This window comes from Barbus barbus (assembly GCF_936440315.1).
Source record: "Barbus barbus genome assembly, chromosome: 9".
NCBI lineage: Eukaryota > Metazoa > Chordata > Actinopteri > Cypriniformes > Cyprinidae > Barbus > Barbus barbus.
The window spans coordinates 1705305-1777393 of record NC_136737.1 but is presented as its reverse complement, the minus strand read 5'-3'; the positions used below and the strand labels follow the sequence as shown (position 1 = coordinate 1777393).

At 37.2% G+C, this 72089-nt stretch overlaps 4 protein-coding genes and 1 pseudogene across 5 annotated transcripts; 2 read left to right on the top strand and 3 right to left on the bottom strand.

Annotated features, from left to right (window-relative positions):
• The first annotated feature begins 10142 nt into the window (after positions 1–10142).
• Positions 10143–10851, top strand: LOC306874593 (annotated as a pseudogene). Its single transcript has one exon. The product of its transcript is annotated as an uncharacterized misc_RNA (transcript).
• Positions 10852–12464: 1613 nt separating this feature from the next.
• On the bottom strand, positions 12465–32927 carry LOC306874592 (GTPase IMAP family member 8-like; the record flags this gene model as incomplete). Its single annotated transcript, XM_079424739.1, has 4 exons — positions 32308–32927; positions 15124–15756; positions 13984–14885; positions 12465–12485 (listed from the first exon to the last, which is right to left on the bottom strand). The coding sequence occupies exons 1-4, from the start codon at positions 32651–32653 to the stop codon at positions 12465–12467; spliced, it is 1902 nt and encodes a 633-aa protein (XP_079280865.1). The 5' UTR covers positions 32654–32927.
• Positions 32928–34354: 1427 nt separating this feature from the next.
• On the bottom strand, positions 34355–39947 carry guca1ab.1 (guanylate cyclase activator 1Ab.1). The gene is made up of 5 exons (XM_079424765.1): positions 38677–39947; positions 37658–38605; positions 36056–36205; positions 35868–35958; positions 34355–35787 (listed from the first exon to the last, which is right to left on the bottom strand). Exons 2-5 carry the CDS (start codon positions 37853–37855, stop codon positions 35648–35650), a joined length of 579 nt encoding a protein of 192 aa, XP_079280891.1. The 5' UTR covers positions 37856–38605; positions 38677–39947; the 3' UTR covers positions 34355–35647.
• Positions 39948–46171: 6224 nt separating this feature from the next.
• Positions 46172–54690, top strand: LOC306874507 (uncharacterized protein). The gene is made up of 5 exons (XM_079424617.1): positions 46172–46395; positions 47803–47891; positions 50200–50287; positions 50444–52562; positions 53261–54690. The coding sequence occupies exons 1-5, from the start codon at positions 46317–46319 to the stop codon at positions 53358–53360; spliced, it is 2475 nt and encodes an 824-aa protein (XP_079280743.1). The 5' UTR covers positions 46172–46316; the 3' UTR covers positions 53361–54690.
• On the bottom strand, positions 54083–69968 carry wdr77 (WD repeat domain 77). The gene is made up of 11 exons (XM_079424619.1): positions 69936–69968; positions 68335–69860; positions 65260–65445; positions 59486–59627; positions 59356–59405; positions 56144–56214; positions 55978–56032; positions 55746–55817; positions 55560–55668; positions 55381–55449; positions 54083–54595 (listed from the first exon to the last, which is right to left on the bottom strand). The coding sequence occupies exons 2-11, from the start codon at positions 68417–68419 to the stop codon at positions 54472–54474; spliced, it is 963 nt and encodes a 320-aa protein (XP_079280745.1). The 5' UTR covers positions 68420–69860; positions 69936–69968; the 3' UTR covers positions 54083–54471.
• Between the last annotated feature and the right edge of the window lie 2121 nt (positions 69969–72089).

Here is a 72089-nt window from a genome sequence, read left to right as displayed (position 1 = left end):
TTTAATAAACTAAACTAAGTAAACAACTGCCTTCATGGCGGATATTTCATAAATACTTCATAAATAGTCGAGGAAACGGATGAATATATTTGTATCTAATTTAATTCTTACCTGACTCCATTTCAACACCTGAACAAACAGGTAAACCGAAAGAAAAAGCGCTGATAAAGAGAGAGCTGACCTTAGCTCCGCCTGCATTGAGAGGGGGGAGGGGGGGTAGGGACGTGCACAGGGGGGTTGCTCAGGTTGCCCTGTTTCACCGAAAGTGAAAGTCAGTAGGGGAAGGGCAAACTCTGTTTACGTGGCTGCTGCAGCGCTGCACGTGACGGGCACCTGACCTGAGCCTGCATGAGCGGCGCGAGATTGTCGCGGTTGTCGGGTGAGGCGTCTCAACGTTGTCGGAAAAGGTGAGATTGTGATGTATAACAAACGAATGTCATATTCCCCACACTATTCATACTAATCAAAATATATGCCACTCTACCCGTGTCCACTGCAACGGTAGAACGATCCTTTTCAAAGCTGAGGCTGGTCAAATCAAGGCTCAGAAATCAGTGTGGTCAAGAGCGGCTGTCTGACCTCCTCCTGCTGGCCATAGAGAAGGACATAGGAATCGACAAGAAAGAAGTTCTGAAGATTTTTGTTGAAATGGCCCCTAATAGGCGGCTTCTCTTTTGAAGCTTTGCATGTTTAGTGTGTAAATTTGGAGAAACCAAACCAGTGTTGTACTTCTTTGTGTATATATATTTTATAGCCCGTGAGGTTTTTTTTTGGGGGGGGGGGGGGGCGATGAAAAATTGGCGATGAAAAAAATTGCCGCGCTGGTGGAAACAACACGAGCCCGTGCCGCGACTGAGAGCAGCTCGATGGTGTTTAGTGTTGCTGAAAAACCCCAGCAAACATGAATGTGTCTGCGGGAAATAGTAAGGAGATGTTTGAATTATTTACTAATAAACTAATGTTTTCTGAGTCCGTGTGGCAAGGATGAAGTTGCTGATCCTGACTCACCAGGGGCGTAGCCATCATTTCAAAAGTGGGGGGGACGGAATGTCTAGTGTTATACCTGTTTTTTTGTTGTTGTATTTTTCAGTTAACCCTTGTCTAATTGACAGGTTTTATTTTTAAATCATACCTTTTTGCTTAATATGCTTTATGATTATATTATTCTATATGATTATAAAATATAAATAGAAAATAGAAAAAGAAAGAAAGAAATACAACAGCTTGTCACTGGGACAGTACCATTAAAAGGACATCTTTGTATCTTATTTACCCCAAAAAGTTTCATAGTTGTACATTACGGTACATATTGGTACTCTATTGTACTAATGTGCACCTTTTTATGTATAAGTTACAAAAATGTCCTCATAAGGGTACTATTGTTTATATATTTCAGATTGTATTTTGTGTGTGTTGTATGTAGAGTAATGGCACACAGTAATGGATACTTGCACATTCACATAGTCCTTTATTCTGTTCTGTTCTATTATACATTAATCTGATTAGTCTATGTTAAAATAAATATCTTATCATAGACAATGCTGTAAATAATCTTTACCTCTGAAGCCTCACTGAAACTTTCTGCCTCATTCACTCTCAACTCTGTATTCACTTCTGCCTCTGTCTACAGCAAATAAAGTAGTGTTTGAAACATGTACATACAGGGAATAGTGACATACAGAAGAAAATAACACATTAAGTACACTGCTGGACAATAACCAATCATTTGTATCCTAAATTATTTTTTAACACTTTAGAATGATAAACACATATTCACTATTAACTATTACTTTTGCCTCAATAAACTCTTCATTTACTGCTTATTAATAGCTTGTAAGGTAGTCGTTGTAGTTGTTAAGTTTAGGATTATGGGATGCAGAATATGGTCATGAAGAATACAGAATTAATATGTGCTTAATTACTAATAAACAACCAATATAAGCTAATAATTACCTACTGTAGTTAAAAATGATAGCTGAGATGTTGTTCATCATACTAATGCTATTTTTTATTTTTCTATATTTGACTAATTATGTGTTTTCTATGATTGGTCCATATATAATCCTACAAACACTTGTAAAAATATACAATGTAAATACAGCCAGGTGTTAAAAGCCACTCTTCTCACCTGTCACTGTGTGTCGTCCTGATTCTGCTAACAAACCTAGGCTGACTGTTTCTTGTTCATTCTTGACAACACATAAAAACGTCAAATTAGTGCAATAATGACAGAGCACCCCTAAATGAAGATCGGTCCTGTATCAGATCAGTGCTATACTTGATTGAAATGCATCATGTAGTATTGGCAGAGTGTCACAATGCTGCAAACGCGGTAAAATCTCAGTTCAACATTATCTTTATTCTTATTTGAAGGGTTCTGATAACATACATACGTGTTAAAATAAAAGACGTTACAAAAGAGTTACGGAAAAATACACTGAAAATAAATAAGTGCATGTTTGTCCAGGCAGCTTTTTATTTCTCCATATAATCAACATAAAAGCTTGCTAATTATTCAAGAGCAATAGGCAGAGTCACTCAACATTGTGCAACACTATTCGGATCCCACATGCCAACTTACGCTGCTTGACTTCTTCCTAAAAAAGGAGTGAAGAGTTTCTTGCCGCTTTGAACTCATCTCGACCTCTAATGATGGATACAGCGCGGGACCGCGGGCGCGAGTCTGGGCATGTCGTGACGTCACAAACTGAGTGACTGATTGCCACGGAAACGTAAACGTCATGTATAAATTATCTTGTCTCTTTGAATTTTAAATCATTCTGCATTTATATACATTGCTCCATTAAAACCTCAACATGTCGAGAACACAACTGTCCAATGAAAAAGTGCGGGGGACGACTTTACTTTTTATAAAAAGTGGGGGGGACACGTCCTCGTAATTTACGCCCCTGTGACTCACCATCTCCTCATTACACGCGCCTTTAGAGAGAAATGCATCTTTATTGATTATGATTAAAATTATAATAAAAGAGTTTTTGTTTTCATTTTTTTTATTTGGTTAAGTGATAATTTAAAGCTTTCTATAGATATATTGATCATGTCTGTGAGGCATGTTTTCGCTCAGCTTCCGTTCATTTTTGTGAAGCGCTCCTGTTCAAGACTGAAAGCGCATCATGCTTGTTTTCTTTGTTTTATAAAAGAACTACCTTTTGTCGGTATTGTGAGTGCACACAAATACAAGTAGACCCTTTACAGTTCCGAATGATGTATTACTCTTACCTTTATCAAAAAATAAATAAATAAATGACGGCGTAGGCTATTTTAATTTGTTTTCACTGAAATAAATCCATGTGTTTGCCCTGCAGAGCGCGCTTTAGCTTCACTCTCCGCACAAACTGAGATATAGGCTACACACATTATTATTATAGCGCAGGTTTAATGTTTAAACATTGTTATATACTTGAACTGTTTTAGTATATCTATAGATTTTATTTTAGGCAAGTCGTGATGATATGAGAAGGCTAAATTGATCAAGCATAGGCTATGATCAGCTCATGCAGCTGACCGCTTGGTCGTTACTTAAAAAACAAAAACTTATAGGCTATTTAACGAACAAAAATGCTCCCAACGTTTTTCTAAATTAACTTAATAAAAAAAAAAAAACGAAATATGATCATTTTGCCATTACACACAAAACTGAACAATTTTAATTGCCGAAACAGTAGTATAAACTGTTTTAGGAGAGGGGGGGGAGACGGGCTCGGGTCGGACTCGGGCCGGTAATTCTGATAAATTTGAGGCCAGTGCAGTGCAGGCAATATTTATTGAAATGAAACTTACTGCCTCCATTTATTTTCCTTCTTTAAACCAGAAATAAAATACGGAAGATGCGGTTATAATTCTTCTGAAGAATTTGATAAGCAGATACAAACTCAAATACATTATTTTTAGATATTAATAAAGAGGCAGATTCTCTGTGTGTAGTTCAGTCAGAAGGTGGCGCTTTAATCTATAATAATAGGCTTTAAATACACACAGAACGATCTTATTCTGATTTATAGACGCAGTTTGCGCTTAGTTTCAAGTGAACGCTCAAAATACATTATTTGGGTAACACTTTACAATAATTAATTAACACTTTAATATATTAACTAACATTAACTTATGGAACCTTATGGTAAGATGTTACAATTATTTGTTATTAAAGCATTGCATTCACAAAAACATTTAAATTAAAGAGAAAAGCAAGCAGATGCATGATTAGGCAATGCTAATTAATAACCGTCTCCTTTCCTAAATCCTGTGTTTGGACCAGGCTCGGTTACAGAATCACATCACTTTGTGCTTCTGAAATTAGTCTATTATCTTTATCTATATAGTGTAGTAGTTATCTCTTTCTCGCGCTGGCTGCTTTCAAGCATGAAAAACACGTTTTATTTAAATCCTGAATATATTATCGTATACAGCATGCATTAAATTGATTAAAAACTGTCACTCATTCATCACGATCTCACAAAGTTCTGTTTTAACCAATGAATGTGAGCACACAGTTATGCCAGATCCCAGCATTAGTGCACTCTCCTCTCTGACAGCAGGTTCTTCTTCAGAGACGGCAGCTTCTACTACATGGATGTGACAAACCCATCAATACTCAGAGAAAGGTCCAGGTCTCTGACCATAAATATGCACATCAGACATCTCATACAGTCGCCCAAGTCTCTGATAGCGGCCTATGGTCACTCTGTACATTACAGTCGGGAAGGAATCTCACCATCTTTACCTACAGCCACAGACCATGCAGCAGTCACTCATCCGACTCATCCAGGGCTTCCAGTAAGCTACAATAGTTATGATTCTGCAGGCCCATTCAGGCACACCCCCACACAATAATCTCACTCTGAGGTGGGATCCATATCTTGTGGAGACTGGCAGGCCATTTGCAGCTCTCAATAGGGGGGCGTGACTCAATTTATCGGTAGGAAACTTCTTGTCTAGCATACTCTGCTGCATTACCTGTGATCCTGTTTCTAACAAGCCTTTACGAGGAATATTCTGAATCAAAACATCCACCATAGGGCAAACACTCCTGGATCCCAGATACAAGGCCTGTGCCTTTGCGTCTGAAGAAACACTTGAGAAAGGAAAAAATGGCTAAAAGAGGAAGCTGAAGAGCTTGCCATCCACTAGAAGGACCTGAGCAGGATGAGGGTTTGGATCCAGAGACAAAGCAGCAGAAAATCCATCAGCCCACTTTAGTGGACACTCTGTATGCCAGGGTTCTTGGTGCCACAGCTGTGTCTCGCGGCATACAGCTTTGAGACTAAGCTTGAGTGCTATTTGTCAGAGCCTGTTATTGAAAGAAGTGACATGCCTCTGCAGTGATGGCAGAAAAATGAAACACTTACACATCTGGGTAAGAAATTCATGTATTCAGGGTATTCAGTGAAGTGGGCATGCTTTATGAAGACAGGAGGAGCCCACTCACTGGACACATGCACACCTGCTCTGCTTTCTCCATTATAATTTGAAGCTTCTTTAAATATTCAAATATAACTAGAAATGGACCGTGTTACACTTCAGTCTCTTGCCTTTCTTTAACAGGACTAGTTAAGTTCAAATTTGTTATTTGGAGTGCCTTTTTTATTCAATTTTGATGTAACTGTTTTTATCTGTTTGGAGTGTTACTTTTTGTTTCAGTTTGAATGCATGTCTTTAATTTACCTCAATTTGTATTCATATAATTAATATATTCATATTTATTTCATATAGCATATTGTCATGATTCAGTACTGTTTAGTTTTTTTGTTTGTTTGTTAAAGTTCAGTACTATTTTACATGAAGTGTTGTTTTTTTTAATAATTTTTTCTTATCCAGTATCCATTTTTTAAAACTATCGGTTAATTAATTGGTTATCGGCAAAAACGGCCTACCTAGTTATCGGTATTTTTTATTTTAGTTTAAAGTGGATAGAAAAAAATATCTTAATATGACATAAATATTTCCAGACAAAATATTCTTAAATTTGCTTTGGCTTTACAGTGGCAATATAAAAGCCAAATACTTAATTAAAAAATGGTAACACTTTATTTCAATAGTCCACTTCAGACATTCTACTAACAGTAAGTAACTTTGTAACTACATGTCAACTAGCAGTCATTAGAGTATTAGTAGACTGTCTGCTTAATATCTGCTAACACTTTATTTTGATGGGTCCACAACATACAACATACTGACTATGAGAAACTTCGCAAGTATATGTCAACTTACTCTACTAACCCTAAACCTACCCTACTGAGAGTTAGTAGACATGTAGTTACAAATGAATGAAAATAAGTTGACATTTAGTTACAAAGTTACAAATAGTTAGTAGAATGTCTAAAGTGAACTATCGAAATAAAGTGTAACCAAAAATGATTAATATTATTCTAATATCTATATTTATAATTCAATGCACAATATTTTCTCACACAGTCTTGGTTGGTCTTTAATTACATGTAAAATATATAGCTGATTTTATCATTTATGAAGGGAATTATATCTCCTGCAAACAAATTATTATATTTGTTTTTGTTTTTTTCAAACAGCTTTAATAACCACTGATCTACAGCACGTTCTGACTCTCACAATCACAAAGAAACATTTAAAGCAAGCTACTTTATAAGTAAAACAGTTCCGAAAACATATGCATTCACATTCAGTTTTATTATTATTATTATTATTATTATAGATTAAAAATTAAATCTTGACACATTGGGACTAATCATTATTTTAATTTTTGGGTGAACTATACTTTAAATGTTACATCACATAAATGTTTGACACATCTTAACATCACTTCCAGCGATTTAATGAACTTACTGTCAGGAAGATCATGATCTGGACTTTGTCTACCTGCTGCTGCTAGAGAAGAAACATCACACACACATACAGAGAGACAGAACAGAAGGTTTATCCAACATAAATTATAAAAATAAATAAATAAATAAATAACATTTGTGCACTGAAAAGCTGTGATTTCACAATGTTTGCCATTACAGTGTGCTGATGATACACAGATCAACACAAGTGTCTTTCAAAGTTTAAGACTCCAAATAACTTGACAATAAAATGTCAAAATACGGGAGAAATAATGTTCCATCGTTATTCAGCGTAACATATATATATACAGTTGAAGTCAAAACTTTACATATGAGTGTTTTTTTGTTTAGTGATAGTTGTTCATGAGTCCCTTGTTTGTCCTGAACAGTTAAACTGTCTGCTGTTCTTCAGAAAAATCCCCCAGCTCCCACAAATTATATGGTTTTCCAGCATTTTTGAACCCTTTCCAACAATGACAGTATGATTTTGAGATCCATCTTCACACTGAGGACAACTGAGGGACTCATATACAGCTATTACAGAAGATTCAAACACTCACTGATGCTCCAGAAGGAAAAACATGCATTAAGAGCCGGGGCGTGAAAACTTAATATAAATAATATTAATATAAATTTGTATCCCCTGTCATGATGTTTAAGTTGACTTTTCTCGTTGGTCTGAATGAAAATACAAATTCATTTTTTGCCACTAGGTGCTGCTTTTGGAGCGGTAAAAATGAACGCTGTACATAAAGCAGCACTGCGCTCACAAACACTGCTTTAAATGAAATCGACCAATCAGACCAATCACAGCAGATGAGCGTCACGCAAAGGAGGGGTTTGGAAACGAATCGTTTGGGAGTCATTGAGCAAATAAGGCAAATTATAAGAAAATTAAATAGTTTTTTGACCTTGCATGCATGTCAACCTGTTGTTGGGGATTCCCAAAACCAAAATATGAACCTTTCATAACCAATAATAGGGGCACTTTAATTAGTTTGCTCAGGTTATTTTGGTTTTATTCCAATATTCAGGAATCACCTGGCTCATGTGCATTTTTTTATTTCCCATAATGATTTGTGAGCTGCTGAAACAAGAAGACGAACACAGGAGATTAATCATTCTACAGTGAACTTCACCACACCTGAACCATCCACAACTCATTCCATTGGGCTTGTGGAGATTGTGAACATTTAGTTTCCTGGTTGGTCTTCCTACACACTCCTATGCTGCATGGCTCATCATCAGAGGAGCATCCTTAATCTCTCTGTTTCTGAGATTTTGAGTGAATTGCTTGAACTTTTACTGTCATTTTGTTCTGATTTTATTTTTTTACCATTGTCACAGAAAAGCTTATGGATGCACACTGGGTTATACTGGTTTGTTATACTGGCTGGATTTGTTCAGCCTGCTCTTTATCTGCACCAGACTGGAAAACTCTCCCGTCTCTTATAAGGCCTGCTATTGTAATATTTTATGAATGGATGGGAAAATAAATCACTTGTGTGTCCTTGTATGATTTTCTCCTCTAAATGAAGGTTTTCTTATATATAACTCAAAACGAAATCACACACCAGAGCCTCCATAAACTTAGCCTTTTTTTGTTCATCTATGCACTACATTATCTTTTAAAATGCCAAATGCCTTTGCAAATTAACCTTTTTGTGGCATATATGCTATTTCAGATGTGGCTTTTTTGTGCCTTTGCAGTTTTGGGACTCATTGTCATTCACTGTTTATTTAGAGAGATTCAGCAGTTTTTTTATTGTTGTAGTTATTTATGCAGATTTATTCTGTTTATTTTGAGTGTGTTTAACAGATGAATGAGTGGTTGCCTTTAGTTTGTGGTTTGTTTTCCCAATAAAAATGTAATCAATAGCCCAATGTTACCTTTTAATGAGGGTTGAAAATTACATCAAACTTGACACATATATATAGTTTTTTGTTTTTCTATGTCATAGTTAAATGCTTAGTATAACAATTTGAATATCAGGTGTTGAATGAGTAGCACCTGCAGGCCTGTGTCAGATGTATAAAGGTTAAATTTTTATTAATTTGATCATACTGCAAACATGGTTAATAAATTGTCAAATTAACCTTTTTGGTTCAAATGTTTAGTCAGTCTTTTTTTTTTTTTTTTTTTTTACTTTAAATATTTGCATATCAAAATTTGTGTTTTTGTGATGGGTAGCAGATAAGGCTGTGAGCATTATTGTGAATGCTTTAAAGTCAGTTCACAGAACAGCAGAGGTGTATATACATCCTGGACACTCAGTTAATTCAGGTAATAAACTAATTTGTGTGTGTGTGTGTGTGTGTGTGTGTGTGAGTGTGTGTGTGTGTGTGTGTGTGTGTGTGTGTGTGTGTGTGTGAGTGTGTGAGTGTGAGTGTGAGTGTGTGTGTGTGTGAGTGTGTGCGTGTGTGTGTGTGTGTGTGTGCATGTTTATGTGGTTTATGAGGACACAAATTTGTATAATGACATGGGTATGACAGAGGTATTACAATATGAAGGTGGTTTATGAGGACACTGCCTATGTCCCCGTAATTCAAAAGGCTTAAAAAACATACTAAATGGTGTTTTTTTGAAAATCTAAAAATGCACAAAGTTTCCTGTGAGGGTGTTACGACCCCCTATTTAAATTAGACAGAAAGGGGAACGTAACATAAGAGCTGGACATGTGAAACCAAAGTATCATACAAAAATATTTATTTAAACCAAACAAACCATAACATAATAAAAACACGCATCCAAACCAGGAAGAAAAAGTAAATACAACGAAGCCATAGAAACAGCTCCAAAAATATCAAAACAACTAAAAGAAAGAAATCAACCAAAATTAGAAAGAAAACACAAAGATAATGAGGCTTGTTTGCTGGTGGATCTCTCCCCCCTATACTCCACTTCAGTGTCCTTTATATAGATCATCAGCACTCATACCATCAACCACAGGTGTGCAAAGGCAGACCTAAACAATCAGACTCCGAGAGAGAGAAATTAGGGACATGACGTCATACAGAGGACACACCCCAAAGGCATAAGCCATAACAGAGGGCTAATTTTAGGTGTAGGGCAATAGCACACACAGATTTCACATAGGAGACTCTAAATTGAAATTCTACTGAATTCATAGAACCATATTTTAAGTAATTTAATGGTGTGCTCTGGTTATTTAGATTTATTTGAGAACTTTGTAGAATATTTATGGAATTTTAACTTGTGTTCTGTTGATTCAGTATGAATTACCTCATTCATTTAAACTTACACAGTTTCAATTTTATATGTGTTTTGTGAGCGGTTGAACTGAGAAGGCAAACAGAGAGGAGATGAATAACTCTACAGTGAACTTCACCTCACCTGAAACATCTACAAACTCCACAACTCAGTCTATTGGGATAATATCCAATCTGGAAATCTGTGTGTACAGCATCAATTCTATGGTCGGTCTTCCTACACACTCCTATGTTACATGGCTCATCGTCACAGGAAGCGGAAGTGGAGTTGCATAAGAGTTCTTCAGCCTCAATGTCTCTGTCTGTGAGATTGGTATCTGTCTGAACTGTTTGTTTTTTACTGTAATTTATTTTATTTCAAGTATCACAGAGTTACCACTGATTTTACTAGGACTAGTCTTTGCTTCAGTCCTCTGTTTCAGTGTCTGATGTGTGTTGAGCGTTACCTGGCAGTGGTTCATCCTGTAACCTTTCTGAAGTACAAACCTCTCAGATACAGAGTGATCTGCTGCGTCGTGGCCTGGATAATCACTCTGGGATCCTGTTTGTGCTGCATGTTTAATTCAATCTCAACTATCTCTTATGTATATATATAGTTCTTCACTGCAGTTCCTTCTCCTCTTCTCCATCCAGTTGTTTTGTCTTGTGGCTGTTCTCCGAGCTCTGAAGCAGTCAGCACCAGGAGAGAGAAAGAAGGAAAACCTAATGAAGAGACGCATTTCATTTGATCATACATGTCCTATTGATTATTACAAGATTCTATAGCATTAGAATATTCAAGCCCTTTGGTTTATTTCTGTGATTTGTTATGTGTTGGCTGGTTTTGTTCAGCCTGTTCTTTATCTGCACCGGGCTGGAAAACTCTCCTGCCTCTGTTCTACATAAAACCTGCTTGTGATAGTTTACTAAATTATGTACCTTCTAAACATAAATTTAATTATCAATTTGTAACAATTTATAAGCTCAAAAGGATATTGTATATAAATTATTATGATTAATTATGATTAATTACAATTATTTATATCGGCTGACAGTAATAACTGTCGCAGAATTAAATTGCCATCAGCTGATCTGTCCGTCCAGCGAACATTCAGTGTAAGTTTGTATCAACTCTAAGAAAGGATATTTCCTTGGCCACAGAAAATACTTTCCTATTAATGCATTAGAGCATGTAGTGAGGGTCAAAATCGTAAAGGGACATTTTATATGAAAGTCAGAATCAGAAACTCATGTAATTTGTGCACACAACTTTTATTAACTAAACACTAACGCAGACTAGACTAACAAACAAACATACAATCACTCATACATGGGAAAGGCTAATGAGAGTTGATGGATGAAACCATCAGGAAAACCAGAGAATGCAGTTATGGAGAAAGTCATTTAACCACCTGAGTAAAACCATCAGCACCATTTATAACGGGGTCTATAACTTATACTAAACCTCTGTTTCGTTTAGTTAAATGTTATACTTGCACTGCCTTTGGTCGGGTCGAGTGTCTGGAATGCAGTCTCAGATGAAAGTCTTAATGGTTTCAAGGTTTTGGACTCCCGATCACGTTCTTCTGGGTTGAAGAGTGATGAATTCCCAAGATGTTCTGAGGTAGAAATGCTCTTCCAAGTATTGAATGGAAAAAGAGCTAAGAAAGAGATCTGCTGAGGTCCAAGGAGCTTGGTTGAATGGAAAGACAAGGCCGCAAGGCCTGGCACAAAAACCTAGAGGGTCCAGAAAATGTTCTAGCTCACATCCTCTTAGGATCTAACAAAACCGCAGACTGCTTGGGCGTCTCTACAGGTCACACCTCTGGGGTGTCAAATACACAATGGAGTCCTGGATTTTTTGTCTCTGAACATGGTGTCTTGCATAGGTAATTCAGCTGGGTTAATGCACAAACTACTAAAGATTCTTAAGACACTAATATGTTGCATAGGTATCAACATGTAATATTGACTCTCAATTAGATCATCCGAAGACGAATTGATAGAGACTAAACATGATGCAGCTAGAGTGATATTAACTAGTGATCTATTATAAGCATGCATAAAATGGTGTACAATACACAAAAACATATACAAGAACAGTAATAATATACACAATGACCTAAAGATGTGTGACCATTTGTTAATCTGATAACTAATTGATTTGTTAAATCAAATGCAAAATTGTGTGTCTGATTGGTCAAAATGCTACATACCTATAAGGCCCTGAATGCTTAGCTCCTCAGTACTTGAGCGAGCTCTTATCACATTATAGTCCTCCATGTCTGCTGCGTTCTCAAAACTCTGGCCATTTGATAAAACCTAGAATATCAAAATCGACTGCGGGCAACAGAACCCTGTTTAGCACCCAAACTCTGGAAAAATCTACCTAATACTGTTCGGGAGGCAGACACACTCTCTCAGTTTAAATCTAGATTAAAGACCCATCTTTTTAACCTGGAAAACACATAACACACAAATATTCAAATCTGTTAAAGCATTGGTAGGCTGCATTAATTAGATCAACCGGAACTGGAAACACTTCCTAAAACACCAGATGTACTTATTACATCATAAGAAGATTGACATCTACACTAATATTAGTCTGTTTCTTTGTTATTCTGAGATCACCGTAGCCACCCGATCCAGTCCGTATCCAGAACAGATGGTGGATCAGCACCTAGAGACAACCTCTACAGCCCTGAACGTCAGCGGAGACCAGGACACCTAGATGATCCCCAGAGACTGATCGCCAGTAAAGACCTCGTCACGGCCATCGGGACAAGACCACAGGAACCAGATTAGTCCTCTGCACAATCTGATTCTGCTTTAGCCTAGATTTAAACTTCTATTTTATCTGACAAGAGGAGAATGACACTATTTCGACAAACTATTTCCCCGTCTAAATATCTTAAAGCTAATATAAAGCCACCCAGCTTTATATCAAGCCGATGTAAAGCTGCTTTGACATAATTTGCATTGTTAAAAGCACTATACAAATAATATTGACTTGACTTGACTTGATTTTTATGTAGAAAGGGCGACAGCGCACCACATTGAAAGAATGATCATTCATGTTTTCATAACCGCTGACCAAATTCAAAAACGAAACTAAAATGAAATCATCTTTGAGAGCAAGTGTTTCGGGGGCCCTACGCAGCTTGCGTATTTTGCGTATAGGGAGGATCGGCTCTGCTTACATAAAAGGAATTAAAATAATCATTACAAATAATCACAACAATAAAAACAAGGAATTTAATATTAATATTATTTAATGATTCAAAATTAATTTTAAATTAATTAAAACAGTTAATAAAAATGATTATACATAAAAAGTGCATTTCCTTTCCCTCTGGACTCTCTCTTCATGTTTGAACTGAAGATGTTTTGCTCTCATTTAAGTCCTTGATTATAGTCTGTTCTTTTTCCTTCTTTCGCCATTGTTTTTTCCTGTTGTTTCTGTTTCTCCCATTCCTCTCGTTCTCTCTTCATCTCCTCTCGTATCTTTCTTTCTTGTTCCTCTGTCTTTAATGTCTCTTTTTATAATTTTCTCCACTCTCCCTAAATTCCGCTTTTCTTTCTGTCTTTATCATGAGTCGCTCTACTTTGCCATCTTCATGTTCATTCTCTCTAGCTCTTGTTTAAGTTTCTGGTAATATTCATCCCATGTTTCCTGTTCTTTCATTCTCTTTCTTTCATCTTCTTCTTCTCTCCTCTTTCTTTCTTTATCATGATTCTGTCTTTCTTCCTCCATCATCATGTTCATTCTCTCTATCTCTTGTTTAATTTTCTGGTAATATTTATCCCATGTTTCCTGTTCTTTCTTTCTCTTTCTCACATCTTTTTCTTCTCTTCTCTTTCTGTCTTTATCATGATTCTTTCTTTCTTTCTCTATCATCTTCTTCATTTTCCCTTCATCTTGTTTAAGTCTCTGATTATATTCATGCCACATTGCCTGTTCTTTCTTTCTCCATTTCTCCTCCTCTTCACCTCTTCTTTGTCTTTCCTGTTGTTTCTGTTTCTCCCATTCCTCTCGTTCTCTCTTCATCTCCTCTCGTATCTTTCTCTCTTGTTCCTCATTGTCTTTAATGTCTCTTATATATCTTTCTTCTCTTTGTCTGAAATTGTCCTCTCTTATCTTATTCTTCTGTTTTTCTTCCTTCATTGTAGTCTTTATCTTCTCTATTTCTTCTTCATGTTTCATCAAGAGTATCTTCCTTTCTTTCTCTTGTATTTCTCTCTCCATCTCTCTGAACATCTTACACGAGTAGTAACTCTCTCCGTTCTCTTTCACCATGTTGTCTATCTTCTGCAGTAGATCAGTCACCTGTGTTCGGTCTCCAGTCTCTTTATTATTGAACACATGATATCTGTTTCCACACGATTCAATCAGCTGATTCAGAGCAGATCCAGATTTTCCCAGAAACTCTTCAATGGTTTTGTTCTCCAGAAAGTCTCCTCTGGTGAAGAGCACCATGGTGTACATTAAAGAGTTTTCTCCAAACGTCTCTTGGATGATCTTCACTGATTTTTCCTCTTCTTCAGTGAATCGTCCGACTGGAATCAGTAAGAGAAACACATGTGGTCCAGGCAGGATCATGGAGATGCAGTTAGTGATTTCTCTCTGGATTTCTTCATTACTGAGTTCAGTATCAAACAGTCCTGGAGTGTCGATCACAGTAATGTGTCTGCTGTTGATTTCAGCTGTCTCTCTCAGACACTCTTTAGTAACAGACTTTTGAGAAATGTCTGAAATAAACATGTTTTTTCCTAAGATGGTGTTTCCAGTTGCACTTTTCCCAATTCCAGTTTTTCCCAGCAGCACAATCCTCAGATCATCTTCTCTTTCTCTTGATTCTAAGGTTAGATTAAAAACATTTAAAAAAGACATTAAAAACAATATATTAAATTTCATGTGAAGATTATCCAGGTCATCAGAGAATATTGTGTCCTATTTATATTGAAACATCATGTGCTAATCATATTGTTTCTTCTGAACTCTGCAAATAATGTTATTGTTCTGTTTCACAAATCTGTGTAGACTTTAGCAATCATGAAAAGAGTGTTTATTTCATGCAGATTTTCTAATAATTACCTTGTGACTGAAAATATATCTCTAATGAATGGATTCTCCTCTTCATCTCATCAAATTGCTTCAGTCTTTCCATCTGTGCCTCCATCAATGTCTCTGTGGAGAAACAATCACCACTATTTTCCTCAACCATCTGCTCCAGTTTCTCCATCAACACAGACACTTGTGTGTTCAGGTCAATGAACTGATGTCGTCCTCCTAAACTCTGAATGACAGACTGTGTTTCTTCATTTAGTTCTGCTGTCTGCTGCTCTGGATTCTGCTTTATGAGGATCATGATGTGTTTGTTGATTCTTGAGCTGAAGATCCTCTGGATCTCCTCTATTTCTGCTCTGTCTTCATTATTAAGTGGAGCATCAGGAATGATGAAGATGAAAACATGAACTCCAGGATGACAGAGAGACACACAGCGGTGAGTCTGACGCATCACTTCCTCCTCTGAGAGCTGAGTGTTGAACAGAGCTGGAAGCTCCACCAGACTGATCAGACGTCCATCAAGCTCCACGTCTCTCCTCACACACTCTGAGCTGAGCTCTGATCTTCTCTCGCTCTGCTTCAGGATCAGGTTGGAGATGAAGGATTTTAATCCTCTGTTACTCCCACAGACAACCAGATTCAGCTTCACAGCCTCTGGATCTGTGTCAAAGAAATAAACTAGTTTAACAATGTGAATTGAATTTAACATTTAGATTAAGTCTGCATTCACACCATGTTTACAAGCTGTGATACTTGCCAAAGGGGCTGTTACAAAATATTGACCATGCAGGATGCCCAAACTGTTGCATGCTACTGTAAGTATTTGCATAGTAACACAATTTCTCTTGCTTTAATTCAGTTGTCCAGCACACTGGATTTTGAATCTCAGTACATTGCTGTGGTATTGATGGTATATACAGTTGTTACGACCCTATGGTTTTGCTGTGTTTTGGTCTGTTGGTTTGTGTGTGTCTGCCCAGGTTGCTGCTGATTGGTTCCTGCAGACTCATTGATGTCGTCCTCTGATTGGTCTTCTCTCCCTTTTAAACAGGATGACAGCATTTCCTTTGGAAGGGGGGGGGAGGCCATTTTGTAAACTATGCTGTCGCTGGTTGACTCTGTTTGTATGCCTAGAGATATTGTTTGTGAGCGAGATTGTTTGGATATTAGTTGGTTGTATAACACTACTCCTGACCCTTGCCTGTTGTGTTATTCTGATCTTGAATTATCCCTTTGAACTTGATGTCTCTCTGTAAATATTTATTGTAAATACTGTAAATAGCTGATGATTGGGAAAGTAAGGAGTCAGACGCCATCTTTTGTTTTTGTAACGTTTGGATTTTTGTTTTGGATTAGGCAGTTAGGTTAGAGAATTGTATTTTTGTTTCTTTATTTTGGTAGGGAATTTAGGGGGTCTAATATTTAGAATGTTTTGTTAATTATTTTGGCACTGTCGGCTCCTGAAAGTGAACTCCCAAATAAAAACTCAAAAGAAGTTGACTGTTCACACTCGTTTTCTTTCCATGTTGTGCTCTACCCCTAGACGGGGCGTAACATGGAAATTGGGGGCTCGTCCTTTCTTGCTAAATTAGTAGCACGTCCATTTTGTCTGTTCCGGGGGGAGATAGTAAGTTATTTTATTCTGTTGTGGTTTCTCTTTGACTGGGATTTTTTCTTTTTGTACGGGAGGAATTACGGTTATCAGTATGTCATCCAAATTTGAACTCGATAAATTCACGATCGCACCGACAGTAGAACAATTTGAGAAATGTCGTAAAGACGATTTGTTAGTGATTGCAGATTTCTATGATATAGTTGTACCTCGAAAGGCGTTGAAGAGAGAGATTAAGGAGGCACTGCGCACGGAGCTTGAAAAACACAACATTTTGCCTGGTGAGAGTGTGGTTACAGGTGTTGCAATAACTTCGCTATCTGACGATTTGGAAACTGCGGAGGCAGAATTCAACTCCAAAGATGCGGCTCGCATGGATCCTGTTAATCCTTCTCCGGTAAAAGACCCCTTACTGGCTGTCCGGTTGAAAGAACTGGAAGTGGAACTAAGCCGAAACCAATACCAGAGTCAGCTGTTGCATGTCCGAGCGGTGGAGCTTGAGACACAGCGAGATATCCGGTTGAAAGAGCTGGAGCTCGAATTAAAGTTCGGGCAGGCTAAGCAGTTCCAGTCTCCAGTGTTACGGGGAAATACTCCTGTGCAGACGCCGGTAATCACTTCTCCTTCTCGCCCTGTAATGTCACCCGTGTCTACGGTAAGTCCTGATTTTGATATTAGTAAACAAATTTCATTAGTCCCTACGTTTAGAGAACGTGAAGTTGACACGTATTTCACTGTGTTCGAGCGCATTGCAGCCACGTTAAAGTGGCCGAGAAATATTTGGCCTTTATTGTTGCAGTGTAAACTTGTCGGGAAAGCACAAGAAGTATGTTCGGCATTGACACTTGAACAAAGCATGAGTTATGATTCAGTTAAAGCGGCTGTATTAAGAGCGTACGAACTTGTTCCGGAAGCGTACCGTCAAAAATTTAGGGCTCATGTGAAAAATCCCAGTCAAACGTTTGTGGAGTTTGCACGTGAGAAGGCTACATTGTTTGAGAAATGGTGTGTAGCGAGCAAAGTTACCACTTTTGAGCAGTTAAAAGAGCTAATTTTGATGGAAGAGTTCAAAAACTGCATTTCAGAAAAGGTGGTAGTTTATCTCAACGAACAAAAAGTTTCATCCTTAACTGAAGCTGCTGTTTTTGCAGATGAATTTGTGCTCACGCACAAGGTTGCTTTTCAGTCCTCACGTTTATCACATCGCACTGCTGTGAATCGCAACTATAGTTCTAAGAGTGCAGATGCTGTACCCCCAGATAATCACACAGCTGATCTATCACTGATGTCACGGGAATGTTTTTATTGTCATGAAAGAGGTCATTTGATTGCTACTTGTCCTGTATTACAGAGGAAAAGTCAGAGGAAGACTCAGAATGTATCAAAGTCTGTAGCTTTTGTACGTACTTATTCTCTTGATTCATTACCTTCCATTGATCCTACTTTTGAACCGTTTGTTTGTGAAGGTGTAGTATCATTGTCTGAATCAGATTCAATTTCTAAACCTGTACGTATTCTTCGGGATACGGGTGCTGCACAGACATTTATCTTGGCAGATATACTTCCATTTTCAGCACAGTCTAGTTGTAACTCAGAAGTTCTAGTTCAAGGAATAGAACTTGGTGTTGTAAGAGTTCCTTTGCATACTGTGTACTTGCGTTCAAACATAGTAACTGGTTCAGTTAAAGTGGCAGTACGTAACAAATTACCAGTGAAGGGTATATCTTTAATTCTTGGAAATGATTTGGCTGGAAGTAAAGTTGTTTGTCTTCCTGTGGTTACTGAAGTCCCTAGTGTAGCTGCGAATGATGTGTTAAGTCAAACATTTCCAAACGTATTTCTTTCATGCGTTGTTACTCGTGCCCAAGCACGTAAATTCGACAATGAGATTGATCTCTCTGATTCATTCATGAATTTGAATGTTGGTGGTACTGAAGAAACGTTTGTGGAAGCATGTAGACCCATGCAAAATTTGAAGCTGGAACCTAAGTTCGATTTCCCATTTGACAAGAGACAGCTGATTGAGGCACAAAATGCTGATGATACTTTGAAGTCCTGTTTTTATTCTGCGGTTGACAAAGCTGAGATAGCTGATCAGACCACTGCGTACTTCACTGACGGCGGAGTGCTAATGCGTAAGTGGAGGCCTGAGAACTTAAAGCAAGATTGGAGCTCGGTGTTCCAAGTAGTTGTTCCTAAGCCATATCGAGAACATGTACTGAGTATGGGGCATGACCATGAGTTGTCTGGACATTTGGGTGTTAAGAAGACCTATCATAATCTTCTTAAATATTTTTTCTGGCCTGGAATGAAGTCTGCTGTTAGCCAGTATTGTCGATCGTGCCATGAGTGTCAAGTTGCTGGAAAACCAAACCAGATTATTTCTCCAGCTCCCTTGAAACCCATTCCTGTAATGAGTGAACCATTTCAGAAACTAGTTATTGATTGTGTTGGTCCTTTGCCAAAAACTAAATCTGGTCACTCGTATCTGTTAACGCTGATGTGTTCTGCTACTAGGTTCCCTGAAGCCATTCCTCTACGTTCACTAAGAACTCCGACAATCGTGAAAGCCATAGTGAAGTTCTGTACGACATTTGGTCTTTCGAAATTCATCCAATCCGACCAAGGATCCAACTTTATGTCGAAATTGTTCCGTAAGGTTATGAAAGAGTTGAATATTAAACATTGTACCTCCAGTGCTTACCATCCGCAGTCACAAGGTGTCCTCGAAAGATTCCACCAAACTCTTAAAACTATGATCCGAACTTACTGCCTCCAACATGAGAAAGATTGGGATGAGCAGATTCCTCTTTTGTTGTTCGCTGTTCGCAACACCACTCAGGAATCCCTTGGTTTCACACCGGCTGAGTTAGTCTTCGGACATACCCTTCGTGGTCCATTAAAATTGTTGCAAGAGCAATTACTTTCTGGAGGTCTGACAGGGTTTTCTTCTAAGAGTCTTCTAGATCATGTAAGTTCATTTCGTGAGCGCTTGCATTCAGTGTGGAAGTTAGCACAACAGTCCTTGTCAGCTTCTCAGGCCCGTATGAAGGGTACATTTGATAAAAAGACTGTTCAACGCTCATTTCAAGTAGGCGACCAAATTCTTGTTTTGCTACCTTTGCCTGGCTCTGCACTACAAGCAAAGTTCACCGGGCCATATGTGATTGAAGAAAAGTTGAATGATACTGATTATGTAGTACAGACCCCTGATCGGAAAAGGAAGACTCGTGTTTGTCACATAAACATGCTCAAGTTGTATATTTCTCGTTCTAATTCTAGAAACTCTATCAGTGTTCCTGTTACTTCCGTGACTCCAGTTGTAGTAGCTTCTGTAAATGCAGCTTCTTCTGGTTATTCTCCAAGTATGGATGATCTTAGGTTAGGAAGTGCATGTCTTTCTGGTGCGCGTCTTCAAAACTCTGAAGCTTTAGTAACCCTAGGTTCTAGGCTTTCTCATCTATCTCGATCAGCTCAAAACGAAATTGTACAGTTGGTTGATAAGTATTCATCGCTTTTCTCGGATATACCCACTGTGACTCATGTGCTAATGCATGATATTGATGTTGGTGACCATCGACCCGTTAAACAGAATGCTTATCGGGTAAACCCTGTGAAACGAGAAATCATGAAGAAAGAAACTCAGTATTTGATTGAAAATGGTTTGGCCGTCCCCAGTTGTAGTCCTTGGTGTTCCCCGTGTGTGTTGGTCCCAAAAGCTGATGGAACCTCACGTTTCTGTACTGATTACCGAAAGGTTAATCAACTAACCAAGGCAGATTCCTATCCTCTTCCCAGGATGGATGATTGCATTGATCGCATTGGCAGCGCTAAGTTTGTAACAAAGCTAGATCTACTTAAGGGTTATTGGCAGGTGCCACTTACGGAACGTGCTTCGGAGATTTCAGCATTTGCCACATCAGACGCTTTCCTTCAATATAAGATCTTAGCTTTTGGGCTTAAAAATGCCCCAGCGACATTCCAACGTCTAATGAATTACGTCTTGGCTAATGTACAAAACTGTGAAGCATACTTAGACGATGTGGTCTGCTATTCGACTACTTGGAATGATCATTTGAAAACTCTAGAAGAAGTGTTTACCAGATTTCGAGATGCTAATCTAACACTTAATTTAGCAAAATGTGAGTTTTGTCATGCTACTATCACTTATTTAGGCAAAGAAGTTGGTCATGGTGCTGTTCGCCCTGTGGAAGCCAAAGTGCAGGCCATTGTTGACTTTCCTGTGCCTAAAAGCAAAAGAGATCTTAGACGATTTCTTGGGATGACCGGTTACTACCGGAGTTTCTGTAAGAATTTTTCTGTTGTTGTGAAACCCCTCACAGATCTCCTTCGCAAAGATATCAATTTCAAGTGGAATGATAACTGTCAGTGTGCATTTAATTCTTTGAAGAGTCTGTTATGTAGTTCTCCTGTTCTAGCTGCTCCTGACTTCAGTCGGCCTTTCAAGCTTGAAGTGGATGCCAGTGGAAATGGGGCGGGTGCTGTCCTATTACAAGAAGATGACCAAGGAATCGACCATCCCGTATGTTACTACTCAAAAAAATTTAATCGTCATCAAGTAAACTATAGTACTATTGAAAAGGAAGCCCTGGCTCTTTTATTGGCTCTACAGCATTTTGAAGTCTATATTGGTTCTAGTCCACAACCCATTGATGTATACACTGACCATAATCCCCTCGTTTTTCTCCAAAGAATGTGTAACAAAAACCAGAGACTCATGCGTTGGGCCCTCGTCTGTCAGAGCTTTAATTTGCAAATCCATTACAAGAAGGGTGCTGACAACGTGATAGCAGATTCTCTGTCTAGGTGTTAATTGTAAACTATGTAAAACATGTTTACTCTTATGTGTGGGGGTGTTACGACCCTATGGTTTTGCTGTGTTTTGGTCTGTTGGTTTGTGTGTGTCTGCCCAGGTTGCTGCTGATTGGTTCCTGCAGACTCATTGATGTCGTCCTCTGATTGGTCTTCTCTCCCTTTTAAACAGGATGACAGCATTTCCTTTGGAAGGGGGGGGAGGCCATTTTGTAAACTATGCTGTCGCTGGTTGACTCTGTTTGTATGCCTAGAGATATTGTTTGTGAGCGAGATTGTTTGGATATTAGTTGGTTGTATAACACTACTCCTGACCCTTGCCTGTTGTGTTATTCTGATCTTGAATTATCCCTTTGAACTTGATGTCTCTCTGTAAATATTTATTGTAAATACTGTAAATAGCTGATGATTGGGAAAGTAAGGAGTCAGACGCCATCTTTTGTTTTTGTAACGTTTGGATTTTTGTTTTGGATTAGGCAGTTAGGTTAGAGAATTGTATTTTTGTTTCTTTATTTTGGTAGGGAATTTAGGGGGTCTAATATTTAGAATGTTTTGTTAATTATTTTGGCACTGTCGGCTCCTGAAAGTGAACTCCCAAATAAAAACTCAAAAGAAGTTGACTGTTCACACTCGTTTTCTTTCCATGTTGTGCTCTACCCCTAGACGGGGCGTAACACAGTAGTAAGCCATATACTGTCTCAACATCAAATGATGAAAAACAAAATGCATGGTAAATTGCTTAAATAAGAACGCAATCTGTGAAATGGTGGTGATAGTGTTTACGAGTGTCATAGAGTGTTCATCACATCCTATGTTAGAATGCTGTTCATTGCTCGGCATTCAACACAATAATCCCACAACAGCTCATAAATAAACTAAACCTGCTGGGCCTTAACAATTCCTTTTGTAATTGGATCCTGGACTTTCTAACCGGAAGACCTGAGTCAGTCCATGTTGGCCACAACAACTTGAGCACTACCACACTGAGCACAGGTGCCCCACAAGGCTGTGTGCTCAGCCCGCTGCTCTTCACACTGCTGACCCACGACTGCACTGCCAAGTTCAGCTCCAACCACATCATCAAGTTTGCTGATGACACAACAGTGGTAGGTCTCATCAGCAACAACGATGAAACGCACTACAGAGAGGAAGTGGCACAGCTGGCTGAATGGTGTGGCACTAACAATCTGTCCCTCAATGTGGAGAAGACAAAGGAAGTTGTGATGGACTTCAGGAGAAACTCCGTTGACCACCCCCCACTGACCATCGACAGCTCGACTGTGGAGAGAGTCAGCAGCACTAAATTCCTGGAGGTGCACATCACAGAGGATCTCACCTGGACCACCAACACCATGTCTAGTGAGACATGTCTAGTGAGACATTTGGAGAGTGACTAAATGTCACTCTCCAAAAAGGCACAACAGCGCCTACACTTTCTCCGCCGACTGAAAAGAGCAAGTCTCCCTCCACCCATCCTCACCACATTCTACAGAGGCACCATTGAGAGTGTGCTGACCAGCTGCATCACTGTCTGCTAAACTGCTTAATTTGTGTAAATGCATATATGGACTATATGTAAACACCTGTAATGTGAAAAAGCTTATTTCAGGGCAGTACTAAATAATAATAATTAAAAAAAAAACAAGCAATTTAATATTTATTTATTTTTTCCCTTCTTTTTAGGCTATTAATATATTGCAGATTCTGCAAGGTGTATGTAAACTTATGACTTAAACATATAAAAATATGTGGAGCGTGTGTCGCGAATAAAGTGAAAATGAAATGAAAAGTGTCTATTGCGGCATTAAATTTAGATCTGCAAATAGTGCATCATATTTCTTTTCATGAGTTTTTACAGCATTTTGCATTATAACTAATCACACAAGATGCTCTTGATTTTATGAAGTCAATGGCCAGTCATGCAAGGGTTCAGACGAGTCATGCTGAAACGCTGGTGTTTTGGTCAGTGCGCGCGCTCGCTGACTGAATTCTGCACTCTGACGAATTCTCTCATCAGAAAATACAAAACGCAGATGTGCATGCCATGTAAATAAGAGATTCATTCATCACACATGGAACACAGCATCACTGATATAACAAGCTTTTTTTTTTAGAGTGCTTACGCGTGCTAGACTGAAGTCAGTGATAATGTTCTTTGATAATGTAAATGTTCTTTGCTTGTTGTTTGAATAACTGGACATGCAGAGTTATAATTATAAACTTAAAATGTGTTTTTATTAAACCTGTGGTCAGGCTAAATACAAATTCAGACTTATTAAAATATGGTAAAATGTGGTAAAAGTATGGTACTGTCATGACGTGTATGGTACTTTATGATTTGTGTAGTTAATAGATTGCAGGCTTCAGTGGTTTGAGCGTGTTTGACTAGAACGCAAAGAGCTGTTGTGTTTATGTGATTGTCAGTGGCCGTCTTGAGAAGCGAGAAAGCTTTGGAAAACAGCTCATAAAAATGATGAGGACGTGAATGTTTTTTACAAGTCGGAGTCTAAAATTACGGTAATATGTCTTGAACATTTCACATGGAATTCTGTCAGGCGCGCAAGAAAAATACAACTGTGCTATACCTCTGGTCATTTTAATATGTAACTAATTTAATGTTTAGATTTTTTAGTATCCAGTATTCAGTGGATGATCAAGGGGCACAAGAAGAGTTTGGAGGGGCACAAGGAGAATCTGGGGGAGCATTGCCCATCCCCCTCCCACCCCCCCTTAGACCCAGCCCTGGGTCCAAGTGACTTTCTTAGCCCTCTTCCTCACTCTGGAGATGTAAAGATCTTGGAGGCTGGGCAGAGGGGCACTGATAATCCCCTCAGCAGTCCTGACTGTCATTGTCATTGTTTTATCAAACGATGGCAACTTTGCACTAGTTTACTGACTTATTGTTTGGGTGAATTTGCTCTCTGTATATATACAGTATATGAGACATACAAACACTGTCCGCACTCACACTACAGCATTTGGAGGAACAGTTCACCCAAAACTGACAATTATTTACCCACATGTTGTTACAAACAGTGTTGGGCAAGTTACTTCCAAAATTCCTTACACTACTTCTAGTTACTTTTGAGTTACTTTCACCAAAATATGCACAGAAATATGACTACACATTCTAAAATGCCAAAATGTAGTTTATTGATGCTCATTTTACATCCGATGGAGGGTGATGTGTTAGGTCTTCTATAGCATAAATTTATAAAATCATATTTAGATACCAATATGTAAGTCTACATTAAAGTTATGTTGTAGTTTAGGTTAAACACAGATAAGCACAAACAGCATTATTACATTCAGAAATAAAGCAGAATGCTATAATGTACAAACAATAAAGACAATAGCTAGCCGACAGGCTATTTTGAATGGTATTCAGAAAAAAAAACAAGAATGAAAAAAATATAAGTTGCTAATCAAGCCAAAATAAATTAATTTAAAGAGAAATGGCAAATGCCATTGTTCTCAGGCAACACTCACTAGGCACAAATCAAATTAAATGTTTCCATATTCACAATGTATTTGAATGCTAAACTATTATTTATTATGTAAACCAGGCTTTGTACTTAACGCGTAAAAAAAAAATATAATAAAAATAAATAAATAAAATTAATTAATTAATTAATTAATTCCAAAAATGTAATACATGGTGGGTTGGTGAGATTGGTCACGTGATGAGATTGATGCGAGACATGATCCAAATATGAAACCTTTGTTAATAAAAGTTTCATTTCTTCATTTAATATAAAGGGATTTTCACCCAGAACGTGAAAATCGGCGCGAATGTTCGCCGCAATGACACAATCAAAACAATAGATCCCTAATGGGGCTATTCACACCAGGTGCAATCATTCGTGGTGCAAAAGAGCTAAGATTTTCTCCCCGTCACTCCGCGATGAAACGGGCCGTCCAATCAGATTTGAGCTTAGATCACATGCCCGGAGCAGCTGCTGTTGCACAAAAGGGTGAGAGTGTTGGCGGACGTTTCGAAAACCAGCGTAAACAAACACAAAAGAAGAGTAGCCTATTCTGAGAGAGGAGAGAGTGGATGTTGAGTTCTTGTTATCTTTCGTATTTGAGAAGAGATTTACATTTGAGAGTAACATTTCTATTAATTCTCCACTGAAATATGTGATCTGGAGAGCACCGTCCGTTTTATTCCACATGCGTGAGTGCTGAGCCTGTAACACGGGCCAGAGAGTTAGAGTCTACCCGGAGAAAAAGAGAAAGCTGAGGGAGAGAAAATGAAAACTCGAGGCAGTCAGCTGGTTGTCCCACGAGCCTTTATGGTAGTTTCTTCAACAGCATACTCGTCTCACACACATGTAAAAGAGCGAGTGCAGAATAGAAACAGAACACTCTGGTCCCGTCACAAATATAAGGGATGAACACGTTATGCAGTACACAGCGGTAGAGCGACCATCCTTCTTCACTCTCTGTACGTGCGCGCTCACAACAACATGCGTGCATACGCACCATAACAACATACAACAACAGAAGTTCTCTTAAAGGCACATTGGTATTTGTGGCCATTACAAGTCGGAGCGCGTTACCTCAAGATCTGTCAATCATTTCTTGCCCTTCTGTATGTTTTTATGAAGCTTACGGTATTTTTATAAAAATAAAGGATGTTTATGACAAGCAAGTAGCATTCAGTCTATTATAAAACATACAAAGAGTGAATTTCTACCTATTATAGAATCAAAATCCATTTTAGATCACAGTCGGTAGTTATTACAAGCACTCGATGATGGTTTGAAGAGGGATTTGAGCAAAAACATTAATAATCACGTACGTTTTGAAATGTAGCTTGATGCCAATTGTACCTCTAATTATATTTTCAGATGTATTCTTGTAAGCATTATGGATAGTTTGTTTCTGATGAAGAACCAAAAGTTATTTATCTTAATTTAATTCTGTATATCGAGCAGCGGACGATGTAAAAGCCATATATGAGATATATATGCTACAAGAGAAAAAAATGCATTGTTAGTCGGCACTCCCTAGCGTGCAGGCGTGAATTAGCAGAAGGCGATCAATTGACCTTATGAACGGTTACTTCCTGGTTGTAGATAAACCAGCTCAGTCATTTCCAGTCAAGTGCACTGTGCCGTAAGAGGAGCGTCCTTTGCTCGATTTCTCTACATAATCCATTCACAATTAGGAGAAAAGTTTTGTTTGTCTAAGATGACCAAATGTCCACGAATACCGTTTCAGGAATGACAAACGCGAATGTTAAATTTACGCGAGGGAATCATTAAATCATGCCGCGAGTCATTGCTATGATTGACAGTGATAACGGAATGAATCATCTGATCAAAATCAAAAGACGTGAAATGTTGAAATGGCAGCTGCAGCCAATGATTGATCCGCCATCTCCTGGTTTTAACGGTAATTTAATTTTCATCTTAAAAAGTCAATTTTTCGCCAAGACACATTTTTAGCATATTTCTTCATGTCGTCTTCGTGAATGAAAAGTGAACCTTTAATAATGGGGATTTTACCGCACAGAGTTGAGATAAATAATAAATGCTTTAAAATTTTAAAAATGTGTTCACGGCTATGAAGGTAAGATATTGATTATCGAGAATGCCATTACAATGTCCTTTAAGAGATTAGTATAACTGCCTAAACAGTTACGATAGTGTTTATTTGTCAGCAAATGTACAGCTATGTTTCTGGGTACTTTCCTGGGATTACCAGATTTTGCATATAAAATTATATGTTCTTTAAACTGTATGTTAATCCCGCTATCATTATTTATGGTGTTGCAATTATTTTGTTTCTCAGTTTATGATAAGAATGAGGCAGGAGAGGTTTCTGTGAGAGTCTCTACCTATAGCACATATAAAATGAGCTTCACCGGAAGATTACGAGCTGGCTTATCTTTATCCGGAAGTTATAAATAGCGCTCAGTGCATATAGTCAATTAATTGGCTAATAATGAACCACAAACTAGGATAATTTTAAAGAAATGGAAAATCCAAAGACCGTTTATTTATTTGTGTTACAATGTGGGTAAAACATATTTTCCTTATTCATATTGTTAATAAAAGTTCAAAGTTTAATATAAGTGAATTTGTCATTGTACTGTTTTATTGTATAGCCTTTTATTATTATTAATAATGAGCCAAACTAAGCATTCGTTTGAAGTAAGGGGAAAATCCAAAAAACTTTTACTTATTTGTTACTACGTGGGTATGTCTTAATCGTTCTGTTAAAAAAGTTTTATGTTTAATATAAGTTACTTTGTCATTGTAGTATTTCTGATGCTGTGTGTGGGATTTTATTTCATTAAGAGTAATACTGAATCAACCTTAAGCATTAATTTTGTTACAAGAATAGGAAAGATGTAATGTTAAAGATAAAAATATAGCGCTGCAGATGTGAGAATGCGAGATTGGTTGCTGCTGAGGTAAACAGCAGCACCTCGATCTTTCTCTGCTCTATCTTTGCTATGGCTGTAGAAATATTCGTTAATTCTTGATTTGGGCAAGGAACTACGACGGCATTTTATTGCCTCTTTAAAAAATAAAAAAGATCTAAGATTACAAGATTAAAGTTGTAATATTTCGAGAATAAAGTCGAAAGATTATGAGAATAAAGTTGAAATATTGCGAGAATAAAGTTGAAATATTGCGAGAATAAAGTTGAAATATTACGAGAATAAAGTTGAAATACTACGAGAACAAAGTAGAAATATTACGAAATATTACGAGAATAAAGTCGAAATACCACGAGAATAAAGTAGAAATATTACGAAATATTATGAGAATAAAGTCGAAATATTACGAGAATAAAGTCGAAATACTACGAGAACAAAGTAGAAATATTAGAAATATTATGAGAATAAAGTCGAAATACTATGAGAATAAAGTCGAAATACTATGAGAATAAAGTCGAAATACTACGAGAACAAAGTAGAAATATTACGAAATATTACGAGAATAAAGTCGAAATACTATGAGAATAAAGTCGAAATACTACAAGAACAAAGTAGAAATATTACGAAATATTACGAGAATAAAGTCGAAATACCACGAGAATAAAGTAGAAATATTACGAAATATTATGAGAATAAAGTCGAAATATTACGAGAATAAAGTCGAAATACTACGAGAACAAAGTAGAAATATTACGAAATATTATGAGAATAAAGTCGAAATACTATGAGAACAAAGTAGAAATATTACGAAATATTACGAGAATAAAGTCGAAATACCACGAGAATAAAGTAGAAATATTACGAAATATTATGAGAATAAAGTCGAAATATTACGAGAATAAAGTCGAAATACTACGAGAACAAAGTAGAAATATTACAAATATTATGAGAATAAAGTCGAAATACTATGAGAATAAAGTCGAAATACTACGAGAACAAAGTAGAAATATTACGAAATATTACGAGAATAAAGTCGAAATACTATGAGAATAAAGTCGAAATACTACGAGAACAAAGTAGAAATATTACGAAATATTACGAGAATAAAGTCGAAATACCACGAGAATAAAGTAGAAATATTACGAAATATTATGAGAATAAAGTCGAAATATTACGAGAATAAAGTTGAAATACTACGAGAACAAAGTAGAAATATTACGAAATATTATGAGAATAAAGTCGAAATACTACGAGAACAAAGTAGAAATATTACGAAATATTATGAGAATAAAGTCGAAATACCACGAGAATAAAGTAGAAATATTACGAAATATTATGAGAATAAAGTCGAAATACTATGAGAATAAAGTCGAAATACTACGAGAACAAAGTAGAAATATTACGAAATATTACGAGAATAAAGTCGAAATACCACGAGAATAAAGTAGAAATATTACGAAATATTATGAGAATAAAGTCGAAATATTACGAGAATAAAGTCGAAATATTACGAGAATAAAGTCGAAATATTACGAGAATAAAGTCGAAATACTACGAGAACAAAGTAGAAATATTACGAAATATTACGAGAATAAAGTCGAAATACCACGAGAATAAAGTAGAAATATTACGAAATATTATGAGAATAAAGTCGAAATATTACGAGAATAAAGTCGAAATACTACGAGAATAAAGTAGAAATATTACGAAATATTATGAGAATAAAGTCGAAATATTACGAGAATAAAGTCGAAATACTACGAGAACAAAGTAGAAATATTACGAAATATTATGAGAATAAAGTCGAAATACTACGAGAACAAAGTAGAAATATTATGAGAATAAAGTCGAAATACTATGAGAATAAAGTCGAAATATTACGAGTATAAAGTCGAAATGTTGTAAGAATAAAGTCGAAATATTACGAGAATAAAGTCGAAATACTACGAGAACAAAGTAGAAATATTACGAAATATTATGAGAATAAAGTCGAAATATTACGAGAATAAAGTCGAAATACTACGAGAACAAAGTAGAAATATTACAAAATATTATGAGAATAAAGTCGAAATACTACGAGAACAAAGTAGAAATATTACGAAATATTATGAGAATAAAGTCGAAATACTATGAGAACAAAGTAGAAATATTACAAAATATTATGAGAATAAAGTCGAAATACTACGAGAACAAAGTAGAAATATTACAAAATATTATGAGAATAAAGTCGAAATACTACGAGAACAAAGTAGAAATATTACGAAATATTACGAGAATAAAGTCGAAATACTACGAGAACAAAGTAGAAATATTACGAAATATTATGAGAATAAAGTCGAAATATTACGAGAATAAAGTCGAAATACTACGAGAACAAAGTAGAAATATTACAAAATATTATGAGAATAAAGTCGAAATACTACGAGAACAAAGTAGAAATATTACAAAATATTATGAGAATAAAGTCGAAATACTATGAGAACAAAGTAGAAATATTACGAAATATTATGAGAATAAAGTCGAAATACTACGAGAACAAAGTAGAAATATTACAAAATATTATGAGAATAAAGTCGAAATACTACGAGAACAAAGTAGAAATATTACGAAATATTATGAGAATAAAGTCGAAATACTATGAGAACAAAGTAGAAATATTACAAAATATTATGAGAATAAAGTCGAAATACTATGAGAACAAAGTAGAAATATTACGAAATACTATGAGAATAAAGTTGAAATACTACGAGAATAAAGTCGAAATGTTACGAGAATGTTACACGGAATAAATAAATAAATAAGTATTTCAAACAATTCAAGTTTGTACAGTCCGGTACAAACTTAAATTTAAAATGAAAATGTATTTTAATATTTTTTTCAATGATAAATATGTTTGCAGTTACATATTAACAAGGTCATAGTCATGTATGTTTAATAAAAACAAGAGTAACACTAGCTTGTATTGTTGTGTTACGTTCATCCCAACCAACAGGGTCGAAAGTAACAATGTGCAACTTATGTTCAAAGTGAAATTATAAGTCTTTCTACAATTGTACAAAATACCACCTGGTATTGATAGACCACACTTCTGAGTTATAGGCCACAGCAAAAATATATCTCTGTTTACAACATTATCTTTTTAAATTATGTTTTTCTGAAAAATTGTACTTTTGTCCCCGCTCTCCCCTAACTTTATACACGGTGCACTTTCAGATTTGAAACTTGGTTTTCATTCAGTTAGAGCTGTTTTACACACGAAATTACCTTTTTTGCATGAAAGGTCATTTTCAAAAATCCATAATAGGGGCACTTTAACACCACACCCCCAACCCCCCCATTTTTTCTTAGGCTACACGCCGGGGGGTGCTGCAGCACCTTCAGCACCCCTATACTTCCCCCGGTAATGTGTTTGACTATATTTTATTCTGATAATGAACAGGCTGCAACGTTTACGATGCTGTGTGTGTGTGTGTGAGGCGCCGGCTCGATCGAACAGTAGAAACATAAAATACTCCATGCGTTTTGGTCATCAATCATTTGAAGCAATGTGTTCACTTTTTGCCATCTTGGTTTCCTTTCTGTGAACTTGTTCGTAGAGCGCCGCGCCACACAAAAATAAACCAAACTCAGCAGCGTGTCACTGTCTTTTTCTTTCGTTTTGTTATTCTGTTTCCCCGTGGAATTCAGTGCTGTTTGCGGTGTTGGTAAATTCACCACTTAATTTTGTGTTAAAATATGTTGTAACTTACGTTACTGAGATTGTAACGAGTAATATTAGGCTTTCCTGTAGCTCAAATAGTAGAGCATGGTGCTAGCAACGCCAAGATCATGGGTTCGATTCCCAAGGAAAGCAAGAGCTGATAAAATGTAGAAACTGTAACTTGAATGCAATGTAAGTCGCTGCGTCTGCTAAATGCATAAATGTAAATATTACATAAATTTTATTGGTATTTACATTACAGGAAAAAGTAATGTATTACTGTAATATTGTTACTTTTGTAATACTCCCAAACATTGGTTACAAACACATGCTTGTTTGTGTTTTCCACTGAATACAAAAGTGGAATGATGATAGCTCCAAAAAGGACAACAACAAAAACACAAATGTACAATAAAATAAATACTTTGTATTTCTGTCAATGTCTTAGCACCCTTTTAAAAATGATCTAGTTTTTTTTTTAAAAACATTTTATAAGCTTTTCAATCTAAAACAGATTAGTAAGAATAAATTGTAAGTCACACAGTAGTGCTCCTCATTTTTTCACATTGTCATTTACGGGCTCTGCTACATTGTAACTATAAGAGGACAGAAAACTATTCCATTTCATATTTTTAGAGGTATTATTATCCAGAAAAAAAGACTTTGACAAACCTCTTCCATCATTTGCTGTTTTTGTGCTCTCTTGGAGATCTGAATCCTTCTTCTCTTCATCGTTGTCTCTGACTGAAGCTCCAGATCTGCTCAAATTTCCATCCACTTGTGATCCACCTTCATCCTCAAACACATTACAGATGAGAAATTCTTCATGTTCTTTCTTGAGCATCTCCTCTGTTTTTATGAACAACTCAGAGCGCCATCCTGGGTTTACTGTATCAAACTGTAGATGTGTGTCTCCAAAATTATTTATTAAAACATGAATATCACTAATCAATATAAAAGAATTCAGTTTGGATGTTTGTGTCTCTTCATCAGTAGTCAGCACTATAGTGTGTTTCATGGCCTGCTCACTGAAGAGGTTCAGCACAGTTTTCACTCTCTGTCTGTCGTTCTCATTGAAGTCCTTGTACTGCAGTACGAGTACAATAACATGAGGTCCTGGAGCAGACTGAGACACACACTCTCTCACTCTCTGTGTGATCTGTTGCTGTGAGAGATGTGTCTGGAGCAGGTGAGGAGTGTTGATGACTGTGACGTGTCTCTCCTCCACTTCTCCACTGATTCTCTGACTGTGTTGCTGTGAATAAGATACAGCTTTACTGTGAAATGCTTCTGTACCCAGTATAGTGTTTCCCACTCGTCTGTTTTCTGATCCATTCTTTCCTATCAGCACAATCCTCAGATCACTCACTGAAAAAGAAACATAAAATGTAATAAAAAAAAATATTTCACAATAATGCATTAATAATTTCATACTGTATTAAAAATTCTACAGAATTGGCAGATTTAACACAAGCAGTAATAGTAAATTATCAAGTAACCCTTTCAGAAACATCTATGAAAGATAGGTGAAGTAACATTCAGCCAAGTATGGTGACCCATACTCGGAATTCGTGCTCTGCATTTAACCCATCCAACGTGCACACACACAGCAGTGAACACACACACACACACACACACAGCAGTGAACACACACACACACACACACACACAGCAGTGAACACACACACACACACACACACACCGTGAACACACACACACAGCAGTGAACACACACACACACACACAGCAGTAAACACACACACAGCAGTGAACACACACACACACACACACAGCAGTGAACACACACACACACAGCAGTGAACACACACACACACACAGCAGTGAACACACACACACACACAGCAGTGAACACACACACACAGCAGTGAACACACACACACAGCAGTAAACACACACACACACACTGCAGTGAACACACACACACACACACAGCAGTGAACACACACACACACACACACACACACACACCGTGAACACACACCCGGAGCAGTGGGCAGCCATGCTGCGGCGCCCGGGGAGCAGTTGGGGGTTCGGTGCCTTGCTCAAGGGCACCTCAGTCGTGGTATTGAGGGTGGAGAGAGCGCTGGACATTCACTCCCCCCACCTACAATCCCTGCCGGCCCGAGACTCGAACCCGCAACCTTTGGATTACGAGTCCGACTCTCTAACCATTAGGCCACGACTTCCCAGATGTACATTTGTTTAATCCCAAAGAATAATTATCAATTATTATACTGACTCACTATTGGGATGATCATTACTTAGACTTTTATACACTTTGTTCACTAAAAATAAAAGAACTGCAGCTGCATAGAGCCCATGATTCAATAACAGTGATTCAGTACAGTAACCAGTACAGTATAGCTTATCCATGAGCATCTTGCATTTCTCTGGAACCACTTTCAAATTCTGCTTAAGGCCCCCAAATACTAGTCCTCAGTTAACAGACTGATCTCACAGGAAATCACCAACAGGAGGAATTTAGCCTCTGCTTTCAGAACATCAAACTAACCCCTGAAACTTCACTTTGAGGGATTTTGTCAAGCTTTGGAAATCTTCAGATGTTTTCTAGTGTTTGACACAAAACACAGACACGGCTTCAGAGATCATTTTTTGCTCTATGCTCAAGGCTTCTGTATCAAAAGTACTGTTTGACGTCATTGGTGTGAAATAAATAAGCACAAACGAGATCTCAGCTATGACAGACTGGAGTATTTTTTAATGAATGACAATTTATGCCAATCTGTTCCTCAAACAAAGTTACTGTTCGGGTTCAGAAGACTTGAAATTTAGCCTGTAAATGACACCTCAACTCATACAGAATCACAGACTAATAAAAGAAAGCTGACGCAGAAGTTGAGTTTCTTCCTGGAGTTCAATGACACGATTAAACACATATAAGAGCGCAGTAAAATATCATTCAATACACTAAATGAAGTAAACAACTGCCTACTGTTGACTAATACTTCATAAATAATTCGTAAATAATTGAGGAAACGTGTCTGTATTTATTTGTATCCAATTAGATTCTTACCTGAACTTGACGCCATTTTCACAGCAACACAAATAAAATCGAAAGAAAAACACTGATAGAGAGCTACCTGCGCCCCGCCTTTTTATATATTATTATTGTTCTGATGAATACCTTTAGATGAGTTATAGCTGATGACGCGCTTCTGAAAGAGTGTTTGCGTGATTCAGTTTTCAGTGATTCAGTGGGTGGCGCTATCATGTTGAATAACAGGCTCTAAGTAAAGCACAGAACGGGATATGATTGTATTGTATTGTCTGTAGTCTGTGGAGAAGTATTCAATCAAGTTTTTCACTGTATTTTGTACATGATACTTGTACACATGACAGTAAATGACTTGAACTTGATGCTTGAAGAAGCTGGGTAAAAATAAACATATCACTTAATTTTCTATTTAATCTATTAGTTTATTCAAAATTACATTTCTAAACTCCGTCAACAATTACTCACCCTCATTAGTTCCGAATTAACCCTTTAAGACTAGCGTTCATCTTTGAAATAAAACCTAAGATACTTTAATGAAACCTGGGTGATTTGTGTCCATCAAAGTCCAAAAATAACACGTTTCATATTTTATTCTGAAATGGGGAAAGTGTAAAAGTACAGTAACATTACAAATCCACACTACAATACTTCATATCTATAATAATAATAATACAGAGTAATATTAAGACGGAGTTCTTGAAGGACAGATTATCTGTTATCTGGAGAAACATTGCATTTATGGATTTGTTCAAACCTGAGGTGTTAATATCCCAAATAAAACCTGCATAAGTGCACTTAAACAAAGCGTTTGCTCTAGTCTCAGTTATTGTGTGATTAGAGGGAATAATCAGACTGTTGAAATGCAGATGAACACTATTAATACTGTGAGGGTTTAAAGCTCTTCAGCAGTTTAGAGTTGAGAAACGCTCCTCATCTTGGTCTCGTTTGGCACCCTGATCTCGGGCTGGTCTGGGGTCAGTTGAGCTGCTGCTCAGAGCCGATGTCTGTGTAGATATTACTGACGATATGAGTCAGATCCAGACTTTGGGTCAACATCACCGACAGAACCTCGTCCGCCTGGATGCCCTCGATGAACTCGTCCAGAGACAGCTCACCTGAACACACGCAGATGCATCTGTAAATCACACCGCTTCATTTGCATAATTAATTAGCATGGATGAATTAGACAGATTACCGTCTCCGTTAACATCAATCTTGCTAAACACCATATCAGTCAATTCCTCAGCGGTAAACTCCTGCTCTACTCCGTTAATGGCTTGAATGGCCTGGAGCAGAAACACAACTTGTGAGTTTGTTCTGACGTCTTATAAGACGGTTTTCAGTCAAATATGTCACAGAAAGCACTGGATTCATCAGATATACCTTGAAGATGAGCAGCAGCTCCTCACGGTCGATGCAGCCGCTGCCGTCCACATCGAACAGTTTGAAGTACCAGCGCAGTTTCTGCTGAACTCCACCCTTCAGAACCAAACTCAGAGCTGCTACATACTCCATGAAATCAATACAGCCGTCCTGAGGAGGACATAATGCACAACAAATTATGCTACTGGAAACAGTTATGATCCGCTATGAACAGTTATGCATGCAAGTAAACTGTCTTTCAAAGTTTAAGTTTCAAACGGTTTTCACAGGATGCATTTTGAGTGTTTAAGCTTTTGAAAGATACCTAATTAGGATCAAGTGATAAGGGGAAAATGCAATTAAAAATGAGTGCCAAGTGTCCTGCTAGTGAGATACAGACAGTTAATGGCTTAAGATTTATAAAAACAAATAATATTCGACAAATTTCCCATGCATTTTATTTATTTATTTGTACAAACAGTCTGACTGAATGTTCAATTTGCACATGAATATTCACACATGGTGAAATGGCCTGGAGGAATGGTTTATAGATGGGTTTTAATGTCACTACGAGCAATAATGCTGTGATTGATGATGCAAATAATCTAGATGGCCTTGTATTTTTCATGGAAAGTGCCGTGACGTGAGTGGAAGCCGCTGAGATCAGAAATAAAGTAGAGCAGTCACTGTATAAACTCCTGAGTTAACCAGATTACAGGATCTGCTGGGTCTTAGTGAAGATCTCTGACCTTCTGCATCGCTGATGTTTGGCCTGAGTTTACTATATTAACACAGATCTCGTTACCCACAATCCTCAGCTGAACCGAAGCAGAAGAGACATGAGGAAATCGCTGACCAATGAGTTCATGAGTTCATCTCTCAAGGATCTATATTTTCCATATTTTATGATATGTTATGTTTTGTTTGGGGTGCCTAATTTCATAAGAACTGATTATCAACACAACTTTAACCTGATACAAATCCAAATTTTCCCTGACAATAACCTCTCTACAACAAAAGATGCTATTTTGAAGAATGTCAAGTCAAGTCAGCTTTATTTATATAGCACTTTTAACAATACAGATTGTGTCAAAGCACTTAACAGTATCAGATTGGAGTGTCAGTAATATATAATAATAAGTTTAAACATTTCATTATTGAGTTCAGAGATGTCATTGTCTAGCTCAGTTTAGTTTAAATAGTATCTGTGAAATCAAATTGACGATAATCGCTAGAAATTAAGTGTCCAAACTGACACAGAATGCTGGTGACCAAACCATTGACGGTACCCATTGACTTCCGTATTTTTTTTTTCCACACTATGAATGTCAATGGCTACCATCAACCATTTGGTTACAAGCATTATTCACTAAATCTTCAATTGTGTTGTTATCCAAGCAGTTAACGGTAGCCTTTGACTTCTATAGTATGGAGAAAAATACTATGTAAGTCAATGGGTACCGTCAACTGTTACCAACATTCTTCAAAATATCTTCTTTTGTGTTCAACAGGTTTGGAACGACATGAGTGTTAGTAAATTGGATGATATAAATATGCACAAGTATAATAGTACCATTTAGTAAAACAGTAAATAATTAGTATTATAATAACAGACTGTCTTACGTCGTTGATGTCGAAGGTCTTGAACATGGTGTTGACGTACTCATTGGATTTTTCTGACAGGTTCTTCAGGCCGAAGAACTTCTTGAACTCGTAGAAGGTGAGCTGACCGGACGGACACTCGGTCATGAACTTGCGGTACCACTGATGGGACTGACAGGCGCTCAGCTCCTTCACTGACATGCTGGAGGAGTTTCCCATGATGCCGCTGAAGCACCGGAGCTTGAGCAGAGATCTGTCGCCGCTTGCCCTCGCCAGCACACACTGACACAGGGCTTAGCTCAGCCTGCGGGACAGGGCGAGGAGGAGGGTGTCCCGTCCAATTAACACTGACGTCATTCCCTGCTGTTCTTTTCCGCTCTGGAAATACAGAGAATTACCTCCTGCTTACAGGGAATCCTAAATACAGTGTGTCAGCAGTCAGCACGACCCACTGACCTGAGATCACGACCTCTGTCTGTCTGACTGTCTGTCTATCTATCGATCCATATCTTTTGTTAGCACATGGTTCCCAGTTTGTAATTTTTTGTGAACCAATTCCTAACATTCTGGGGGGGAAATGTTTATGTTTTCCAAACATTGCAGGCAAGATTTGCATGAAAACCTAATAAAACATATGCAAAACATATTTTCATGGTTATGGTCAACTGTATATAGCTCTATAAAGCTGAGTGAAGCGACACAGATGGCGTGCGGTACATGAATGCAGGTTTATTGTGGTTTGGACACACACTGGTTCCTCCACTTCACCGGGTTGCAGGCCTGCAGGCCGTTGCGTTTGCGTCTGTGGTCCGTGTGCCAGGAGAAGCTGAAGCCACACGCGGGTTTCTGAGCCGTGTAGAAGGGTCTCAGAGAGTTTCCGCTGGTGTCTGGAGGAGTTCGGAGATGCTCAGGAGGAGTGTTAGGAGGCAAATCCACAGATCTGACGGAGTCTCGCATCTCCACCAAAGCCTGGTCAATGTATGAAATCATGAGTATCTCAAACTAATATCAGAAATACTGGATGTCAACGAGGTTCTTACCTGAGTCCGCTGGGTTCCTGTTCCCATCTGCATCTCCATCATATCAGCAGAAGTACTCGTCTTCTGTCTGTCCATCAGCATCTGATCTGAGTCTGATCTGAGATCAGCGTCTGTGATGACATCACAGAGACGTAACCATGGCAGCACATTCATTCTAGAATCTCCATGAGTTCCCAGGTAACAAAGAATCACAAATGGATTTTTCATAGTTAATGCAGACATTCCGAAAATAAGAATATTTTCAAACGTGCTTGCTTAATTTGACAAAATTACAGCTTGATTAAAAAGATGCACAAATAAAAAATATTGCTTATAAGTGATGCTTATCTTGTAAACAAGTGCCTTTATTTCTAATGAATCTTTATTTGGAATAAATATATATATAGATAGATAGATAGATAGATAGATAGATAGATAGATAGATAGATAGATAGATAGATAGATAGATAGATAGATAGATAGATAGATAGATAGATAGATAGATACTTAAAATACTGTATAATAGAATCTTAATTCATGTTTATAAATTATATAACTTTTTAAATAGTCAATTATTATCTCCAGTGTTTACTTGTGAGTTCAGTTGACTGGAGACTCGCTCTAAACGAATCATTTGAATCAGTGAGTTGACTCGAGAACAGCTGCAATCGGATCATTCCAGTTCGTGAATGAATCGTTTGTTGACAGGTTCGTTGAAAAGAATCGGTTTTGTTCAGGAATCAGACACCGCTTCTGCGTCTCGGAGCACGTGATGTATTATAAGGAGTAACGATGTGTTTTATGAAATGTAGTGAAGTAAAAAGTGCGATCTTATGCTCTGGAATGTAGTGAAGTAAAAGTAAAAGTTACTCAAAATAAAACTACTCCAGTAAAGTACAGATACTTGAAAAATTTACTCAAGTACAGTAACGCAGTAAAGCTACTTCGTTACTGACCACCACTGCTAAAAATAAACATTAACTGTAACGCGTTTCATAAACTACAACTACTGGTCAGATTTCCAAGAGGTAAACTAATGCGTTAAAATGGAAAAAAAATGCTGTAATTTCCTCATCTTTCTGGCTACTGTGTTTGAGAAGCACTGAAATGAATGGGCTTCAATGCTGAAACTATCAGTTGTTTGGAGCCATTGGCTGCTCATGACACGCTTTACTGCATTCCTCAGTTCCTCTGGAAGCCCATGGGAGTGTCTCTGCGGCTCTGGTCTGCGGCTGATTTCATGAAGCGCTCGCACAAGCGGAAAAATGCGCTGCTGCTGCCAGATCTCGAGTGACGAACATTACATTGTGTTTGATGCAAAACTAACTCCACCAAATCATGAAAAAAAAAAAAAAAAAAAACATCATAACCGTATATTTTCATGCTTTCTCAAGCAAAGCAAATTTTGAAAGTCCACTAGATGGTCATAGACATTGTTGAAGACGTTATTGTCAACATGCCTAAGTAGTAAATTAAAAAAAAAAAGTTTATAAAAATGTATATGACATTTTAAATAATAACAAACATCAGGAAAAAATAGGAAACCATACCTTTGTTTTCCATATATACTTGTGTCGCTTATAGTTAAAGTTCTTCTGTGATTTTATTGTTGTTTGCAACTTTACTTGGCAATATTTTAAAGATATTATTATTATTATTATTATTTATTGATTGATTTATTAGTATTTTGCATGGTCTATTATTGTCATCTGTGTGGGAGTTTTAACTCCAATTCATTGGGAATAAAAAATGTATAAATAATAATAATAATAAAGATTAATTCAGTTGATGCAGAGGTATAGACCGAGAGAATCCCTTATTATGTGTTTTTGTAATGTGTATCTTTGTTCTTATTTTTTAATAAGAAAGATAAAAAAAAATCGCCCACTTTGGCCTAAATATCTGCCATGTTTTGTTTGTTACCTTGAAAGGCTTTGTCTTTCTAGTTTGGCTGTAATGCTCAGACAACTTGTAAAACCAACATGACAAAGAATCGTGATAAAACCGTGAACCGTGATATGATATTTTTTCCATATCGCCCACCCCGTATTGGTAAGACTAACTTATCTTTCCAGTGCTGATGCTGCTCTCTCTCCTGTTGCGGTCTTTGATGTTGAAATTAGCTGATGGTGAATAAAATGCAGCACATATCTTTTGCTTTCATTGACGTGAACCGTAAAATTTGCGTATAGCGCGGGAATCGAAGGTCAGATTTATATCCGGTTTGTGGCAACACATTTGTGTTGCCAGTTGCGAGAGGAGGCCTACTGACATCCTATACTCAGAACAGCTTACAGAAAACCTGATGGCTGGACGACGCTTTCAGAGTGGAGCTCCTTACAGAACCAGCCATTAGCAGAATACAAAAACCCAAATGACCAGGTCAGAGCCTTCAATGAGGACACCTCAACTACTGAGAAACAGAAAGTGACATCGACACATTTCCACTGAATATGGAATCCCTTACACATTATCTCTGCCACATACTGATTAAAAGAAAAAAGTATAACCTGAATGTTGTGTTTAGACAGACACTAGTCATGAGACATTCCCTCATAGCACCCTCTAGGTGAGGCAACACAAGTTCCCATTCGAAAGGGAACCTTTATTGCTTTTTGGCTAAAGAAATGAAGGGTCTGTTTACACCTGGGGCCGGATTCACGGAAATATTCTTAAGTTACATTTATGCATTTATCAGACGCTTTTATCCAAAGCGACTTACATTGCATTCAAGTTTCTACATTTTATCAGCTCTTGCTTTCCCTGGGAATCGAACCCATGACCTTGGCGTTGCAAGCGCCGTGCTCCACTATTTGAGCTACAGGAAAGAGTTCAGAAATTTCTGAAGATAAATGAAGTTTGTAAGAATGTTCTTAAGTGCAATTCTTGAAAAATTCTTAAGTTCTCAAATAAGAACATCTTAAATTGTTTTCTTAAGAAGAAAAGAGTGAATACATGACGCACTGATAAACTTTGTCTTTTTGCGCTTCCTGGCAGATAACCTAATAATCATAATAAGCACGCACACTATTTTCATCAGGCGCTCAGGACTAAATCTTAAGTGTCAGTCGAAGAGATGATTCACGACACTTTGCTGTGCCACAAACGGGATTTTGGATGACGACATACACATGGACCAATCACTGAATAGATTTCCTTAATTAAGTTTTCCTTCAAATTAAAAGCGTCCAATTAAAGCTCCCTATCTGACTCGTTTTTGTAGAGATGCTACTGAGTTATGAAGTCAGCAAAAAGTACCGTCACACATAGGCTAATCATGACCGATCATTATTTGCTAACATTATCAGTCATTGCTGTCACTTCAGAAAACCCGTGCACATCCCTTTTAATAGTCCTACAGTGGTGCTGAGTTGTTAGGCTTTCTGAGCATCTTTAACTGCTTTTAGGAAGGGTTAACTACAGTATGAGCGCAGCTATTAGCTAGCAAGTGTGATTTGTAAGCTCTATGTGCGCCTCCTTGCAGATCACCAAACAATTACGGGATGAATCTCAGACGTATCTGGACGGGATTAGATTTCTCAGAGGACGTCTGAATAAAAATGTAAAAATTCATTAGTGAATGGGCTGCGTTTTGGACTCAAAAAGAACCGGTTCATAAGAGTCATTTGTTAATGAAGCCGACTACTGGGTGCGCGTGTAACCATGTGCACAGTTTAGAGAAAGATGTGCTTTTTTGGCCATTAATTTCCTTCAATAAACAATCTCATGAACACGTGTTATTAGACATTAGATAGATGTTTTCCTCAAAAACCTTAATTTCTCTTTGGCTGAAGAAAGTAAATCATGTACATCTTGAAGCATCGATGAGTAACTAATCAGGAAATGTTTTATTATGGGTGAACGGAGTTCTGTAAGATTCTGTTTGCATGCGTTACATTATGAAGTAAGACATACCCACAATCTTTATTAACTGTTCATTTCTTCTTCAGGTTTTTACGGTGTTGGTGCAGATGGAGTGTCAGTGTTTCTGATGGAGGGAGATTCAGTGGCTCTATACACCGGTGTGAAAAAAATCAGACAACATGTAATTAGATGGTATTTTAATAACATAACTACAGCTCAAATCATTGGATACCAGACGATGATACTCAGAGACAGACTGAAGCTGGACAGTCCCTGACCATCACAAACACCAGAACTACAGACTCTGGAGATTATAAACTACAGATTATCAGCAGTAAAGGAATAATCAGTGAGAAGATCTTCAGGGTTTCTGTCACTGGTGAGTCATTATGGTTCATGTACATATAAATCACATCATTAATGTGTTTAGTGGGGTTTTTCTCTTTTCGAATGCAGTTTATAGATCATTTTCAATCAAAACACTACTTTTAAAACTTATTTTATTCTATAGATTATTCATATAGATCGTTTACCGATTTAAAACGTGTATTATTAACTAAGATTTTGTTCCATCAGTTAGTAGATAAGCTTCTATCAGCAGCTGTTGGTTTGTGTTTCAGGTGTCCCTGCTTCTAAACTACATGAAATGAAGAGAAAGTCGGTGAAGGAGGGAGAATATGTCACTTTAGATCCTGGTGTAGTAAAAAACCCAAATGATTTTATGAAATGGCATTTTAATGGCAGTGGCATTGCTGAAATCCCTAAAGATCAGAGTAAGATCTGTACAGATAATCATTGTGAGGGGAGATTCAGAGACAGACTGCAGCTGGATCCCTGACCATCACAAACACCAGAACCACAGACTCTGGACTTTATAAACTACTGATCAGCAGCAGCAGGTTCACCAGCAAAAGCAGAATCAGCATCATGAAGTTCTTCAGTGTTACTGTCACTGCTAATTATTGAGTGATGATAGAAATTGTGCATTTTTGACATTTCTGCCTGTATCTTTCAGAGTCATTTTAAGATAGTGTGTTCAAACTAGTTTCAATGACTGCTGTTAAATGGCATAGCAAGCACTGTAATGTCAGTCATAGTAGTTGACCATAATAAAATTGAACTTGAAATTTACAGATTTTCCAAGCTCTTTTACATTATCTGATGCTCTCTTCAAAATGCAGAGAGACACTCCTCAGTTTGTCTTTCGCTTTTAAGACATAAGCACACTGAAATTCAGTGAAAACACACACAACTAAAGGTTTGCATGGAGCTGGGTTTCACATCTAACCCAGAGCACTGTAGCCATGAACCAGCTCACTTTACAGCTAATAGCTAAAACATTATAGCACTGAGCACTTTCATGACAAATATCTATTGAGACACACAATAAACATTATTTAATTTTAATGAGCTTAACTACAAATAAAAATAATTGGAATAAACAAGTTACTTTCTTACTTCAAAATGAGTTTCCCCTCTAAAATCTGTTTAAAATCTCAAATCTGTGCCACAGGGCTCTGCTTCTTCTTCTCTGGTGGATTTCAATGGCAGCTTGCATCCTTGATGTTGCACTAGTCAAGTCACCATTATTTATTTAACTATTAACTATCATAGTTTATGAACCCCAAGTGCCACCTAAAGGCCTATTATGTGAAGTGCAGGCTGGCGAAATTGTGATGTGAAAGGATTTCCTATTAATTATGCAGCATTTTGAAAGTGTCTTATGCTCATCAAGCCTGTATTGATTTGATCAAAAATTCAGAAAAAAAATGTAATATTGTGAAATATTATTACAATTTAAAATAATGTTTTTCTGTTTTAATATACTTTAAAATATAATTTATTTCTGTGATGCAAAGTTGTATTTTCAGCATCATTACTCCAGTCTTCAGTGCATGATCCTTCAGAAATCATTATAATATGCTGATATTGAAAACAGTTTTGCTGCTTAATTTTATTATTATTATATTTTTTTGGAACCTGTGATACTTTTTTGGGGTGCATTTATTCTAAATAAAGATGTTTTCTAACAATATCAATCTTTACCATCACCGTTTCTATCAATTTAACAAATCCTTGCTGAATAAAAACGAATTTCTTTAAAAAATTTAATAAATAAAATACTGACCTGAAGCTGTTGAACGGTAATGCATATTGTTACACAAGTTGTAATTTAAATAAATGCTGTTCTTTTTCAAATTTGTATTCATGAAAGAATCCTGAAAAAGTATCCCAGGTATCACACCCCTTCCCCTCGGCAGAAATCAGGGACCAGGGGCACCGCAAGGGCACTTTAGCGCCGGAGCTCAAACACACCCCCTGTACACACCACTGCGCAAGAGGACAGAAAGGATCAATACAGAGATGCTTTAGGATTAACTGAACTCGGGATAGTTTCATGTACTCGTCTACATCAACTCGGAATAAAGAAAAGACAGATTTAGAGCCAGATTTGTGTTTATGTATGTGAAATTTAGCTAGCATTAAACAGAAATGAAGTTAGCCTCCTATATCCAAGTGAATGAATCTTCCTCAGAAGAGACGAACACAGCAACTCACTTCAATGTCTGACTATTATAATCAAGTCCATAAGCTTTTTGTGAAATTTGGAGCAACTCAATCTGTTGTTTGAGCTCTTCATATTTAAGGAGAAAACTACACCCTTGACGGTAGCCAATGACTTCCATAGAATGGGATAAAAATACTATGGCTACCGTCAGCTGAATGGTTCCCAGCTTATCTTCTTTTGTGTTCAACACATGCAGGTCTGGAACAACTTGAGGGAGAGTAAATGACCGTGTTAATAAAGCACCTCTAGTGTGTTTAGACGTGATGAAGGTGATGATGATGATGATGATGATCAGAGGCCCGTGAGGCATCTATCAATCATAAATCATGTGAAGCATGTTCCTGAGACACTCGAGCAGATGAACGATGCATTCTGAACATTCTCAGATCGTCATGACAACCTGGAGGAACAGGACAGACAGGTTTGTGTTCTGTCGCCATGCCGACTGGGAATGATTAATTATATAATTTATAAACATGAATTGTCTGTTTATTATACATTAAACAAGTATCTAAATATTATATTAAAATACTTATATTAAAATGTAGGCCTTATACTAAATATTGCATATTAAATCCACTAAACATCAATATTACAATTTAACAAAACCGTTTGATGTAACATATTTGACAACTTAATTTAATTATGTCTAAATATTATAGTAAATATATTACAAGCCTTAGCTATAACAGGTTTATTATTGACAAAATGTAATATATTATTTATATATGACATACTAAGTCAGATTATAGTTTATTAAACATGTAAAAGTTATTATATTTAGTGACAGAGTGCTAAAACTGTTATTATTTATACAAGTTTAAAAAGTCCTTTGCAAGTCTTTACACACAAACAAAGCGTAAGTTACTGGAAAGATTCATGCAAACATCAGCAGAGTAAACCTGGCCTGATTCCTGAATGAGACTCAAGTTCACCATGACAACAAATATTTGGCTTTCATTCATCTTTATAGAGAGCCGAGTGAGTAACGCTGAAGGGTGTGTGTGTGTGTGTGTGTGAGAGAGAGAGAGAGAGTGTGTGTACCTGTACCTGTCTCGAGTGGGCGGGGTCACAGGGCGGTTCAGGTGCGGGGCCATTTTCTTCTCCTCAGTGTTCTTCTGAATCAGTGACAGACTCGAGCTCAAACACAGTCAGTTGCTCTAAAACTCTGAAATCATGAAATCACGCTGATTTAAATCACCGCGGATACATCACTCTCCTCACAATCATGAAGAAAGGATCGCTCAATTTCCTGGGTCGGAAGAACCAATCTCTATTTGGCACCAATGTGGAGTTCAAGGAGATGGGTAAGAGAGATTGACTCGTGTAGAGATTAAATAGAAATGATAAGAGTTTATTAAAGTGGCGAGCTTTGCACCTGTCGCGGAGCGCGCGCGCGTCACACTTTCTTAAAGACGCGAATAACCTTCAAAACTGACTCTGGATTAGTTTGCGTTTGAAAACAAGTTAGTAACAAAAACGTATTTATTTTCTGACAGAATAACCGTAAACAAATATCTCTGTTTCTGGAGGTCCGTGACCTGACAAATAGCTACGTGTCTGATTACACTGACAGAAAACTACGACTGTGTTTTTTTTTTTTTGGGGGGGGTGTTCATAAATCATGGTAATAGCATGTTTCTATGGACGTATACAATAATAGTACCATGTTTTTGTACATATAGTAGCATGTTTTTGGACATATACCATGATAGTACCATGTTTTTGGACATGTGCATTGATACGACGGTGGTTTTGGATATACACAGTAATGATACCATGTTTTTACTCTTATAAAATTGTGCTAGCATTGTATTTTGGGCATGTACCACTGTAGTACAACGTTTTTGGACATTTACCATGGTACTACAGTGGTGCTGTATGTAAAACAATGGTTTAATATTTTTATAGTTACATTTTCAACATGTACCACTGTAGTAGCATGTTTTTTGACTTGTACTATAATACTACAGTGGTTTTGGATATACAGTAATGATACTTACAAAAATGGTACTACCATTGTATTTTGGACATGCACCACAGTAGTCATGTAAATACCACTGTACATGATTTTAGTACCAGAGGTATATTTCAAAGTACCATAATATTACTAATTTTCTGTAATTAAAATATGAAGTCAGTCTCAAAGCACAAACAAATACATGCATTTTTATTCTTCGTTCGACGTTTGATTGTGAAGATCAGATACTTTAAAAACACTGTGACCTCTGCCATCATAATTCAGGTCAAACTTCCTGTTTGTAATGATTCACGATGATGAGGGCTGTATAATCTCTGGTAATCACATCATTAACACATTTAAAGTCGTTAATGAGCAAACCCAGATTACCAAACACAGGTTATGAGACTGTAGACAGGTCATATACCTGGAACACAAAGTTCTCGGACCCTGCAATCAGTTAAGATAAGAACCATCAAATCAGATAAGAAACGTCAAACAGGAAGTGATCATCCAGTGTTTATTTTATGATTCTCATCTGAATAATAATAGGAATTTGTGTTTAGTCAAAGTTATTATTGGCTTTTCAAGAATTTGTGAAATGACGAACCAGACACTGACCTTTGACCTGTCATAAAGCCATTACGATGTATATGAACCTGTTGTTCTGTGGTTTTGGTGGTCACATGGTCTTGAGCGGTGACTTTGAACAACACAGGCTGCTAGTTAAACAACATGTGTCTCTGTTTTTCAGATAAAGTGGAGCTGGTGTTGGACTCAGCTGCCATCCCTGAGTCTGGAACCGCCAGTGTGCGCTCACGTCCGACTGTCAAACACTTCATGGTACGTCTCAAAACACGCCTAACACATGACCACACTTCACCCTTGAGATGATCTCTAACTTAGTAGTAACGTGGATTCAATAGAAAATAGTATTCAACAAGTTTTTAGAGCCAATTACAAAAAGTATACTATAGTATTATGTTTTTTTTGGACATGTACTATGATACTACCATGGGCTCCAAGGTAGGCCTACTTCCAAAATACATAAACAATTCAATACAATAATGCTTTTACTAGTGCAAATGTCCAAGTAAACCATGGTACATGTATAAAAAACAGGGTAAAACCATGACACATGTCCAAAATATATGGTAAAACCATGGTACACAGAACCATGTAACCACAGTATTTGCTTGTACACAAGTTTTTAGTGTTGAGGTCACAAAAAAATATGGTATTACCATGTTTTTTGACATATATCATAGTAATACTGTATTTTTGCACTATGGTATTATGCTGTTTTTGTACATGTTTAGTAGTAGTGCCATTTTTTGGAAATGGTATTTTAAGTACCATGTAAATAACATGGTATATGAAAATGATAATCAAATACTGTCGGTATATATTAATTGCTACACACAATCTGAATGTGTTTTGGTGTGTTGCCACTGTACGTTTTGCATTTAATTGCTTCATTGATAATAGAAGTCTTGAGCGAAATGTGCTGAAATCGTCCGGTGCACACATTGCTAAAGACACACCTTTAGCTTCAGGACAAACACACCCTCAGCATGTAAACACACTTTCACTCTGAAAGAACAAAGCGCGTACACACACACATCATCAGTTTTGTGTTTGTATCACCCTGGTGATGTCCACATCACAGCGAACACAATCACACTGTGTGTCAGTAATTGAGTCTTGAACGTGTTCGGACCTGAGCGACTCACTCGTTCACCTCATGAGATCAGGATTCTGATGATTCAGATGTGCCTCCGGTTCTTCCGTGCTGAGATTAGATGCCGTGCAGATGCGGGTTTGTGCCAGCCAAGGTATCCAAACCTGCAGATGCTGTTTTGAATACACACGTTTTGTTTATGTACAGATGAGATCAGGCAGACATACACAACACATGTGACCTTTGCTAAGGCAAGTGGTACTATTATTATGGCTCATACTTAGGGTTAGTATTAAACTTTTAGGGTTAGGGTTGGAGATGATTGATTATCAACTTCTGGAAGTGAAAAAACCTTCTACATGGGTTCTTTTAAATGTTGGGCACTAAGCAAACACAGCAGTGACTTTTGCATGAGCAAACACCACTCCCATTTTCAGTCGCTTTAGATAAAAGCATCTGGCAAATGTGTAAACTGTAAAATGTAAACTGTACCCCTAATCATAAACCACAACTTTCATGATGTTTAGCATTGATAGCCTAGTGGGCAAGTGTGCCGACATATAACGTCATTGCGTTACGGGGGCGTCCCAAGTTCGAATCCCAGCTTGAGGACCTTTCCCAATCCCACTTTCCTCTCTCTCCCACGTCGCTTCCGGTTTGCTCTCCACTGTCGTATCATAATAACAAGGCAAAACACCTCAAATAAATCTTAAGAAAAAAAAAAAAAACTTTCACGATTTAGATATGATATTAGGTCACTGTAGAGTTGTTTTCCCTTATGAGGATGTCCACAGCTGAAGGTTGGGTCAGGTTGTATTTTTTGATCCCATAAAGACAGCAAAACCTGAAACACAAACACACGTTTAAGAGGTGTGTCCCTTTTTGCATGTCAGAGAACTGAAAGGACAAGAATGAAAGACAAGCTAAATCCAACTGAAGTTGGAGGAAGGAAAGACTATCAAAACCATTTCTGAATATGATTTTTATCAGACACAGTTTATGCTCTGTTTTGTAAAGAAATTACATTCGGTGTATTTGTTTTAGCAACCTGAATGTTCCTGGAACATTCCCGTAATGTCTCATAACAATCATTCACATTATGGGGTGTTGGTGAGGAGTGTCCAAAAGCCTGATTTACAGACACACATCTGGAACATTATCTCACCCTATTCATCCCACGTGCGAGTATGAAATGGGATGGGACCTGCAGTTTCTCAACAGTTTAAGCATGTCTCAGAGAAATAAACATGAGGAAAGAAAGAGCTTAGTCGAGAGAAAATATCCATATCCTTGAACGTCATAAGCTCTCTGAATAGTTCAAGGAAACTGGTTGGTTTAGTAGCTAGAAATTCAAACTCTGACTCAGTGGCTCCTACAATAAAAGGTGTGTTATTGCTGTAGACTCCCTTACCTTCTAACAGTCTCCTTGAATCAGGATGTTGCTGACAAATGCTTCTCTTTAAATCCCAGTCCTCTGAGAGTGTGCACGGCTTTGCAGTTCCAACACCCAAGGTACCGGTTCTTCCACCATTCAAAGAGCCCAAGATAAATGGTGCAGGTGAGTTCACAACACAGAACTGGTTGGGAATAGTTAACTTCTTGTCTTTGATCAGGGAACACTAGAACATAAATATGGGAGCAAGTAAATAATGTTTTCAATATGCTGAGGTCTTTTAATGCACCTGTGGTTGATTTTCATGTTGTCTTTTTGTAGGAAGTACCACAAACCTCCCAAATGGAAGGATGCTTTCTGTCCCTGATCTCCTCCAGGGGGAAATACTTGTACCGCCTCCGCCTAGCTCCGCCCCTCCACCCCCACCCTCTTTTTCAGCCCCGCTGCCTCCAACATTCTTCCCTCCCTCACCACAGTTCTCTGGCAAAATGGACCCTTCTTTAGACCGTGCAAGCCTGCATCCCCCTCCAATGACGCCCCCAAAACCACCATCACTTACCAGTTCCGGTTACAGTACAGATTTAGAATTGGCCTCGCTCAAACCTCCTCCAATGCCTCCTCCAAAACCTCCATCTGAAACTTACAGCTTCAGAGGTTCCCTCTCTAGTCTCAATGTTCAAGATATTCCAGATTGCCCAAAGTTCACCCCACCGCCACCCCCGGTGAAAACATCACCTGTTATTGCAAAATCTCAGAAAACAGCACCTCCAAAACCTGTCCGAATGTCCTCCATATCTATTCTGGACATCCAGTCCCAAACTCCTGAGCCACCTGTTGCTTCTAACCCAACACCATCTAGCTTTAACCCCCAGAACACAGCCAAACTCTACAGCGTGCAGAAGAGCACACTACTTGGTGCACAAACAGATGGAGAAAAAACAGTCCAGTCCATTCTGTTGCTGGAAGATTCTGCTGGAAACACAGTTGGTGTTGTCAATGGGAATAGTGGGAATAATCCGGGATCTTTCCAACCAGAGGTGCCACCATCCAAACCAGCCCGTAGGTACAGCTCCGCCACTCAGCTAAACGATGACCAGCCAGACATGGCACAAGCACCAAGTGAACCAGCTAAGGTGGAGCCCAAAATCAATCATGAGCCTGTACCGGTTCAAAGCATCCCTACCGAGGTACAAGCACCAATTAAAGTCTCACCCAAATTAGTGAAAAGGATACCTGATGTTAGGCAGGTAGTGACCCCAGTTGCGTCCCCTGGCAGGCCTCGCAAGTACAGCCCTATCTTGAACCACCGACATCTCAACACACGGGGCGCAGACGGCTCAGTAAAGAAAGAGACCTCAACCTCACCTTTGGCCTTGCTGATGGCTGCAAAGGAAAGAGATAAGCAGAGAACTGCTCTGTCCCAAAAAAACAGCAACTCAACGGAACCAGTCAGTTCTGTGATTCAACCTAGTGTAGATAAACCAAACTCCTTCACTGTCATTCCTCGAGACCCGACACCAGACAGTCTCAATGCACAATTAAAGTCGACCACAAACACGCAACCAATCACCCTGTCATCAACCAAAGTCGACGTTCCAGAAGTGTCCTACTCAAAGCCAGAGCTAAGCTCAACCCCTCTACGAAGCCCAATGAATAGCTCTGTTAGTGGACTGGGTGTCCCTGTTAGAGATGTGGGAATTGGAAAAGACTTGGTCTTCATTCCACCGCCTCCTGAATTTGCCAACTCTGACTCTGAGGAGGAACCTCCAGTTCCCCCACCAAGTCACCCCGCTCCTGCTCCCCCTCTAAAAAGTGCTCCTCCACCTGCTAAGACCTTCTTACCTGCTACACCTGCTCCAGTTACCAACTGCCCCCCACCAAGTCACCCGGCTCCTGCTACCCCTGTAAAACCTGCCCCGCCACCTTCTAAATCCTTACCCACTCCAATCACCAATGGTCCCCCGCCAAGCCACCTTGCTCCTGCGCCTCCAGCTGCCAAGCCCTCCCTTCCTCCAACACCTCCTCCTGTCACCAATGGGCCCCTCACTTCACCCAAACCTAAACCACCCAGCTCTCCTCCCAAGGCCCCAGGGCCTCCCCCAAATATGCAGCCCCAATACAAATCAACTGTTCAAACGAAACCCACTCAACCCCCTGCACAAGTGGCTCCATCTGTCTCCGCTAGCCAGGCGACACTTCTTAGTATCCTGCAGAAGAAGATGCTAGAGATGGACCCAAAGTTCTCGGCTGTCAAGGAGGTGGAGACCAGCGGGGATGACTGGAACTCTCCGCTGTCCGATGATGAGGCCACGTACAATCCTATGACAAACCGGAGTGCCACCCTGCCGACGCAAACTCGTGGAGTGGACATGAAGGATCTGGAAAGCAAAGCGGCTAAAAAAGCTCAAAATTTGGCCACTTCGACTAAATCCCACAGCAGGTAAACTAAAATTAAACAAGTGACATGGTTAAATCAACATGAAATGATATTCACAATCCATTTTACTTCTGGAATGTGCATATTTCGAGTGAAACATGACATTAAATGAGGAAAAATGTCAGGCAGGGCTTTATCAACGGGGAAAAGAAAAGATTCACATTATGTATAAAATAACAATTGGGAGACATTAATTTGCAATTACAAGAAATATAGTGGCAACTACCTTTTTATTTTGTTTTTACTTTGAGGCTGAAACAAGATTCCATAGGAGACTTGGTGACATCAGATTATGAACAGAAAGATTACAATGTTTTTCTTTGGAATAATGCACACAATTACACAGTCATCAGTCAACGCCTCCCTTGTAGCACCTGCACATATCTGAGATGAATCATCAGGAGGATAAATAAACTGCTTGTGATACTGGAACAACACTCAACAGTTGTTTCCATGACATTTATGATTTACCATGCATATAAGTTGATATATTTAGAAGCTTAAACAGAACAACATGCAGCATACATGTACTTACCAGGTTTCGATCCAGCCGATGCCCACAAAAATCCTTCATAATATTGAGGAATTACTGGTTAAAGTGCAATCAAAATGCAGTTATTTGAGGTTCTAGTACTTAATGCTTTTATAACCTTGCCTAAAGTGTTTACTTAAGAATAATGAGACTCTTCTTTATTTCTCAGTAATGGAGCATCAACCAAACAGCAGTTTGGAATGACATTCAACGTGAGACCAGGAGCCAAACAACCAATAACGCCTGTTATCAGAGACGGCTCATCCTGATCCGGACAACATTCCTGACTGGAATTATTCCAAAGACATGCCTTACCTGTACATATGCACCTATCTGACAGATATTTAACGTTTTGCACCCGGTCTGGAGCTTTATTACTGCTGTTGCTGAAGTATTACTCTATTAACCTGGATGTTTCCTCAACTGTCAGTATATTCAGGTTTTGCCGAACTCTTATGACCGCAACTTCATCACAGACTTTCTAGAGCTGCTGAAATCGATCAATGGAGCAACTGTGCCTGTATAATATGCTAGATAAACTACACAGAAAATGGTTTAATCCAGTTTCTAATCAATCTGATCAGGTTAAAAATGAAGAACGCCAGTTCTTAGTTGTATCTTCTGCATAATATTTTCTAATGTCTTTGATCATTAATGTACATTAATCTATAGCTCTCGATATGAGAGCTTCTTTCAGTGGTGCTGGATTGTTTCCAGGTCAAAGCATGATGTATTTTTACCAACTTATAAAAAGTATACATTAAGCCTTAAAATTTGATCAAAATGCCGTTATAAATGGTTGCGAAGCCTTGAACACATTACTGATGGTTCTTCTTAATGAAGAAAAATACTTTTGCTGCTTTTCACTTATTTTTTTTAATCTTGAGCAAGAATCAAAGAAGAAATGATGCAAAGTTTGTTTTTGCATCAATATACTGGTTAAAAGTGCCTTTGAAGAAACAAGCTGGCATCTGCTACAAACATGTTTTTCTGGAAATCTCACATCTCCGCAGATTTAATTGTGTGATATACGTCAGAGACGATCGCAATAGGTCAATAATTGTGCTTTAATAATCTGCAAACATATTTGTACGACTGCTCATAAAGTGTTACATATTTAACCCTTTGTTACCCCTAAAGAAAGAATATAACCACAATACAGTGTAATAAAAATACATGCGAGCATAAGTACAGATGACAGAAACTTTATTAAACAGTGAAACATGTGAGAAGAGAACAGCATTAAAAAATACATCTTCTGCATGTTCTGAATATTGACCCAGCTATGTTTATGTGTGTAACTCATGAATCATTATTTGATGGTGACAGAACAACAGAAATAGGAATGAATTGGAGGTTGATGTGATTTCCCATGATGCTCTAGGGCGCAGACACGCTGTGGTGCAGCACCTGATGGTCCCAGCCCACGGTGGTCAACACGGCCGAGCCGCCCGGGACCCAACACACGCCACGCACGAAATCCTGGTGCCGCCGGTCCCTGAAACTAAACACGGACCACACGGCAGACTCAGACCGGCGCTCTGAGATATACATGCACTTCAACTCAATGTTAATGTCAAGGTGTTTTAAATCATTTAGCAAGTATGTTTAATAAAAAAAAAAAGTTAAAAACAAATAGAAAAAGTAAAAAAAAAAAACACAGATAAAGATACACACAAACCATATGTTTTGTAGTGATTTTACTACATATATATATACATACATACATACTTTTTGATTGTTTTCACAATTTGTTTTTAATAACCTATTTTTTTTATTATAAATTATTATTATATTACACATATATAAGCACATTTAAATAATACATGTATTATATAAATGCATTAATATATGTAATATTTTTAAACAATATAAATCATAATTTGTAATTAAATATTTTTAATACATTGAATCAATTAACTAATTACACACACATGTAAAATATTGCTCAAACAATATCAAATATTGTTTCTACAACTGTCACTTTTATTTAATTTCATATAAGATTTAAACATTATAAACATAAATAACATGTATATTTCATCTTTTGTCTATAAAATATGTATTGTTTCTAATTAAACATTTATAAATACATTCAAACTGCATTAAATATGTGTGTGTGTTTATCATTTCATTGTTTGTAGATAAATTAGATATACGTATTTATAAATTTAAGGGGTGGAGGGGCGTTTAATCAGTTTCATGTACTTTGGGGTGTGTGAATTTCCTGTGTTCTGATTGGTCGATGCAGGACAGCCAATGAGGAGAGACGCCTGTGTCAATACTCACATTTCTCTGAGCTCTGCAGTAACCACGGCAACGGAGCAGTCATCACTGATAGAGGCCAGCAGGGGTGAACTGCAGGTGACAGCCCATAATAATCACCAGTCATTATCTGGCTCAGGGCATGCTTTACAATATGGCACACTTCACTGCTTTTAAAACTATGGCAGTGTGTTCTTCTGTACCTGTCGGAGGAGAACGTCAGTCCGGAGACGCGGCGGCTGTGAGCGTTTATCGTCTGTACGCCGTCTGAAGTCTGCAGATCCCTCAGAGTCACTCGACCCAGTTCATCACCTGACACCAGACACACACATCAACATCAGCAGAGCATCATGGGACAGAGCAGTGCATCATGGGAAATGAAGTCGTACCGTATGCGATAGTGTTGCTCTGATGAGGGTGCCAGACGACGGCTGTGGGGCTGCAGCTGGGAGACACCACGTCTAAACGAGATAACCAGGAAGTTAGGTCTCTCCTGACAGGAAGTTACAGAGTGTTCAGCAGGATCTCGCTTTAGAATCAGCCAGACCGACTGAGAGCACTGAGTTAATGATTACTGTGGTGTGTGTGTGTGTGTGTGTGTGTGTGTGTGTGTGTGTGTACCCAGGCGAGAGGCAGGTTTGGGTTTCCGTCGGTCCCACAGCAGCAGCCGTCCATCCTGCAGAAGAGAGTGAGATGGTCACACACTCAAACACACGTGTGTGTGTGAGTGTGTGTGAGAGTGTGTGTGTGTGTGTGAGTGTGTGTGTGAGAGTGTGACGGCACTGACCTGAGCACACGACAGGAAGAGAGACTCGTCCAGAGGAGAACACGACACACAGCTGATCGGCTGAGAGTGAGCTGACACACACACACACACACACACACAGGTTAGATTTGAAACTTTCATTAATTGCAAAACATGTATAACAATTTATAACACAAATTATTTAGAAATATTCACGTATAACTGCAATACATAAGCAAATATATCGTTTATTACTGAAATCTATTAAAATACTATAAGAATAGAAAAAAAATAACATTTACAAATAGATTCAATAAATATTATGAAAATACTTTTATACTAATAGCATTCATTATAAATTAATACTAATTAATAAATAGAATACATTTAAATAATTCACATTAATCCCATATCAATAATATTTGATAATCAGGGTTCGTACACATTTTTACCAATAAATTTCCATGACTTCTCCATGACTTTTGAGACAATATTCATGACCTAATGTTCCATTATTTTACAATAAGAATAAAAATCTGTTCAAATTATCATAGCATTAACTAAAATGAATGACTAATGCTATTGTTTGCTTTCTCTGTTTTAGTAATAAGTACACGCAGCAACAGCGCCAGATGTTACTCCACACAGAGAACGTATCACATCACTGAATATTATCATTTAACTCTGTTAAACACAGGACCTGAATTTCGCTTTGGAAACTTTTCTCTTTCGCAACTGTTAAAGAGTTAAAACACGACAGTGCTTACTCGTCAGAATGGCCATTTTAACATAATTTTGTGTGTATTTTTGCCGCTTAAACGCAACAAGCTGTGCTTTAGAGCCTTGCATTTCAGCCCGAGCCCGACATGCCCCGACTTATTTACGGCTTCAGGACAATTTTCATGTCATAGCTCAGAGACGGCCGGGCATTGGGCTTGTTTTAGGCTTCCTCCTTATTTTTATATTTTAGATATCCATCAAATATTACGGTGATGAAAAGGATTTGCCGCGCTGGTGGAAACAACACGAGACCGTGCTACCGCGACTGTCAAGAGCGGCTCGACTGTATGTAGTGTCCTGCCAGCAGCAGCAGCAGCAGCAAGTGCTGGAAGAGTTCTGTGTTAAAGTGCACGCAATAAAGCTTGCCACAAAACCCCAGCAAGTAATTACCATGATGAATGTGTCAGGGATAGAATAGGAATAGAATATTTGCTTAGTTTCGGTTCATTTTTGTAAAGCGCTTCTGCTCAAGACCGAGATGGCAGAAAGCCCATCTTGTTTGTTGTTAAAAAACGTATGTTGATATTGTGAGTGCACACAAATAAATGTCCTGCAAAGCCTCCACTCTCCGCACAAACGATACGCACCTAATAGTACACATTTGTCTAGGTTAAACGTTTAAACTAACATTGTGATATGCTTTTTTAAGTATTTTATATATAGATTTTATTTTAGTCAGGTGGTTTGAGAAGGCTAAATTGATCAAACATTGGCTAACTCACTGTCTGCCGCTAGCCGCTTGGTCGTTAGGCTACTTTAAAAACAAAAACTTGAATTTAACATAAAAAATTGTTCCAAACATTTTTTTTAAATTAACTTGTAAAGAAACAAAAATAAATATAACAAACTTTGCCATTAAAATGAAACTGAACTATTTTAATGGCTACAACAGCAGCTGTGTAATGGGGAAGAGAGAAAGAGAAAACAGACACGGGTTCCAGTCGGACTCGGGTAATCATGCCGCACAAGGGCTGGACTAGGGCATATGTTTGAGGCCTGTGCAGGGTTCTACTGAGCTTGTTTGGTACCAAACTCAGTTTGGTTCTCGCAAGTCGGCTTTATACCATAGACTGTAAAAAAATAGCTTTATACACGTGCCCTTTGGACGTGACTGAGCGCACGGGAAACCGCCTCTGGAGCGTGCGAGTACCGAATGGCTTAAAAAGACGTGCAAATAATAGGCTAAATTTTTGTGTCGATGGAACAATGACCCGATTAGGCAAGTGACAATTCTGTCAACTGTCCCGAAACGCGAGCGAAAGTCTTGTATCGCAGCGTGCAGCCGCTCTTTAGTGACGAGATGCGCAGATGAGAAGCCGCTATAAGAGACAGTCAAAGAGAGAAGACGCGGTACAGCTGAATCACTCACGCTGTTTTCAAATTACCCATTTCATCTGATACTCTGTGTGGATTCACTTACTTATCAAACCTTAATGCAACAGGCTATTGAATAAATGTGTGAATATCCATCATTTTAAAGTCGAATGCTGCGGGAATGAGTAAAATAATGCGATATAGCCTATGCGCAATCCCGCACCGAACCTGATTAAACATAATTCTATTGTACAGATTATACAGATCTGTATAATAGAATTATACAGAGATTTGTGAAATAGATTTCCATGACTTTTCCAAAACTTTCTGGGTTTATTTATTTTTCCAAAACTTTTCCAGGCCTGGAAATTGCTGCTTTAAAATTCCATGACTTTTCCAGGTTTTTCATGACCGTACGAACCCTGGATAATTATTAAATTATGACAATGCTATACATTGCTATAAATGCTATAAATGATATACATTTGAAATCTCACAAAATCACATGACTACTCATTAAAAATATGAAAATGCTCTAACAAAATATATTTACATATTTTAATAATAAATCATATATTTCAAATAAATCACATTTGAACACATTCATAAAATATATAAAAAAAAATCTATATTTACATCATAATATATACAGTTTAAATAAATCACAAATTAATATGCAATAATTAGTAAAATTCTATTCTATATGAATAATCATGTATGAACGTTATTCATTATTAAAATACTAATTACATATGAAACATACACATATGCAATAATTATTACTGTTAAAATAAAATTATAATATATATATATTTTTATAACCACATATGCATATGAACTATTGATCTATGAATCTCCTGACCCATGACTGTCAAATGCAAGAAATTATTTCTCAGTAAAGCTGAACTCATCAGTCTTTCATCATCTGTTTTTACAGAAATGTTTTTCATTCAGTTTCTTCAGAAGAATTCAAATAAATTCTTCAATCATGAGTTCATGAACCAAACCAACCTGATCCAGATGAATCACTTCATTTGATTCACGGCCAAGAATCAAATCAAGACAGAGATAAAGATCTATAATGATTCTGCATCTATAAATCTGATAATCTGAGTCTGGGGGTTATTAATCTGCAGTGACATCACTTCCTGTCTGCTCACCGTTATAGGAGCTGGTGACGGTCTCCTGGTTCAGATCCCACACTTTGATCCTGAAAGGAGAAGGAGAGAGAGATTGAGTGCCCTGAGATCATGATGAGGCTCTCACAGACTCACAGCGCCGCCTGCTGACCTGCAGTCCACACTACAGCTGACCGCGAGACGCCCGCCGGCGCACACACTCACGCCCGTCACCATGTCATCATGCTCCAGACGAGTGAAGCGGTTCATCAGCAGCCGCTCGTCCTCCGCCAGCTCCCACAGCTCCACCGAACCTGAGAACACCACGGGACATGATCAAAACCATCACAGAAACCCCAAAACCTAGAATTACCACGGTATGTGATCAAAAACTGGGATATAAACCATCACAGAAACCCAAAAACCTACAAATACCACGGTATATGATCAAAAACTGGGATATAAACCATCATAGAAACCCAAAAACCTACAAATACCACCGTATATGATCAAAAACTGGGATATAAACCATCATAGGATCTCAAACCTAGAAATACCACGGTATATGATCAAAAACTGGGATATAAACCATCATAGAAACCCAAAAACCTAGAAATACCACAGTATATGATCAAAAACTGGGATATAAACCATCATAGAAACCCAAAAACCTACAAATACCACGGTATGTGATCAAAAACTGGGATATAAACCATCATAGAAACCCAAAAACCTAGAAATACCACGGTATATGATCAAAAACTGGGATATAAACCATCATAGAAACCCAAAAACCTACGAATACCATGGTATATGATCAAAAACTGGGATATAAACCATCATAGAAACCCAAAAACCTACAAATACCACGGTATATGATCAAAAACTGGGATATAAACCATCATAGGATCTCAAACCTAGAAATACCACGGTATATGATCAAAAACTGGGATATAAACCATCATAGGATCTCAAACCTAGAAATACCACGGTATATGATCAAAAACGGGGATATAAACCATCATAGGATCTCTAAAACCTACAAATACCACGGTATATGATCAAAAACTGGGATATAAACCATCATAGGATCTCAAACCTAGAAATACCACGGTATATGATCAAAAACTGGGATATAAACCATCATAGGATCTCAAACCTAGAAATACCACGGTATATGATCAAAAACGGGGATATAAACCATCATAGGATCTCTAAAACCTACAAATACCACGGTATATGATCAAAAACTGGGATATAAACCATCATAGAAACCCAAAAATCTACAAATACCACGGTATATGATCAAAAACTGGGATATAAACCATCATAGGATCTAAAACCTACAAATACCACGGTATGTGATCAAAAACTGGGATATAAACCATCATAGAAACCCAAAAACCTACAAATACCACGGTATATGATCAAAAACTGGGATATAAACCATCATAGGATCTCAAACCTAGAAATACCACGGTATATGATCAAAAACGGGGATATAAACCATCATAGGATCTCTAAAACCTACAAATACCACGGTATATGATCAAAAACTGGGATATAAACCATCATAGGATCTCAAACCTAGAAATACCACGCTATATGATCAAAAACTGGGATATAAACCATCATAGGATCTCAAACCTAGAAATACCACGGTATATGATCAAAAACGGGGATATAAACCATCATAGGATCTCTAAAACCTACAAATACCACGGTATATGATCAAAAACTGGGATATAAACCATCATAGAAACCCAAAAATCTACAAATACCACGGTATATGATCAAAAACTGGGATATAAACCATCATAGGATCTAAAACCTACAAATACCACGGTATGTGATCAAAAACTGGGATATAAACCATCATAGAAACCCAAAAACCTACAAATACCATGGTATGTGATCAAAAACTGGGATATAAACCATCATAGAAACCCAAAAACCTACAAATACCACGGTATATGATCAAAAACTGGGATATAAACCATCATAGGATCTCTAAAACCTAGAAATACCACGGTATGTGATCAAAAACTGGGATATAAACCATCATAGGATCTCTAAAACCTAGAAATACCACGGTATATGATCAGAATCTGGGATATAAACCATCACAGAAACCCAAAAACCTACAAATACCACGGTATATGATCAAAAACTGGGATATAAACCATCATAGGATCTCAAACCTAGAAATACCACGGTATATGATCAAAAACTGGGATATAAACCATCATAGAAACCCAAAAACCTACAAATACCACGGTATATGATCAGAATCTGGGATATAAACCATCATAGGATCTCTAAAACCTAGAAATACCACGGTATATGATCAGAATCTGGGATATAAACCATCACAGAAACCCAAAAACCTACAAATACCACGGTATATGATCAAAAACTGGGATATAAACCATCACAGAAACCCAAAAACCTAGAAATACCACGGTATGTGATCAAAATCTGGGATATAAACCATCACAGAAACCCAAAAACCTACAAATACCACGGTATGTGATCAAAAACTGGGATATAAACCATCATAGGATCTCTAAAACCTAGAAATACCACGGTATATGATCAAAAACTGGGATATAAACCATCACAGAAACCCAAAAACCTAGAAATACCACAGTATATGATCAAAATCTGGGATATAAACCATCACAGAAACCCAAAAACCTACAAATACCACGGTATATGATCAAAAAGTGGGATATAAACCATCATAGGATCTCTAAAACCTAGAAATACCACAGTATATGATCAAAATCTGGGATATAAACCATCACAGAAACCCAAAAACCTACAAATACCACGGTATATGATCAAAAACTGGGATATAAACCATCATAGGATCTCAAACCTAGAAATACCACGGTATATGATCAAAAACTGGGATATAAACCATCATAGAAACCCAAAAACCTACAAATACCACGGTATATGATCAAAAACTGGGATATAAACCATCATAGGATCTCTAAAACCTAGAAATACCACGGTATATGATCAAAAACTGGGATATAAACCATCATAGAAACCCAAAAACCTACAAATACCACGGTATATGATCAAAAACTGGGATATAAACCATCACAGAAACCCAAAAACCTAGAAATACCACGGTATGTGATCAAAAATCTGGGATATAAACCATCATAGAAACCCAAAAACCTACAAATACCACGGTATATGATCAAAAACTGGGATATAAACCATCATAGAAACCCAAAAACCTAGAAATACCACAGTATATGATCAAAATCTGGGATATAAACCATCACAGAAACCCAAAAACCTAGAAATACCACGGTATATGATCAAAATCTGGGATATAAACCATCACAGAAACCCAAAAACCTACGAATACCACGGTATATGATCAAAAACTGGGATATAAACCATCATAGGATCTCAAACCTAGAAATACCACGGTATATGATCAAAAACTGGGATATAAACCATCATAGAAACCCAAAAACCTACAAATACCACGGTATATGATCAAAAACTGGGATATAAACCATCATAGGATCTCTAAAACCTAGAAATACCACGGTATATGATCAAAAACTGGGATATAAACCATCATAGAAACCCAAAAACCTACAAATACCACGTTATATGATCAAAAACTGGGATATAAACCATCACAGAAACCCAAAAACCTAGAAATACCACGGTATGTGATCAAAAATCTGGGATATAAACCATCATAGAAACCCAAAAACCTACAAATACCACGGTATATGATCAAAAACTGGGATATAAACCATCATAGAAACCCAAAAACCTAGAAATACCACAGTATATGATCAAAAACTGGGATATAAACCATCACAGAAACCCAAAAACCTACAAATACCACGGTATATGATCAAAAACTGGGATATAACCATCACAGAAACCCAAAAACCTACAAATACCACGGTATATGATCAAAAACTGGGATATAAACCATCATAGAAACCCAAAAACCTAGAAATACCACAGTATATGATCAAAAACTGGGATATAAACCATCACAGAAACCCAAAAACCTACAAATACCACGGTATATGATCAAAAACTGGGATATAAACCATCATAGAAACCCAAAAACCTAGAAATACCACAGTATATGATCAAAAACTGGGATATAAACCATCATAGAAACCCAAAAACCTACAAATACCACAGTATATGATCAAAAACTGGGATATAAACCATCACAGAAACCCAAAAACCTACAAATACCACGGTATATGATCAAAAACTGGGATATAAACCATCATAGAAACCCAAAAACCTAGAAATACCACAGTATATGATCAAAAACTGGGATATAAACCATCATAGAAACCCAAAAACCTACAAATACCACAGTATATGATCAAAAACTGGGATATAAACCATCACAGAAACCCAAAAACCTAGAAATACCACAGTATATGATCAAAAACTGGGATATAAACCATCACAGAAACCCAAAAACCTAGAAATACCACAGTATATGATCAAAAACTATGAGGTCAAACCCTGGTAGATGCTCGAAACCTTAGTAATACCATTGAAAATGGCCAAAAACCCAGTAATCAAATGGTAAACAGCCAAAAAAAAAAATGTGATGGTTGAACATCCACATAAACACAGAATTACCATGATATAAGTCAAAAAAATAAGATAAACCCCTACTATATGTCCAAAAACCTATTAATACCATGGTAAATGTCTCAATCTAAAAAATCTAAAATAACACAATGTTATTGTTGAACGTCCACAAAAAAATGTATGGTACAAGTCCAAAACAAAATAAAACCACATTATATGTCCAAAAACCTATTAATACCATGGTAAATGTAAAAAGAAAGGCTAAAATAACAAAATATTATTGTTAATTATCCACAAAGGCATGGTATTACAATGGTACAAGTCCAAAAACTAAGATAAAACCCCAGTGCATTTACAAACAAAAATTACAATATTATTGTTGAACATCCTAAAATATACATAGCAGTACCACAGTAAATGTTCAAAAAACTAGGATATAAAACCCTGGTAGAAACTCAAAAACCTATTAATACCATGGTAAATGCCCAAAAACCTAGTAAACAAATGGTGAGTGTCCAAAAAAACTCAAATAAACTGATATTACATGTACAAAAACCTACTAATACCATGGTAAATGTACAAACAAAATCTAAAATAACACAATGTTGTTCAACATCCACAAAAACCACAGTATTACCATGGTACAAGTCCAAAAACCCAAGATAAAACCCAAGTACATGTACAAAAACCTACTAATACCATGGTAAATGTCCCAATATTACGGTTGAACATCCACAAAAACCACAATAAAATCCTAGTATCTTTAAAAAAAAAAAAGAAAGAAACCTAGTGAAAAAGCTCAAATAACACTATTATTGTGGAATATTCACAAAAACGTGGTATTACCATGGTACAAGTTTAAAAACTATGATGAAGACCCTGGTAGATGCTCAAAAGCAGATAAATTAGCAAAAAAGCAAAAATAACACAATATTACTATAACCGCAGTATGTGTCCAAAACCCTACGAAGACCATGGTAAATGTCAGTAAAATCATATTAATACAGTACATGTCAAAAAGCACAATATTATTGTTGACCAAATGCAAAAAAAAACATGGAATTACCATGGTAAATGTTCAAAAACTATGATAAAACCCTGGTACATGTTCAGAAACAGGGTATTTCTATGCAAGATGTTAAAACACGATATTCAAAAGGTTGAGCCCTAAAAACCATGATATTACCATGGTATAATAAACAAAAAAGTACATGATATTACTGGAAATACCATACAAATACCATGGTTCTACCATCACAGTACCTCTCGTCAGAGTGGTGTATCACAGTAATACCGCGGTGCTTGTGGTAACAGGCGAGTAAGAGTGTATTTAGTTACCTGCGTCTGAGGCCAGCAGCAGCGAGCGCTCCGAGATCCAGCGCACGTCTGTGACTCCAGCTTCAGTCTGAACGCCCGCCTTACAGAAGCCCTCGCTGGGGGCCAGTTTAGGGTCACTGTACACCCACACCGAGCCCTGCCAGCAGCGGCCCGCCAGACTGGACGCACCCAGCAGCAGCGTGCCATCTACAACACACACCGATATTACTACTGCGCCCGAGAAACTCCCGAGAATTAAAAAAACAACAGGGTTGTCCTTGTTACAGTGTAATCATACATTTAAGTACTGAGTAATATTAATTAACCTAATGTACTTACTGTATGGTTAGGTGTTAGGCTTAGGGTTACTTGCATGTAATTATGCATAATTAATTATTATTATTATTATAGTAAGTACATGTATTTACATGAGTAACAAGGACACCTTAAAATAAAGTGTTACCAAAAACAGTCATTTAAACTTAAAATGAACAATATAGACTAGAAAATACATACTATAAAATAAATACAGAGGAATTCATGGTGACATATTACTTTTTCCACTCAATTATGTCGTAATAACGAGATATGTCGTTTTGATAACATCTTTTCTCGTTATAGTTAGATGTTATGTTACTCATTATTATGAGAAAAAGATGTTTAAAGAGATAACTCATTTTAACGACATCTCGTCATTACAAGAAAATGTAATTTTAACGAGAAAAAGATTTCATTTTAACAACATCTCTTTATAACGGGAAAAGATGTATTAATGACAAAAAGAATTTCAGCTAACATCTTGTTTTTATGAGAAAATATGTCATTTTCATGAGAAAAGGATGTCACTTTAACGACATCTCGTTATAACGAGAAAAGATGTATTGAGAAAAATATTTCATTTCAACTAAAAACTTTCATTTTAACGAGAAAAGATGACATTAAAATGACATCTCATTATAATGAGAAAAGATGTTTTAACAAGAAAAATATCGTTAAAAACATCTCTCTCGTTATTACGAATTTTAACGAGAAAGGATGTCATCTAAACGACTTAACATCTCGTTAAAATAAGAAAAGGTTTTGTTTTAACGTGAAAAATGCCATTTAACAACATCTCGTTTATAACAGAAGATGTATTGAGAAAAAGATTTCATTTCAACGCGAAAATGTCGTTTTAACGAGAAAAGATGTTTTAACGAGAAAAAGATGTTTTAACGATATATCTTGTTATTACGAGAAAAATGTCATTAACAACATAACATCTTGTTATTATAAGAAAGATGTAATTTTAACGAGAAAGGATGTCATTTTAACGATATAACATCTTGTTATTATGAGAAAAGATGTTTTAACGAGAAAAGATGTCGATAAAACAGACATATCTCGTTATTACAACATAATTGAGTGGAAAACATAATATGTTTGTGGCAGCAATGTGCCAGCGTAGGAATTATATATGCTGCTAGATGGAACGTATTTGTGACATTTTTGGAGTAAAATAAAATAATCAGCTTTGATTTAGTAATAATAAAAGTAATTAAAAACAAATCAGTCAAAATGTTCGTATATTTAAGGCGAGACACTACAGACCACAGTTGCCAAGTCCGCGTATTATATGTGACTTTGGGCTTTTTTTGTAAAGTTGAGTCTAAAAATCCCTAGGATGTGGTTAATTGGCGTAGCGTAATTTGGCTCCGCCCCTCATTGGAGAAAAATCACATTAAAGACGACGTGCGACGCTGTAATCCAAGCGATGATTGAAGTGGATGTAGAGGAGTGGGATGACTTTCTTGTAGCATCATTTTTACAATGTATTAATTATCACGGGCTTTAATAAACAACAAGTAGTCATATCCTAATAATTTGGTTCGAATAACCTAGTATGGCAAGATATCTTAAAATTTATTTCTTTTTTTACTTTTTAAACCACATTATTAGATTACCTTTTGACATCATGAATACACAAATGACAGTTTAATGATTTATTTTAGCTTATTATATTTTTTATAATATTATATAATATTTTCTTTTTTTAATATAGTATATATTATATAATATTTATTTGGCATTTAGTAATTTAATAGTTATGTATACATTATTTTATTTTAATGGTAGAAAACCCTGTTTTTGAGCTCAAAGTAAAGCACCTTCCCGCTGTATACGGCTGTGGGTACGAGCAGTTCTGTGGTAATTCTTTATAATTAATTAAAAACAAATATTGCCACATTGATGGTTTAAGAAGGTGTAATTGTTCAAATAACACAGTTTCATTTTTTAAAAAAAAATTCTGATTGGAGACGAGTTTTGTTCCCACTTTTACTGATTTTTGTAAAATAGCTTTCAGATAAAAGAGTGGTTTCGGTGTAATATGTTGCAGGCTCATTTATAATATTGATGATAATAAAAATATTGGGCTTGTTTTTGAAGCTGCGGTTGCTAATTTGTGTCGCGAGAGCTGGCAACAGTGCTACAGACTTTAAAAGCATCGTTTTTTTCACGCATTGGTCAATTTTGAGATTATTATTTGGCTTTTCATGAAGTGTTTTTTAGACTAGTGGAAAGAAAAACATTACTTTATTTGACTATATCTATTTTTATCTGTAGATTTCAATTACAACACTTATTTATAAGGGATGTTTTCTCAAAATGAGTATGTTTCTCCACTTCAGCAGCACTTATATACACCAGAATTTATATCTATAATCTCAAGACTTCTACAGATAGGGTTTGTTCATGCATCATTTATGTATTTTGTACATTATATATTGGGAATATAATGTATTTTATACATTATATTCCCAAAAACTTGATCTGTTGACAGTATTTTCTGATTTATGGAGTGATAAACAGAGAAATCCAAATGCCTTTCACTTTAATATATCAACAAAAGCAAACAATATATATTTTACCTTGCTTTTTCAATTTCTGTTGTTGAAATGCTTGCATATTAAGCGTATATTTACACATAACTCTCTTCTTAACGTAAGGTAAATCAATCACCTGGTTAAGCATGCTGATGTCTATTAATTCGTGTTTATATGATGTTGTATATAAGTTAATGCACGTGTGTGTATAGAGCTGATGGTTAATTCTGACCTGCTCTGTAATCGACCGCGTCCAGATGTCTCTCCATACACGCCGGAGCGCTCACAGGAATATTCCAGCAGTTCTCTTTAATCATGATCAGCTCTAATGAGTTTAATAATTACTGATATATCACAGCAAACTCCCGCAATGAATGAAGGAGACACGCGTGTGCAGCACTTCCGCTTCCAGAGCCGAACACTCTTCAAAATAAAAGCCGAATGCGCTTCAAAATAAGAGCTGCTAAAATAAATACAACGCGCTGTATGTGATATTATAGATATTCTATATAAATTACGATATGTAACTGTTAACTGTTATGCTTACGATAAAAATAGGAACATTTAGTATGCAAGTGCCGCTAGTTCTTTCGTAGATAATGAATATGTTTATATAATGTATTTATAAATACTCCCGTCTTTCTTCTCTAGGTGTCGCGCTAGCACCATTTTTACATTCAACGGATCTGTAAATTCATCCTATAATGCATTTTTACATTATTTCTATAGACACTTTGTTAATAAAATCTGACCCTGGACCACAAAATCAGTCATAATGGTAATTTTTTTTAAATTGAGATTTCTACATCATCTGAAAGCTCAATAAATAATCTTTCCATTGATGTATGGTTTGTTATGATAGGACAATATTTGGCTGAGATACAAAATCTGGAATCTGAGGGAGCAAAAAAATCTAAATATTGAGAAAATGACCTTTAAAGTTGTTCAAATGAAGTTCTTAGCAATGCATATTACTAATCAAAAATGAAGTTTTAATATATTTACGGTAGGAAATTTACTAAATATCTTCATGGAACATGATCTTTTCTTAATATTCTAATGATTTTTGTCATAAAAGAGAAATGTATAATTTTGATCCATACAGTGTATTGTTGGTTATTGCTACAGATATACCTGTGCCGACTGCTTTTGTGCTGCAGGGACACAAATGAACTTTCATTAAACAATAGTTAGTCAAATAACAGCTTACAAAATAAAAACGTGATAAATGTACATGTTTCATATCAAGTTCATAAAACATAATGTAAACACTTGAATCTGAAAAATTACTTTTTTAAAGCAAGTCATTGTGCATCTCTAAAACACCGTTTATACACAGTCTGTATCACAGTGATCATCACAGATGCTCGTTGTCTCTCACAGAGCTCACAGTGATGTGTAAACATGCTAAAACCTCACTCAGACCACCTCAGACCTGGTCTTTGGTGCGATATAAACATCATTCCTCCTGCGGGACGGGTCTGGAGTGAGTTTAGAAGGCGTGTATCCGGTTAGCAGAGCGTCTGAGTGTGGTTTCAGAGAGTTTGTGTTTGTCCTGTGGGGTCATCAGAGAGCTGATCTCCAGGTCTTCAGAACTGAAGGGCTGAAACACCAGCTCCAGCAGTCCTAAAACTGAGCCCAGGACAGCCAGGAGTGAGCCCACCAGATAGACCTTCAGGAGCCCACGGCTCGGCTTCTGGCTCAGCACCTCTCTGATGAAGGGAACCAGTTCCCTCAGCGTCTCCATGATGATCGGATCTGTTTGGAGGACATGGGTCAGCTCTATCATCAGAGCACATGAAACATTGACCAATACGAGTGTTATTTACTCACCTGCTGAAGTCCAGCTCTGCGTCTCGGCTCTGTGAGACTGTAACGCTGTTATTCAGCCTTTATACAGCCAATCCCGACTGAATCCGCCCCCAGAGACGTGAGGAACATGGTCAGCTGCTGGGAGAGACTCCAGCTGAACTCACTCACACACACACACACACACACACGTTCACCACGGTCACTGTGTCTGGATCCGCACTGCTTTTTTTGCTTTATTGAAACCACTGGGTCACATATTCAGCTCAATTCTGTTCTATTTTATTCTAAAACAATACCCAAGCAACCACCAATAACACTAAGTAACAATATATCACCCTAAAGGTCCGTTCACACCAAGCACTATAACTATAAAGAAAACAATAAAGATATACAGTTCTAAAAAAAATTCTTAATATTAAAGAATATCAAAGTCCACACCACAGCAATAACGATAAAGGCACAGAGTTATCTTAATAATTATCTTCAAAGTTATCGTTCTTGGTGTGAACAGGGCTTAACAAACATTCACTTCACCCACAACATCCCATAATACCCAAGCAACACCCTGGCAACCACCAAGAACACTTTAATAACCAGTTAGAACACCCTAGTCACTCCCTGTCAACTACCTATAGTACCTTAACAATGCCCAGGCAAACACCATAGCAACCACCCATTACTCAATAGTAATTCCCTGGCAATGACTCAAAGCACCCTAGCAACCACCCATAACACCTAGCAACGTTCTGTCAATTACCCAGAACACCTTAGTGACCATATAAAACATACTAGCAAGTAGCAACCACCTAAAACACCCCAGCAACACCCTGGAAACAACCCAGAACATCTTAGCAACTCCTTGGCGATCATTCACAATACCCTAGCAACCACTCACAATACCTAGGAAATTCCGTGTTAACCACTCATCACTCAAGTTATCATCAACAATCCAAACAGGGGCTTACATTAGTATTATTAGTATTATTAACGTGCGTGATGTGAATATGAGTTCAGTCGTTATGATGGAGTGAACGTGTGAATATTAGCATGTGTTACGTTAATATAAGTTCTGACGTTCAGATCATTCGTTATGATGGAGTGAACACATGAATATCAGTGTGAATATAAATATATATATATATGTAAATATAACTTCAGTCGTTATGATGGAGTGAACACATGAATATTTGCGTGTGTTACATCAATATGAGTTCAGGCGTTCAGAATGTTGGTTATGATGGAGTGAACACATGAATATTAGTGTGAATATAAATATATATATATATGTAAATATAACTTCAGTCGTTATGATGGAGTGAACGTGTGAATATTAGCATGAGTTACATTAATATAAGTTCTGACGTTCAGAACGTTCGTTATGATGGAGTGAACACATGAATATTAGTGTGAATATAAATATATATATATATGTAAATATAACTTCAGTCGTTATGATGGAGTGAACGTGTGAATATTAGCATGAGTTACATTAATATAAGTTCTGACGTTCAGAACGTTCGTTATGATGGAGTGAACACATGAATATTAGTGTGAATATAAATATATATATATATGTAAATATAACTTCAGTCGTTATGATGGAGTGAACGTGTGAATATTAGCATGAGTTACATTAATATAAGTTCTGACGTTCAGATCATTCGTTATGATGGAGTGAACACATGAACATTAGTGTTTATATAAATATATATATATATGTAAATATAACTTCAGTCGTTATGATGGAGTGAACGTGTGAATATTAGCATGTGTTACGTTAATATAAGTTCTGACGTTCAGATCATTCGTTATGATGGAGTGAACACATGAATATTAGTGTGAATATAAATATATATATATATGTAAATATAACTTCAGTCGTTATGATGGAGTGAACGTGTGAATATTAGCATGTGTTACGTTAATATAAGTTCTGACGTTCAGATCGTTCGTTATGATGGTATGAACACATGAATATTTGCGTGTGTTACATCAATATGAGTTCAGGCGTTCAGAATGTTTGTTATGATTGAGTGAACACATGAATATTAGTGTGAATATAAATATATATATATATGTAAATATAACTTCAGTCGTTATGATGGAGTGAACGTGTGAATATTAGCATGAGTTACATTAATATAAGTTCTGACATTCAGAACGTTCGTTATGATG

Bases quoted from the DNA above. Each gene is read 5' to 3' on its own strand.
- guca1ab.1 (XM_079424765.1), bottom strand. From the start codon at position 37,855: ATGGGAAACTCCTCCAGCATGTCAGTGAAGGAGCTGAGCGCCTGTCAG. The intron at 36,206-37,657 runs GTAAGACAGTCT...TGTCCTCCTCAG, and splicing joins AGACCTTCGACATCAACGAC to GACGGCTGTATTGATTTCAT. The intron at 35,959-36,055 runs GTATATCTGATG...TTTCTGCTCCAG, and splicing joins AGCTGCTGCTCATCTTCAAG to GCCATTCAAGCCATTAACGG.
- wdr77 (XM_079424619.1), bottom strand. From the start codon at position 68,419: ATGATTAAAGAGAACTGCTGGAATATTCCTGTGAGCGCTCCGGCGTGT. The intron at 55,669-55,745 runs GTACGACTTCAT...GTCTGGTGTCAG, and splicing joins GAGCAACACTATCGCATACG to GTGATGAACTGGGTCGAGTG. The intron at 54,596-55,380 runs GTGAGTATTGAC...GTCCGTGTTTAG, and splicing joins ACTGCAGAGCTCAGAGAAAT to TTTCAGGGACCGGCGGCACC.
- LOC306874507 (XM_079424617.1), top strand. From the start codon at position 46,317: ATGAAGAAAGGATCGCTCAATTTCCTGGGTCGGAAGAACCAATCTCTA. The intron at 46,396-47,802 runs GTAAGAGAGATT...TCTGTTTTTCAG, and splicing joins TGTGGAGTTCAAGGAGATGG to ATAAAGTGGAGCTGGTGTTG. The intron at 47,892-50,199 runs GTACGTCTCAAA...TTTAAATCCCAG, and splicing joins CGACTGTCAAACACTTCATG to TCCTCTGAGAGTGTGCACGG.